This window comes from Channa argus, chromosome 17 (genome assembly GCF_033026475.1).
Source record: "Channa argus isolate prfri chromosome 17, Channa argus male v1.0, whole genome shotgun sequence".
In the NCBI taxonomy this organism is placed as follows: domain Eukaryota; kingdom Metazoa; phylum Chordata; class Actinopteri; order Anabantiformes; family Channidae; genus Channa; species Channa argus.
This window is the reverse complement of record NC_090213.1, coordinates 17,110,769-17,182,857: the sequence shown is the minus strand read 5'-3', so window position 1 is coordinate 17,182,857 and position 72,089 is coordinate 17,110,769. Positions and strand designations below refer to the sequence as shown.

Here is a 72,089-nt window from a genome sequence, read left to right as displayed (position 1 = left end):
TGAAACTAAATTAACTATGATATAATAGTATTTATTGTTGAGAGGTGGTGTCTCCTTTTAACACCTCTTCATTAAAAGTTTTCAGACATTTCATTTATTTATTCCTGCTTTATTAATAGACGTTTTGCAGCATTTGTATTCATTGTAATTTGATAATGACAACTACATGAAGTGCTGGGCAGATGGTACTAATTTGTAGCAGAGCAGGGAGAAGGTGCACAGACTGGATTGACTCTAAGTCGCATGCTGGATTTTTGTAGCTTCCAGTATTTCTCAAAAAATGGAATCACTGAAGTGAATAGCAGCGTTCTGTTGTTTAATACAAGTGAACGGACACTTTGTTAGTCAGTGAGTTACTGTTGTTTTAAAGGGGATTTTCATAATTTAGTTTACATAAAGCATTTTTAGGATGTCAGCTTTATGAACAGGACAGGATTCGAAGCTGTACCGGGTCCAGTGTTTTATTGAACAGCATCATTTTACATTTTCACATCATAAGATTTCAACCAAAGAAAACGGCCCTGAGGAAAAAGCGTTCACTCTACACAAACGTTTGAAAAGCAAAATGCTAAATGCTGCACTACGTTCACCTCCTACGCAACAGCGAGTTAATATGTTACTGGAAAAACCTGCCTGCTGAGGCTGGAAACTGAAATTGTAGATAGTAAAACACTGAGCTGACCACCATTTGATCCATCGTGAACATATTGATTACGACAGCCTCCGTAGCAAAATTGCTTCCCATCAGCTCAGATAATTCCTAACAGTGTTGCCTAAGGAGGAACTCAGCTGAACCTTCCCTTGCCTTGATGAATCACTCTGACCTGATATCTCATCTGCTTGGACCCACATACCAAAAAGGTCAGGAGTATTAGCCACTCCTTAGGTGGGAGGACTTGCTATTTCTGCCCTGGTTTCTCTTTGCTGCTTCACTCGCAGCACTTCTTGATGCTCTGTAACTGCGCTAACCGATAAAAAAAAAAAAACAACAGACCTCAAAAATAAATTCAACAAATGTTGTGAATGACACCAAATTTTGGGGGGCTGTTATTATCTGTAGCTCGCTATTGATAAAGAATAAGAGAACAAGAAATCATCATCTTACTTTGTGATTTCTTCTTAATACCCATCTTTTTTCCTTCAGCATAATAGATGAAATGGCCGTTGTGTTGTTGGGGTTAGTCGTCTCGTTGTGGTGAGGTAAGTCACTTCCTCCCAAATGCAACTACTCCAATTGCATTTGGAGAATGATTCAAGACCCCTAAGTAGCTCATTACTACTAAGGAAATAAAACTGATGTACACGCGGTGCCACATGAGCAATATTGTCTAAATTGGGCATGATGAGGATTGCTGGGTTGGCACTATTGAAAGCTACATTGCTTAGTTGGAGTTAACCTAGATGTCACCAAAAGTGGGCCCCTCATTTCAGGGTTTTGTCTGCTAATGTGCAAGTGATGCTATCTCCTCACATAGTGCAATTAAAATAAATTACCATTAAATACAACAACATTAAGTTCTTTCATCATTGTCTTCTGTAGTGCTACTATAACCCAAAGTCACCAGCGGCAGAAAAACTGCTATACTGTGGGTTTTCAGTTGTTTAAGTCTTAAGGGTGTCCTGTTTACTCTGGAAATGGATCGTGGTCTATTTGTGGCCGCTATCCTAATGCACTTGACAACTTTGTCATTATTCTAAAGTCTTAAGGTAGTTTTCCACAACATTTAACTTTCTCGGTGCAAGTCATTAGCCATGGCCATCTGGTTGCAACTTAACTTGGACTAATCGGACTGGAGGATGTAACAGACTGGGAATTGAAAAGGACAAAAAGCACTTCGCTAAACTTGAGGAAAGGTGTCGTTGGAGAACAATGGCCGAGTGAATCTTGAGTCCCCAAGATTTAAGTTGCAATGAAGACATTATTAAAAGAGGGCACCCTGGCGGCTCAATGGCCAAAGCAATCGGGTTGGGATGCAGAAGGCCTGATGCTCAACCTCTCTCTAAGTAAGAGTGAAGTAAGGGAACAATACATATATGCACTTTAAAGTTGATGCTAGAACATTATTGCTTTTGTCCACAGTGTTGGGGATCTTCTGTTGGTAAGTTGGAAGCTGAGTTATGACTTGAAAAGGTTGTCACAGTAGTTTAGTAGTGCAGTAACCCCACACTTTTGCACACTGCATCCCAAGAAGTCCGCTTTTTTTGTGTTTCCATTTTGCAGTTTTTAATAGCAGTATGGGGCATACATTTGACACTCAACGTCCAAAAACGTATTTAATGGTGCAGAAAACATAGTGTACTCTGGGGAGTGATACTGAACACAACCCCGGGAAGGTATGGTGAAGGTCTTATAAATTAAAGTTCTTCACCTGGCACATGAGCAGATAAAGTCTTCAGGTTTTCAGGCTTCTGCAGTAGAAAAATAAAAACCAGCTGTTTTAAATTTGGGGACAGTCTCACAAATCTAAAACCCTTCAGGAATTGAAAATGTATTCTAAAAAGAGTGACAACTGCTCATGTAATAGGTTTCAGCAGTCTACAGAAAAGAAAGAAGGTGCTTATTTTAGATTGTAATGCTGCAGGAAAAAGTTAAATTAGGCTGTAGCTGCCTTTAACATGAATCCACATCCAACCACTGAAAACGTGGGACATAACAAAATGTAGCTAAGGGGGTAAACTACATACAATAACTTTATAGGTGAAAGTCTGTTATTTGCTCTTTTAAAAGTTCCCTTGACAATGAATGAATGTAGAAGAACGTAGAAAATGTATGTATGTTTCACAAGAGGAGAAGTATTGTCCGATTAAAAAAGAAAAAAAAAAAAGACAAAAGGTATGTGAGACTAAAATGAACATGACAACCTGACAAGTCTCTAATTGATAGGTCCTAAGAATGGTGGAAGGTCAACGGGCCAGAAACAGTTGAGAAATCTTCCGCTACATCACTGTAGTGCAAGTTGAAGCTCAGGTTAAGAGCTAAAGTACGATGTGACTGACAGGGCTAAGTCAAGTTTCAACAGATCTCTGGCACTGGCACTGTGCGCCGTGAAACTGTATCACCTCTTGTCACCGATGAGAGCAGTTTGTCTTCAGTTTGGACATGTACATTACTGCAACTTTATCCGGTTGGCACTTCAGAACTTCAAAACATTGACTTTTGTGTGAAAATAGAAACAGATTGCGAGTCTGTGCTTGTAGCTCAATGACTAAGCTCAGTCTGCCATAGACCTTGACATTGTGTATGAACTCACTGACAGGTATGCTGGTGAAAATGTCATGAAATTTGAAAAAGAAGTAGCATTTACCGAAAGTCTTATAGTTCTTATAGTCTTCTAGTTTTTTTTTTTTTTTTCTCCTCTCACAAAACATAGCTTTTGCTGTGCTTTGCTGACATTGCACTGACAGCTCCTCTGCTAATACAGACAGAGAGACAAGCGGCGAGGACATCAAAGCACAGGTGGAGAGTTAGTAACATAGGGGCTGAGCAGGATGAAGGGATCACATCACCTGAGATAAAAGGCCAGGCGTCTCTCACACACCAAAACAAGACCACCACATAACCAAGGGGCCCAATATCTCTCACCTGTTGCACGACGACCTTCAAAAGGTCTTGTGTTATCTTTTGTCTACAAAGTGTCTGGCAGTGGGGGTGACGGGGGGGGGGTTGCTACCTCCGAGTGAGTGACTCGGTGTGTGTGTGTGTGTGTGTGTGTGTGTGTGTGTGTGTGTGCATTCAGGCCTGAGCGTTTTTAATGCAGCAGATGAAACGAGAAAGCCACAGTGAAAAAGCAAAAGGCACCTGAGCAGTGTACGACACCCCACCCCCACCCCACCCCCACCCCTAAATAATTCGCGGAGGCTCTGGGTGGCTGTCTCTGTGGTACCTTTCATTCTCTTTTGGCTTACCTGAAGCTTTTCTCGCTCTCTCCCTCTATTTGAGATGAGCCTACAGGCCTATAAGCCTCTGAAGCTGACGAAAGCAACCGACACACAGGAAGGATAAGCTTGGAGCTGTGTGTTACTAGATATGAATCGGCAGCATTGTTAGAGATGCTGTACTCAATGCTGATTTTCTTACGCCGGCCTTCCTTGGTGTTGTCTCGTGACTCCGTCTTAGCATTTCATCATTCGCTAACAAAATGTTGCCATCAACTTCATTCTCCACTAGCCTTTCAACTTATCCACATTTGGATGTTTTTGTTTTTTTTTTCTGTAGCTGACCAAGCTGATGCTCACAGAGTCTTCCCAGTGAAGACAGCTCAATCTCCAAATGCGTGACAGTAGAACCCAGTCTGGCAGGTTGATGAATTAATCATCATGTTCATATGAAGGTCTATTCAGAGAATGGAGAAGAGTGGCGAGAACCAAGGTTTCCTCACTACTCTCACTTCGGATGTGTGAGATCCATGTGAAGTGTCTGAATAAAACATTACCTTGGGAATGTAAAGCGTGGATTATTTGGTTAATGCAAAACTGGCTGGAGTCACATCAAAAACACATTACTCCAAATGTACTTTAGAGTGTTTTAAAGTGTAATTTCCATTTGTTTAGAAGAACCGTGCTTTGATGCTGCTCTTGCCCCAGAAAGGTTCAAGCACGGTTACTGTGAAAGAGGCTGTTTTTTTTTTTATGTTGTAGTGTTTGAGCCCATCTGCTGCTCCTTTTCAAAGCCTCCTTATTGCATGAGGTTCTTCCGAACGGTATCGCATCTTCTTTCCTTAATAGGCCACCATCTAATCTTATCATGGTAGCAGTTAGTGTGCTAACTTTTGATAGTGGTGGAGGGCAAATTAAAATATTGACCTCATAATGGACCTAGAGCAACACAATGAAGATTATTCGTTCAGTGTAAAACTGAACGTGTTGACATGTTTATTTAAAGAAAAAGTCAGGAAACCAGTTGCCCCACTTTCACTAAGCAGGTGTGAAAACCAATTTAAAGCTAAGTTGCAAATATAAGTAGGTTCCTTTTAAAAATGAATTGTTTAAAGTTAACGTTACAACCCTTTACTACAAAATTTGAAACTCACTGCTGTTAAGTGAGGAAGCTCCCAGCAACACCTGTTACCATGGTTATCAGTCTTCTTATTATTGTGAAAGCTAACAATTTATTTTACACTAAAAACACACCGGACGTTTCCATCACAAATGTCTTTTTTAAACTACAAAAAGTGTTTTATGTCTCAAACAATGCATTCTGGGAAGTCTTCTGGCTTCATTTAATCAGCCACAGCTGTTTAATTATTGAACTAATTCTCTCAAGTAAGGACTTCAAACCATGGAAAACAAAAATTAACTTACTTACTGTAAAAGTAGTGAATTGAATAAGCTTGAAGAAGATGCAGACTGAGGACATGAAAAACAGTAAGGAGAACTTGGCGGTTGTCTCTAGTCATGTCCAGACAAGTGGAGTCAATCAGCTGATCGGAAGTCGTTGTGCTGCAGTGGGTTTGGTCCAAGTGAAAACCTAAAGAATTTTTAAAGTTTAAGTCAGAGCTTATAGTGAAGCCAGCAATGCCCTTTGCAACATATATTAACACTGGTGAAGTAATGACATTAAAATAAACACAGCTTTATAAACTGTCTGCTTAATACCCCAGATATTAAACTGAACATTTTTGTTAAAATCTAGTAAACCTGCCCAGTTATTGCTATTAAGGCTATTAATAACACTGCCCTGGCCAAAAGGAAAAGTCACACAAACTCATATTTTATTTGACCTCTTTTAGCCTTGATTACAGCTCCTATTCACCATGGCATCGTTTTCAGGCCAGAGTTGCATTCATTTTTTTTTTACCAACTCTAGGATTACTGATGGGAAAACTGGACCACTGTGTAAAGTCTCCAGCCGAATCTCTGAGGGGGTTACGGTGGCCACTTCACGTGTGAACACAATGTCTCAACAGTTGAACAATTTGAGCCCAATGAATCCTCATCTTCAAAAATGCCATTGGGCAAGATAAAACCTGTTCAATCAATGTACTGGAGTTTGTTTGTTTTTTTGTGTTTTAATTTACAGACATTTCTAAAATTCTCTTTTTGCTCTGTCATTATGGGGGACTGAGTGTAAATTGATGAGGAGAAAAAAAAAAACACTTTAATTTAAACAACTGTAGTATAAGGCTGCAACACACCAAAATTGAAAAAAGTGAAGTGGGTCGAAAAACTTTCTGAATCCGCTGTAGTGTTGGTTTTAGAACCTGTGTGTTATTTAAAAAATTAGTGAAATTATCCATTTAATAGATGTCAGATCTCCTATATCATTAGAAATTATCCTCTTGGCATCAATGATGTCATTACAATCCATCCCATAGTCACTGAAATATATTAGTTTTATCTATCTTATCTATAAGTAACAACATTAACAGAAACTCCCTGCACAGTAGAGCAGTTGCCCTCCAACTTTGTGCTTTTTCACATTTTCCACCGCTGCAGCAATTTTGGAGTCGCTCCCCGCTTAGCTCTGTGGCAGTGAATACAATGATTCAGCTTCACAACTTTGTTCATCAGCAGGTACTGGAGACACGGGGTGTGTCTGCTAAACGGTGGGTGACCGACTGTAATGATGCTGTTTTTGGTAACACTCTGCTTGCAGCTGGAGGCCCCCCAGCTGTTAGGGCCTGCCTCAGCATTTCTTCTCCATCTGTGGGAGATGGCGTGACCTGCCGGGTAAGAGTGAGTTGACTGTTCTCATGTCCAGAGTTGGAGGATGGTTAGTGAACGGATTAGCTTCTTGTGGAGATTCCAACCTTCTGTGAATGTCAGTATTCTAGTACAGTAGTGTTTTTGTTTTTTTTTCCTTCTCTCTTTCAGCATCCTGATGTCAGTGGTGATTTACAGACATGGCAGAAGGACACAAGCCTGTTTCTGCTCTGTATTACTCTGTGGCCCCAAATGTACAGTACTTTCACACACAAAGATAGCACAGCAGTAAAAACTATATAATATTAATGTGTTATATTAAGGAAGGTAAAAAATAAAACTCGCATTTTGGCAGACGTCCCAGCATGCATTGTTGGAGAGACAAAGCTATGCAAATGTTGTTCCTCTTTGTAGTTTAAAGAAAAGGTTCAAGGTGGAAACTTGCCGTCTTTTTATTTTAACACACGCAAATACCACAGTGATCCTTGATGAAGGTGAGTGTTATATTCAATCCCCAACGCTGTACACATTTTATTAGTCAGCAGCTTAACATGATGGGTTTTTTTTTTTTAACTTAACGAGATCTTATGGTACTTGTTCTTTCCAAGAGCCATTCAAAAGCAGCTCAATGTTCATTTTTTTGTTTTCTTCATTACATGGGAAGGAATACTGGGCATATTTTGTATCATATTTAAACTTAAACATCCTGTCAATGTAATTCGTTTTTGTACATGCATGGACTTGGTGTAACAGCCCTGAATTACTCATGTTGCCAAACGTAATGTCCTTATTTTGAAGGCTACACACACACACACCTGCAGAAGCCACAGAAATGTTCAGTTTATGAAGTGCATGCACGCAAAATCCTTTGAGTCTTAGAATGTGAAACAATCAGAGAATAATGTTTTAGGTCTCTCATTTACCGCTTTATTGTTGATTGTCTTTGCACGTGTCTTTCTGAGCAGGGGGGACAACATGACTGCATGATGCATTTAGGGACACCCAATAATAAATCATACTGCCTTTAAAGGAACTAAGGTTGACAATGTTTTTTCATGACTGGTTTTCGTTGTTCACGTAAAGGGGACTGGATGTAGAACTGACAGGCAGCGAACGTCAAAAAGTTCCAAGCCAAACTAAGATAATAGTTTACACAACATGTAATATTTCATGAGGTAACTGCATTAAAAGAACAAATGACATTTTAAATAATACAATTTTAAAGCAGCCCTTTGACCTTTATACTTTTAAGTTAAAACAACGAATTATATTTTACAGTGAATTAATAATTCTAAAAAAAAACACCAAATATATATCTTATGGGTTGCTATGAGGGTACTAAAGCAATCCTTGAGGTAGCTACAGCCCCCTCAAGCCTCTCCCTAGTGCCGCCCATGCTTTCTCTCTGTATTTGCCAATTACGTACAGTATGTACTGCAGAGAGCTTTTGAAACCTGTGGCTATTTCCTCTTTTCTCAAAGCTGCGTAGCCTGCTCTCAGTTTGAATTGTTCTGGTTTAGAAGGATTAATCCTTCAAGATGACAAATTATGTGCGTTTAAAAAATGTTACTAATGAATAGGCCCTGAAGACTCATAATCAGAAGAAGTTGAAGCACCACTAAGTACTTGCCTTTTCTTGTTCTGCTGCCATTGTAATTTTGATTAAAAAAAAAATGTGTACAAACAAACAAAGTACTTTGTCCAATTTGTAAACAGGAACTGGTTAAAAGTCTGCAACACTTGTGGAAAATCAACCAGTTCCTGACAAGGATTATATACAAAGTTATGTTAGGAAATAGATTCAAATCAAAGCATTTGCATAATTGTGTTTATGATGTAAAAAAATGTACAATAATAGCTGCTTTTGCTTGCGCATGCACAACTAGACCATGTAATTTGGCCCTGTGTGTGTGTGTGTGTGTGTGTGTGTGTGTGTGTGTGTGTGTGTGTGTGTGTATGGGGGGGGGGGACGGCAGATCAGAGGTTTATAAATTGTTTATCTTAGTACAAAAGTGTAAAACAACTTAGGACAACACAACGAGTTAATGAAGCATGAAAATAACGCAAGAATGTCAGCAGAGTAAAGAAATGAGTGGAAGGATGAAAAGGGTCCTGAAAAGCAAAGCAAAAAGCCTAAAGAAACCAAAATAAGTGTCTTGTGGAGAAGCTAATGCAGCGCTGCAATAAACAAAATTACAGATCAGCTTGGCTTCAGTTCACATTTGTGGAACCGCAAGGGCAGATTTCCTGTTTGTCTAGATATGGGAGAGTTAAGGCATAATTTGAATCCATATTTCATCTGGCTTTAACAGGAGGTTTTTTCCTGACTTGACATCTGTGGTGACACACACACACACACACACACACACACACACACACACACACACAGCGAGTCATGTGACTCATTAGTGCGTGCGTGTGTCACGCTGGGTTGGGGTTTATGCTGCGTCCATGCTGAGCATGTGAGCCAGCCCGTCGGTGGTGGATGCATGCGCTCGTCCACAACTCCTGACGCGTCCGGTTTATTGTAAGAACGTGTGGACAGGAAAACCTGCAGGGCACTTTCTCATAGTTCCCCTGATGAGCTTTGCTGTGAGTAAGATAGATAAGAGGGGTGGGTGGGTGGGTGGGTGGGGGGGGGGGGCTGAAAGATAATCTACTGTGGAGAAGATAGGAGCTGAAATGGAAGAAAAAACAAATCACTGTACTTTACTGCACCCCTGAAGTATTGCTAATACAAAGCAGACGTGAACCTGTTGATTAAGGTCAAGGCAGCGATAACACATCATTTCAGCACAGATCCTTGTCAACAATGGGCAGGTTTAGTGACCAGTGGCTTAGCGCCGAGAACAAACCGCATTCATCGCTAAGAACCACTGTACAGTGACAGCACAGCCAATCGCATCATTGCGATGTTGCCACCCACGCTAATCCTTGTCCTCGCCTCCAAATCAAAAGGTTGGATTAGGTTATGTTTTCGAAGAAATGCCTCAAGCTTGTTGCCTTACTCTAGAAGACAGCTGAGTTTAGGCCACAAACGGAACCAATAGCTCAACAACTCTTACCCAGTTTACCAGTTGGATGTCTTCCAACCTCACAGGATTGGCACGTTGGAAGGGTCTAAACGTTTATCATCGCACGGGCCTCATTAATTAGCACTGTGCACCGCAGAGGAGTTTAATATTCCATAAATTGCAATCTTGCCATTGATGTAAAAATGATCTGCCAGGGTAAAGTCACAGTTAATTACGGCAGGAAGGGCCTCACAATGCTGGTGTTGTTGTGTGACAGGAGTTTACGCAATCAGTCAGTAATGCAAAAGGTGAGCTTCCCCCAGGCCACGTCTTTGACAGCTTCAACCGCCACCGCTATCAAAATACATCGACTTCTCCTGAGTGTGGGCCGACGGCTAAACACAAGGCAAAGTCGCCCCGGCTCCCGCATGAAACATTATACAATAGCCAATAAATTTTTAACCTAAGCCTTGGCCTTAAACCCTTAACGCATGAATGTAAAATGACCTCACTTGTCAGGAAACACCCTTTGAGCACCGGCGGGTTGGACTGGGTGGGTGGGAAGGGGTTGTTGAAGTCAATCAAACAGACTTGCCAAGGATCAACCTTTTTTTTCGGACGAGGAAAATAGTCTGTCTGCTTAGCGTCCATTAGTGAGTCAGTCACTTTAAACCTGCACGGGCCGTGTTGACGTCTCGTTAAGTCAATTCTTAATGTATTATTGATTTTAAATGGTACTTAAAGTAACACTATTGCTGAAGTCAAGTTAATCTTTGGTTTTGCATTGAATTATACTGTATTTTTCAACTGGCAAAAGCTGTATCTTACAATCCTTTATCCAAAATTGTTTCAAATATTTCTCTTTTACTTTTTCCACTTTTTATGTTTTACTCTTAACTAATATACTTTTTTTTTTTTACTTTTTTTGTCTCATGTTTATCCAGCAAAATATGGAATTTAGCAAAATCTTCAAACCGACTTTTGAACTTGTTGCTTGCTAGCTAGTTTTCATTGTGTCAACCGCTCATTTGTTTCAATATCAAATAATATTCAGAACATAATAAAGTGTGAAGGTTAATTAATAGGTGTGAATACTGCCACATTCTGCACAGTATAGAATTACAACAGCATGGCTCCATAGTAAAAGAGTCCAGATGCTAAACTGGCCTGCATGAAAAATCTGGCAGTGGAGGCTCGGAACTGTTAAACAGCCTAAATTCTAAATAAAACATGAAGCAAACTGTTTTTACTTTTAAATTTAAAGCCATTGTTGAGTCAATTGTACAGTATTGACTCAACTGCAGACTTTTACTGCTTGTGTACTAAAATGTCATTCTCCAAAAGGGCAAAGTTGTTCTTAGTTAAATACAAACAATACTTAATTCTTTCCTTTTATTAGAGCCACTCCACAATATATCCACATTCACAGTTGCAGAAGTACTTCTTAGGTGTACCCCTGTATGGAAATCACTAATCTGTCCACCAACTGAGCAAACTGAACCAGGCATGTGGCTTCGCCCTCTGGGAATATTGGCAAACAGCAAATGACATCAGATCTCTTCATGAACTTGACACCACCGATTGGTTTATTAGACGCAGGTTTATTAGACACAGCCGTCTTTTAAGGCCCTAAAATGGGAGGTGGGGTGCAACAGCACACTGCCATGGGGCAGCGTTCGCCGCGTGTGAACAGTAACAAGAAATCAGCTGCCTGCTCTTTATCTCTGCGCTGCCACAGCAGTTAACAGGATTGGAGAGTGGCAATTTCCATGTAGCATAATTACATCAATCTGATTACAAATTATGCTAATCCTATTACAAAAAGTGCTAATGGAGTAAAATGGAGCTACTTCATGACATACTTTTTACACAATTGAAGCGCTAAAGGCACATTGATGTTCTAGGGTTCTTTATATTGAAAACTATTCAATTTATACAGTGAAAATTGTCGGCATAAATCTCCACAAATTTCTATTTAAGGTGATGTACATGCAAAAAGCATTAATATAATACTCCTAAGCTGCAGTGATCTAATAATCACGATGCCTCGCAATGTTTTCGCAGCTAATAGCACTGAATTTCATTGTGCGAGTGACCTTGCCCCGTTTCAGCCCTGCAGCTGCTTAGCTTGTCTGGCTTTTCTCCGTGTGCCACAGCAGCAGCTGAGGAGCCATTTTGGGGCCTGATGCATTCAACAGCTGGTGGTGCCAAGCCCATGAAGGGTGTGTGTGTGTGTGTTGGCGGGGGTCGACGGGCTTTCAGCCAAATGGTAAAACAGTGTTTGCCCGAGGAACAGCAACAGCACTTCACTTGCATCATTTTTTAAAATTTTTTTTCCTAGATCCAGAGCTAAAATCACATTTCAGCTCCAGCTCTAAGCGTTCCATCACTCAGACTACTGTGTAATGCATGCCATGAGAACACTGCATGCAGCTCGTCCATATGCTGCGCGTTTTAGGAGCAGGACACAAGAGCTGGCCTCAGTTCACAGCGCCGTTCTCACTGTGAGCTGGATGCGTGCGTGTGGATTTTTGAGACATGAGCTTAACTTTCCAACTGTGTGCAAAGAAGAAGAAATAGGTGGTACCCCATTTTTCTTATGATTCCTGGATGTGTTTACATAAAATGAACCTTGGTGGTTTTGGGTAATGGAGAAATCTCTGCCTCTTTTGAAGGCTCACAGACACAAAGGGGATATGAGGGAGCGAGTCGTTTAGCGAATGACCTTTGTCTTGAAATATCTCGAACTTTCGCTGCAGTGCGTTCACTTTTTAATGACGACACAGCCAGATGTTCAAAGCACTTTTTATCCCCCCCCTTTTTTTTTTTTTGGTGCTAGGGGGGTTGTGGTGTGCACAGAGCACCAGTTTGGTAAAATGAAACAGAGACTGTGCCACATGAAGGTGGAGTTTCCTGTCAAGTTGTTTTTCTCAAATGTAAATCAAGTCTGAAATGACACTGAAGGATTTCACTGTGTGTTTCGCTCTATCATGCATCCCGCTGTGTGTGTTACAGTTTCTTCCCTCACAAATTGAGCTGTGTGTACTTTTGGGGGGCCGTCTGTGTGTGCGTGTGCACTTTAAAGAGTGTCTGCAGAGATGACAAGGCAGCTGAACAAATGAAGAAAGAAATAAACATTTGGACAGCACACACCAGGTGGATGGTGAGTAGTATCCAGATGGCGCCGTGAGCCATTGATACAGTTTGATTCATTTCTCAGTGTTTTCCTCTTTGAACTGGATTCGTTGCAATTAAGATTTTTGAGGAAATTCTAATTTAGGAAATCTATCAAAGCTACTTGATCAGACCATTCAGTTTTATCAACAATCAAATGTATATGCACAGACCTATGTAAATATGTATAACACTAACTCATGCATACACACATAAATACAGTCATTATGCTGTTTTACCTTATTTATTTGTTTAACCTTTCTTTAAAGGCTTTATTTAATGCTACAGATGACGTTAGATGGTTGGTATTTGTCCTATGAACATCTGTTGCATTGCTTTTAAGTGTAACAATATGTACTTTCACTGTTCCATTAAAATAAATTTAAATTTTTTATTATTTTTTTAAATCTTTCATCTGGCAGTCATTTTCATGGGCTATGAAACCATTGCACTGAAAAAAGCAACTACTCAGGCAACGCAAGTCACATAAGCATTCAATCAGGACTAAATAAGCAAATTTATTAGTCGTATTATCTAAACCATGAGGGTTGTAAAACTTCAAGCAAACACAAGCGAGACCGAGAAAAATGGGCCTTAAGCACAGGCTTAACTCGTAACATTAACCCTGGGATGATCACGTGTACCTGTGTGACGCAGACATTTCAACACTATTCGAAACATTGCGAGCGGGTCTTAATGTATTGATGGAAATAAACAGCCCGTTCTTTATTTCAGAGGTGTCAAAAAGCATCACTCTTTACAGTCCCCTCTGCATTAAGCGCTGACATTTAAGGTACTCATTCACGTCAGTGATTGACACTCAGAGCTCTTAGTGGAGTAAATTACAAACCCCGGTGGTTCAGTATTTGACAGCTAAACTGATGACGTAGAATAAGAAGAGAAAAACGTGTCATAGGAAAGAGGATGGAGGTGGTGAATGTGTTTTATCGGGGATAGTTTCACAACCTGGCGCACGTGGAAGTACGTGTGTTCCGGTGTCACTTTTAGCAGCGTTTTGTTTTAATGTCGTTTATCTTCCGTGGTTGTGTTTGTGCCAAACTCTAACCATTGTTGTTTCTTAACGTAACGTTGCCCTAAAGTTTTTTTTCCCCAACCCGGATGTAGTTTTTCTTTGCGTGTATAAGTTGACGCTCCTGGAGAGTCCGATGATGACGCCCAAAGTGTCCCTTCAGCGTCGATTCATCCCAGGGCAGCCAGCCTGCGTATCGATGTAAAAGCTGTTGATTCATGACTCCCATGTACCCAGAACCCAGGAATCATTATGCTGGTTTCACTGGTATCAATGGTGGCAAATGCTACAGAAAAACACATAATATATATATATGAAAACACAGAAACTTTCCTCTAGTGACAAACTCAGGACTCAGGACTTCAGATTCCAGTATGTCACTGACTCATTAACAATTGTACATAATTCCTTTCACAATGATTAATATTTTTCTTAAAATATAGTATTAGCTTTACCACGAATTTTTTTCGAAGCAAATACACCTAAAAACATTATTGAAACCGTAAATGCTGTTAAAGAAATCATTCGTGCCTGATAATGGTTGAGTCTCTGCGATTGCCCTGCATTTCCAGGGCTGCCAACGAACACCGCTGCCATATCCCTATTTGACACAGTATACACGTCCTCTGGTGCAACCTAGGTGTGCCAATGAATATTTCAACAAGTCAAAATGGAAATTACTCCTGAGTCAGATGTGCCGGCACAGGCTGCAGCACCACAGGTGGGGCATTAGTGGTAGACATTCTCAGACCGTGCGGGTAATGTATCAAGACATTCTGAGCTCGGGTAATTTTTTTTTTCTTCTGTCCTAATAACAGAAGGTCATGTAGAGATTTAAAGGACTTCATGAGATTAAGGGCAGATGCCCCATGTATCTTTAGCTCAGACAGATAGAGGCAACACCATAAATCTGGAGTTCCATCACTTGCCACACCAAGTTCACGTGGTTAGCGTGACCTCAACACTGGCACATTTCTGCTTCTGGCATTTTCTAGCATGTAAATTAGCTTCTTAAGGATTGTGCAGCTCTCAGAAGCTTTATGTAAATATACTGTAGGTTGTTTTTCTCATTTGACTAAGTGCTCAAAATTACACCGATAAATTTATCTGCGTATGCAGGATTCAAATACGCTGCAGTCAGCTTGGTACCACTGTCCAAAAGCTGGATTTCGGGTTATTCAGATTCCAGCTTCAGCTGCTTACAGGATGTGTCATCAAGATGGTTTTAGGCAATAGCCCTTAACATGGCTCATCAAAACATAAGCTCATCTTACAATCCTTGTATTTCAGCTTCTCTTCCCACAATTATACGACCAAGCGCAGGAACTGCCGTTAAGCAGTCACTGTGCAAACACTTTGACGTGAACCTCACATGAAAGAGCTTACTTTCTCCCCCCCCAGCAATATTTAATAAAAGAAAACATACAAAGAAGAAACATGACACTGTGCTTTTATGTAAACCCCAGAAATCTATGCAGGCCTAACAAATGATAACATTGGACTTAGTAAACTGTGTAGTCAAGATCTCAAGGATGTGCAAAGCACAGGAGTCATTATTTGGACATGAGAGGCACATTATCCTTGGCTGCTTGCTCTGAATTTGCGAGAAGCATTTTGACTGCAGCTACAAAGGGGCTATGAGCCCTATTCAGGTTTTTACTCATCCGTTTCACTCTCATTCATGACAATGCAGCTTATCGTCCAGGATCCATCTCCTTTCATTTCTCTCCCAAGGGACCAAACCCGTACCACAAGTGATATGCCATGCATCAAGTGGGGTTCTGACAATTTATTTTCCATAAGACTATGTCAGTCAGGCTAAAAAGTAATAAGCCAGTGCTGCTGGTAACGAAATTTGCAAAGTAAATAAAGCCTTCTTTCTGACAACACAAATGTGTGCCCAAGACCGCTGTCGCCATGGTACCGCCCGTCAGCATCGTTGTCACCAGTGTCGTCATGGTAGCGTGGGTTGATGTTAATCTTTTCTGCGGGTGTGACAGTCTGTAGTCGGGCAGAGTGGGAACTCCAGCAGGGGTGTGGTAAGTGTGTCAGACAGCTGCTGTTTGGGCAAAAAAAGAACATGATGGCAAAAAAAAAAAAAAAAACAGAGAATAAGCTTTTGAAATGATAAAAATGCGTTGACTCATAAACTTGTACCTTTTTTTTTTAAAAAGGCTGTTTGGATTGATTTTCTTTAGCCATTACTCCTGTAATGTCTCTGGCCTAGTGCTACCAAAATTTCCAAACGATATTGATTGTCCCTGCAGGAGGATCCAAATGACTTTGACTGTCCCCTGACCGTTTGAAAAGAGTGACATGCAAATGTGGCCATAACATTTTATGTCTACCGTCACCTGCATTTAATAAAAAAAATCTATTATTAAGTTAAATAGTTGTAATTCCATGAGCTTGCGTTTGCTGATCCGTTGATGTTTTCTGTACCAGCACCATGTGCTTTATGTTGAGATTTTCCAAAAAATGCCCATGAAATACTTATTAATACGTCATTGCAATTAATTTGTTCTAGCTCCTTCTTTTTTTCTTTTTTTTTTTTTTTTTTTAAATCTTTTTAACTGAGCTTCTAACATGGCTGTAGGCTCTTAGTCAAAGATACGACCACGTATTACAAGACAAGTCTTCCATTGACTGTGGGTGTTTTCAGGGGGGGCAGTGGAAGAATATGAGAGACATTTTATTTTCTCCACCTTTCTGTTTGTTCAATTTGGTCTGTTTCTCTTTCTTGAGGGAAACAGACCCAAGCATGGAACACATCTGGGACTGGATAAGACTGGACAGGGTGTGTGTGTGTGTGTGTGTGTGTGTGTTGGATGGCGGGGAGGTACCTACTGTAGTGGAGACTGGGTGCTGGAGAGAATCACCACTATTTTCTTTTTCAATAGCGTGCCCCGAGCAGGTTTATATTGTAGCCGTGCCATATGCTCTCCCCAGGAAATGGGCTTTATTAATACATTTAAAAGCACGTCAGGCTTTGGTGACTTATGGGCTATGTAAGCCAGTGTGAAGGTGCATTGTCGGCAACTTTTCACAAACGAGGAGTTAAAGTTTAAAAAAAAAAAAAGAGATGGAAAGAAAAACATTCTCTAGGGGCCTGTTTGGAACAGGGGACCGACTGGTTTCAGTGTCCCGGGGGACAGGGCTGCTTTAGCTGAGTCTCTGCGTTCCAGGTGTTGCTTTTTAATTGGCAATTCTGCGAGCAATAAAGCATTTCACTTACTTTCGCTTGTAAAGTGCTTTCATTCCATCTCCAAATGATGTAATTACCCCGCCGTCCCAGGCGAGAGGGTCGGCAGGAGTAGGAGAAGGCGTTTGCTCTCCGTGCAGCTCGCTCTCTCAGCAAGAAGCCTGCTGAGGGTTTCCTGGATTATGTTTTCATTTCGGAATCCAAACACCATAAAGGGAGTTTGCACAATAAATACACACTTTTATTTCATTTTGAGCTCTCCCCGCTCTGTGTGTCTAATATTTAATGAAAACAAAAATCATCAAAAATATAAATTCAGGCTTCCTTTGATGTACGGAGGTCAGTGGGGGACTCTTGTTCTTTCTTCCTGGACACAAATGATGATTGATTTTATCTGTCCAAAGTTAGGCTTTTATCGGTTTCCATAAATTTCCACGAGCTTATTTTTGTTTTCATCGCAGTTTGAGACTCACTTTGTAATAACTAGATGTTTTTTTGCCTCTGCTATTTTTATTTTTTTTACACGTTTGTTTTTCGCATTTCTGCGACACATCTTCTGCTCACGACTTCATTAGCCAGTCCAGCGCCAATGCAACTACGTTTTCAACTTTCACTCCTCTTCACCCCTCCAGCAGGACAGAACAAGAGGTTTACAATTACAAATATGCTAATGAAGTCAGGTAACCCGTGGAGCGATGTTATCATTGGAAATTTAATGGGAGAAGAGAAAAAAATTATTTTCCTGTTTATGTAGTGTGGAATTCCCTTTGAGACACAGAAAGGTGAAAACCAAAGCCAAGTGTCTGGCGGCCAAGCGTGTAGAGACGTGTAACACTAACCTGAAGTCATTTGACTAAAACGGATCTCACCAACCACCTGAGGATTGTGAACCCTCAAAGTACAAGTTCAGTCTGTCAGCTTGTGGCAAGGACCAAAGCTCTGAAACAATAACTCCCGTTCATCAACATTGTGTACTGGTGAAAAACACTTGATTCCACTGACGCCGTACAACCAAATAGCTGTGTGTGTAAAAGCACGGAGGAGAAAGTCAAAGGGAAAACATTCTTTTCACATAAGGCCTACCTGGCAGTGTTTTTGCATATCAGACCTCCCCAGTGGCTGTCAGTATTCCAGCAGTGGCAACATTGCCAAAAAACACAAAAAACAAGCTGTTCGCTATCACTGCTGTTCCCATGGGAACGGACCACAGAGGGTGCGCCCGCTCTAACACTCATCTGCACAAACAGTATGCAAGCCTATACTCCCCAGCATGCTACACAAACCATAAGGGGAGCAGAGAGAGGGGGGAGAGTTCTGCACACACCACCACCACCATCACCACCATCACCACCGCCCTCTACCCCCTTTTTCGTGAAGAACCCGGGCCTCATACAGAACCCTGCTATCAGTGTAAACGATTAGTTGGCCCCGCTTGTGAAAAGTGCCACAAGGGGAAAAAGGATCAGGATTCCTGAGATGTTGGGCCTGCAGTGCTCATTCGCACACTTCCTCTCCTTAATGAAGACCACACATTCCCAGAGGCTTGGCCCACAGAGCTGCTGTTTAAAGCTATAGCTGCAGAGGAGAGAAGCGAACTGCAGAAATCCGACCGGCAAAACAATAAACAAACACATGTCAGGCCGGCTTCAATCAGCCGCAGTTATTTTTTGCTACGCTGCGGAGGGAAAGTCACTTTGACAATAGCATCTTTAAAAGGCACCAGTTTGTTCTCTTGTTGCAACTGGTCAATGTTGTCAAGTTAGAGAATTAGCACCTCTCCTCACGTCACTGCTGCATCGCCACAGGTGCCGCAAACACCATATAATTAGTATAGCGTGCACCTGCATTGCATCTTTATATGGAAGCCAATGCACCACAAGTCATGTGGCATAAATGTATGACATTATACACTTCATAAAACAAAAATAAAAATTGCTTTTGCCAATCTTGATTAAAAAAAATCCCTTTTTATTTTTATTTATTTATGGCTACATCCACCTGGCTAAAAGCGATAGTGAAGAGCGTAACCTACCTTGTTGAAGACTGTTGGAGAGTGTAATTTTTGATGGGATTGTATTGAGTGGTAGGAGGAAAAATAATCTTAGTTTAAAGCACTTTAAACACTGGCCCCTCTCATCATTAGATTAGATGTGTGTGCCTACAGTAGCTGGTAACTTGTCTATGAGTATTAACAGCAGCTGGCTGGGTACTTCGGGTTGACTTTGGCAGCGTTAGGATTTTACAAAAATGGTCGACAGAATAAACACAACTACGAAGACACAAAAACTAAAAAGCTGCAATCTCGCTTTTTGGTTTGTTGTAGCCAACTTGTCGACTGTGCTGACGTCAGAAGGGACAAAGGGGTAAAGTACTGGAAACGCTGACAAACGGGGAAGGTTGGTATCTTTTCCGCTTGGAATAGAAAGGTCTGCTCCTCTTTAACTGTAATTATGAATTAAAAGAAGAAAAAAAATACATCTATGTTTTGCAGAGTTTTCGGTTCATCAGGTGCTTTTACAGTTGTCCTTGACACGTTGTTGTTGTTCTTTTGTTGCATTTGTTCTAATGAAATAGAACAAACTCTTTTTATAGTAAATTGCGTAAAGTCGTTCCCCATTGGAGTGTTATGCAAATTGAAATCTTGTAATTACTGTGACTGGTCCCTCGCTTTAGTTTTTCGTATCTCTGAGCAAAAGGTACAAAAATGTGAAAACAGCTTCTCTCCTCGAGGAAAACATCCCATTCTCAACGTGTGCAATAAATCCGGCACTTGGGAAATGCTGTTCGTGTGTGTGTGTGTATTTCAGTGTGTAAACGTACTCAGTGTGCTCGAGTCCATAGCCTCCAGCGCGGTCAAATGATGCCTGGACCAGCAACATCCGTAACCTGTGACCTCTGCAACTCCTGTTTTGTTCTCGGCACTGCACTTCCCTCAGATACTCCCCCACTGGAACTCCCCCAGATGACAGACAGCCCTCTCCCTCTCTGGTTCTCGACACAACTCCAGTAGCCTTTGACCTCCCCAGCACCTCTGCCTCTCTGTGCGACTGCCCTCGCATTCCAGCAAAGACGCTGAAACCTGAGCTCGCGGTGAGCTCATCGCCGGGCCGCGGAATCAAGAGTTAAATGATACCAAAAAACAGAGCGAAAGCGGAGAGAGAGCAGGGGGAGAGAGGCAGCCGTTGGTGCGGGACAGGTCTGGAACTGGTTCTGTGTGTCTGCTCGCCGGGGCTCCTCAGGGGTTAAGTTACACCACTGAAAGCGAGGGGAAGAGGAAGAAGAAACTGCTGGCGTCTTTGAATTCTCTTTGCTTTTGTCTGTCTTGTTTTCCCACTCTTTGTGTCTCTCGGCGGCCTGACTGACTGGTGCCTGCAGTTTCCTCTTGACACGCTGCAGCAAAGCCTGCCGCCCTCGATCCTCACTTTCAAGATAACGAGCCTCGTCTGCCTCATCCTCGTGTCTGGGAGCTGGACTGGGATGTGAGTGTTGTGCCGGGAGGTCGCACTCTCTACTCCGTCTGCGTATCTGTTCTTGTCTGACCCTGCCATGAACACCAAGTGTCCAAAGACAGTAAGTGTCCCTCTTCAAATTGCCTGTGTGTGAGTGTGTGTGTGTGTGCGCGCATGGTTTGGGGATTGTGTGTCTCTGTTTCAAGTGCTAATGCTAGTGTGAAGCAGAACTTACCTAGAATATTTGGATAAAATCTCTTCACCACTATGTCACGTCTGAGAATCCTCGTGATGTATTCACATTGGGACGAGCCCCATTCAGAGGCTTAATCACTGCAAACATAATTAAACCAATCAGTGTCTCTCCCAAACCTAAGTGAGAGGGATAACTGCCATAAGTCAGAGCGAGGCGTCTTTAAGCCCCGAGCAAAAAAAAAGTTAAAAGTTTAAAGAGTGGCCATTAGGTAAACCTTCCCTCCATGCATTATTCATGGCTGCCATGTTTCTTTCTAGTTCACTGCCTGTTGTTCACCGTGTCTCTCCCTGACCTCGTGCACTTGTCTTGTCAACCTTTGGGGTGACAAATCCTTCGGAAGCAAAGTTTTCAGCAGGGTTGATGATTTTAATTGGTGCCCCACAGGAGACCCTAAATAAAAGGTTGAGTACACATTTTATTTTTACAAAGCCCACAAAAAAAAAAAAAAAAAAAAAAAAAAACAGTTCCTTCACATCGTCTCTCAGGGGTTGTTTGAAAAATTCAGCGTAAAGGCCAGTTTACATTCTGCAACCTGCCACCTGCTCTGCCTTTCCTAGCAGAAGGCAATTTAAAATAATTGTGTTTCCAGCAATAACTTACAATAACAGTAACAATTATCTCTAACATCTTTCGCCGTGGTCTCATTATTTAAATGGGTGTGAAGTGCTCCATTGCTCCTAACAGGTAAACACACCACGCTTCTTGGGAAATAATGGTATCTCTATGATCAAAAGCTTTTAAAATAATTTTTTTGCCAGGAAAAGCTGCCCTAAATGCACTTAATTTACACATTTGCCTTTATTAACAGGTCTCACTTAGCACACTGCCAGTTTGCCAAATCCCAGACCATGACTACCAATAGAAGTGATTAATGAGTAAAGTTTAGCTCAAGCTTATAGAGAATAGGCGCATATACCCCAGCAGCATCGACGCATGACCTCCAGCACTTAATTATTTTAATGAATCAGGTATTCTGTATCTCACAGCAGCATTTTCTGTAACTAATGCATTTTTCCCCTCAACTAGGTGCAAATAATCCATAATAGTGTTCGTAGCCATCAAATGCAAACATGCCAGTGGTCAGTGTTACGATGCGCTGAAGTAAACATTCATTTCCAAACTTTATTATTTGGGGTTTTTTTTTTCTGATCTACCCTCTCTGTCAGCCCCTCTCGTCTTCACTGGCACCACCCACTGTCACCACATATGTTTAGTGATTCTAAAGCAAATGTTAAGTGACGTTACACAATGGTGTTACAGTTTTCTAATGTCGGTTAAAGGTAAAATTGTTTGTCATATTTAGGATTATCAGCCCTGCCGCTTACCATTAAACCGTTACTGTTAGCTAACAGTTATATTTGAACCATCTTTTAAATCCATTTATGTACTTTTAGCTAATTGTTTCTCCAATTTATCCACTACTTTAAGCAAATATTTCATAGATTTATCTGTTTATTTCAAGTATTTTTTTTTCCATTTGTGTCCAGATCAGTTTTTCCTAATTGTTTCCAAATATGTAAACTCTCTCACCCGAGCACTTAAACACTTTTACTTATAGCTAATTGTTTTGGCCTCTCACTCCACTTGCTAATTAGTGTCATTTAATCTCCATGGCAACACACAGCTTGAAGTATTTACATAGATGGAGGTATGTACTGTGCATTAAGACAATTAAGCTGCTAGCTTACTTACGCTTTTCTTTCTTTTTTCAATTCACTATGAAACAGCCAAACACCCAAATCTAATCGCAATATTTGTTTTTTATAAACACTAATACAATTAAATAAAAATAAATAAACATATAAAACACGCACTACAAGGCAAATCCAGCATTCAAGCTTAAGTGGAAAGGTATTAAATCTTAAAAATGAAAGTAGTTATTTTGAGAAGTAGAATTGCTTCAATCCATTTACTTTTAAATATAATATCACTATGAATAGCATTATCATTGAGTAATTAAAAGCACTTTAATGTTATAGCTGTTTGAGAGTTATATTATTTTACTTTTTTAAATCTTCATAAGTAATTATCATTTTTAAAGTAGAACATCACCTTTGGCTCTGGGGAAACTGCCATGGTTTCTCCATTATTCTGAAAATGCTCTTTTCAAATTTATCATCTTCATGGACAACGGCATAAATGTTTCAGCAAATCTTAATAAATAAGACATTTTATCATTTTAAAATATAATAAAAAAGTAACAAATAACCAACGCTTTGAAATAAATGAAACGTGGTAGAAATGTAAAGTATGAGAATAACTGCAGTGACAGTGACATTTCAATATCTTTCAAGCTCACAATAAATTCCATGTTGTCATCCGTTCATCATATGTCACAAAAGTGTCTGTGAATGTGACAGATGATCATGTAGCTATTGGTGCAGGCGGGTTCAGGTGCTGGAAGTGAGCTCTTTCACTTATAATTGCTTTAGGGGACAGCCAGGTAGTCAGATATGGTTTTATATGGAAGGGCATAAATGAACATGTTTGACAGCCAGAATGTGCTTTTGTACATTTATTCAATCCCCTGTTCACAGTGTCAGGTTGAAGTCACTTAGTAGTGACAGTTAAAATTATCTGACATTATTTTGACAGTAATAATAACTCCTATGATGTCTGAATGTATTAGATATGGATGATGAGGGCAATAAAGAAGAATATCGCACCAATATCTAATAGCGTTGGCTCCATTTTTTTTCCACAGAATTTTTTGCCTTTAACTTTTAACCTGTTTTCCTCTCTTCTGTGAGCCCACTTACTGTACAATAAGAGTGATCGACATCCTGGCAGAGTACCGAATCAATCCTAACAAGGATTACGATAGAGTCAGCTGAGCGCAGCAGCCAAGCGAGGGCATGAATCAGATACTGTCTGTCGCTGGACGCTGGCTCGAGGGCAAGAGCTCAGATATGCAGTGAGGGAGCAGAAGGAAGAGGGCTAAATAGAGAGCGTGAGGAAAGCATTGAGAAAAGAGTGGTGTGTGAGGAGGTGGGGGTGGGCGGGGGGGGCACACCATAGACTGGTTCTCTGGCCTACTGAAAGATCCAGCACAAGGAGAAGCTTGTTCTCGCACCGCCTCACTGTTCCCGGGGCATGTAGCGGGAGGACACGGCCTCTCTTGGATGAAAGACAAATAGAGCCAAATACCAGAGGATAATGTGATTATAGCCAAGTAGGAGAATGAAGGTTAATTGGAGTTAAGTGTCTATATAAAAAAACACCCTATATATACATGTTTGAGTGAATTTACATTCTGCCAGCATGGTTTGAATTCTTACTGCTGTCTTTAAAATAAACACATAACTCAGTAGTTCCAAAAGAATGTGCGTTGCAAATGTATATTTTCTGAGGATAATTCCCGGATACTTGAGCTCCAGTTATTAGACTATGGTCAATGACTTAGACAAGCAATTGGAATAACATGAAAAGCAGAGTTTCTAGACATTTCTCACATGTGTCTGGAGGTCAGACAAAGCTGTTCAATGCCACTGATGACAAATTCCACCCAGAGCCGGTTTCATCAAACACACATTATCCTTCACTCGTGACATTACATGCCCAGTCTGAATGACAGCTCTTCGGGGACCAGAGCGACAAACTAAAATTAAAAAGGGAAACAAATGCTTCGCCGCAGATTGTGTCCGGAACCCAAGCGGAGTCCACGGTGAACGTGGGAGAAAAAAAACGATTTCATTTCGTCATTCTTCAGCTTCCAGGAGGCCTTTTGTTGGCAAGTACATTGCCATCCACTCGGTCAGCTCCACACCTGAGGTGACAAATGATTTCTTTTAAACTAATCAGTCAGTGTTTAGTGGCACTGTTGATTGTCCTTTACAGAGCTGATAAAAGGAAACAGCTCTGATTATTCTGAAAACGCTCTGCAATTCAAACCACTTTGGATGAAGAAACCCCATAATAAAAACAGCCATTTAAATCTGGCTTCTGTGCTCGGTCCGTTAAGAATAGACAAAGGAGCTGCCACACTCCAAATACCAAATAACATTATTACTCTGACACATAATTGGGAGGGTTAAAAATAAAATTAATTTCACAATATGAGCGGTAGAGATTAGAACTGGAACAAGCTGTGATTTTAAATTAAAGTCAACTGGTCGAACGCTGTCTTCAGGAAAAAGATAAAATGCTTTGTTCAGTTATTATTCTGCCATTATTCGAGAATTGACATTAGTGATCTTGCTTTTGGTAAGAACCATTTGACTTGTTTGCTATCTGGACCCCAGATGTAGATAACTGGCTACAGAGTTGAAAAGTGCAGCCACATTTGCTCAGACACGTGTAGACGTAACCTGTGAGTTTCCTCACCGTGGGGCCCATCCAGTAACAAGCACTGTAGTCCTCCTTAATGTGAGACGGTGGAGACCACCCACAGTCGAGACTTCCGCTGGCAGAATCGATTCCATTTTGTTAATTCACGAGCCTTTACAATGATTTTTGGGCCACGTTATAATCACAGACCAGCAATAATCTTAGGAAAACAATCTGGACTTTGGATGCACTTCCCTTTGAGCACTAGAGCCAAGTTCTTCTAGTGGTCACTCGCAGTACTGCAATGTACAGGCATTTTCTCCACAGGCTTTAGAGATGAAGTAGAATCTGTAAAACTTTGAACAGAAAAGCCACAACTACAAACGAGTCTTTATTAATACAGTTTTATGTTGGACAACAGTGTAAAGCCAGAACAGACACAGTAGGCACCAGGTTGTGCACAACTGGAATTAAAACAATTGTCTTGACCTGTTGTTTTGTGACATGCACGATTTCTCACATAGCTTCTGTCAAATGTATGATAGAAATGTGACTGAGCTCGTTTTAATATTACTGGAGTAGTAAAATTTAAATACTCTGGCTAAACTAATACTACTACTAATCCATGCTATGACTGTCTTACTGAGGAAAACAAAAACGGCCCCTACATCTTGCAGCCATCTGTAGCTCCGAATTATTCTTCCCTTTCTTGTTCTGCTTTAATTGTGAAATCCTTAAAAAAAAGTGAAGTAGCCCCCCCCTCTGTTTGATAGCATTAAGGAAGGAGCTATCTCGCCTGATAAAAGTTTAGAGGAAATGTCGTTGCACAAACCTAATTGGAGGCTCTGTGCAGATGTTCAGCGTGAGCTTGTTATCGTGGCCGATTGACTGACCTGTACGGGCCAAACAGGCCCCTACAGGAAGACCATTTCAAAGGTGGTGTGAGATCACACATTGTGCATGATTAATGAAAGTCGCACAAACACTATTATGTTTGGAGGGGAAACAACGCAAGTGAATGATTATGTTCCAATGCAACGCATTCTTTGAAAGTAAAGCGCTAATTTGACTAATTGAAAGCAAGTTGTCAGGGGGGTGATTGGGGTGGATGGAAGTTAGGATTTAAAAAAAATATTGTAAGATAAACACAATGTGTGTACTGTACTAATATATATATATATAGAAATATATATTCCTGCCCTTGATCTTTCTCTTCCCTTTATCAGTGGCTGTGTTTAGCTGAGTCAGACAAACGATGTTTTAATGCACGATTCCATAATTGAACAGAAAATGTTGTACTGTAAAATCTGTACAATTTTGGGAAAATAAAATACATATGGTAAAATGTATCGATACGTTTCGATAACATATTTTGTGAATGACGCAAACGGTACTTTTACCAGGGAAAGGTGTTGGAGTTGCAAAGAGATGGTTGGGGTGGGGTGGGGTGGGGTGGGGTGGGGTGGGGTGGGGTGGGGTGGGGTGGGGTGGGGTGGCGGCTGTGGAAATCAGTGGACTGTCAAACCAAACACCCGACATCGATTCCAGAGTCCTGTGTTTGGTTGGGTTAAGGCAAGAAAACCACTGATGTTGGCGTTGGAGAAATTTTTGTAGTTAAGTTATATAGAAACGCCATTTTTAGGAGACAGGGTTAGTTTAGAAACGTATTTGCAACTTGCCGTTAACATCAAATGTCAACGTATTCTCATAAAAAAAACACAATCCGGTTGAAATTACATTCCTAAAAAAAAAAGATTTACATTTTAGTTGTATATGAACATATTTTTGGCGACTGTGGCGCAGGAAGGTAGAACGGTTGTCCACCAATCTCACACTTGTTGGTTCAATCCCCGGCTCCTCCGGTCACATGTCGAAGTGTCCTTGAGCAAGACACTGAACCCCAACTTAGTTGCTCCCGGTGAGTGTTGGCCAGCTGTATCAGCTCCCCCATCGGTGTATGAATGTGAGTGTGACTGGGTGAATAAGAAGCAGTGTAAATCGCTTTAAGTGCCAATAGGTAGAAAAGCGCTATATAAGTGCAGAACATTTACCATTTTATAGGTGACGGGTTTGAAACAAGTAAATCTTCATTCATGTCATTGGGCATCACCTTTGAGTCCTGCATCCAACTCTTCTTAATACACTTAAGATCATGTGAGGCCTGGTGCCTCTTAGGCAATTTCAAAAAATGTGTGAGACCACAGACGTGAAGACAGACTTAACTGATTTTTAATATTTTAATCTTAAGGATGCCCACGCCAGAAGATTCAATGAAAAACACTACACCACACACTTGGCATTTATACTAAAGAATTTCCGCGTGGCGATTCCAGGGAACTGGGATCTCACAGAAATTAGCATCATAAAACATGTAGGTGGCCTGCTGTCGTCAACCAGCATGAGATTTAGGAGCAATTGTGTGTTTTGTTTTGAACCGAGATAGAAAAAAATTATTGGTACCTTGTCAACAGTGTAAGAAATGCTTTTCAAGCATGTGATGCTCCTGTAATTTTGTATTTAGACTCACCTGCAGCAAGTAACAGCTGTGGGCAATACATTTGCACATTTGCAACCAGTTACAATGGAGACAAGTCGACTCAACCTTTGTGTTGTGTGTCACACTGAGCATGGAGAAAAGAAAGAGGTGTAAAGTGTCTGTGGATTTGAGAGAATTTTTTGGAAAAATGTGGACAATCGCAAGGCTACAAGTCCATTTCATTGTTCCTGTGACCACTGTGCGCAATATCATCAAGAGGTTTACAGACCATGGCAGTGTAGCAAACCCTCCCTGGATGTGGACAGAAGAGCAAAATTTATGAAAAATTATAAGCGAGGATTGTTCGAATGGTGGATGAAGACCCCCGATCAACTTCCAAACATATTCAGGCTGATCTGCAGACACAGGGTACAACAGTGTCCGCTCGCACTATCTGTCACCATCTGAATGAAAAGGGACGTTAATGTAGGAGACCGAGAAGGACACCACTGCTGACACAAAGGCATCAAAAGACCAAGTCTGGGTTTTGCCAAAGCTTTTGTGACAAAACCATAATCCTTCTGGGAGAACGTACTGCCGACAGATGAGACAAAAGTAGAGCTTTTTGCTAAAGGACATTATGGCACTTTTTACAGAAAATGAAATGAAGCCTCAAAGGAAAGAACACAGTCCTTACAGTCAAACATTGTAGAGGTTCAAAGATGTTTTGGGGGTTTGCTTTGCTGCTTCTGGCACTGGATGACTTGACTATGTGAACGGTATCATGAAATCTGATGATTACCAAAGAAATTTGGGGCGCAACGTAGTGGCCGGAGTCAGTCTCCACCTGAGGTCATGGGTCTTCCAGCAGGACAATGACCCGAAGAGCTGTGGTGTTCCAATGCAAATTAATAAAAAATAAACCTGAGTACAAAAACATTTGCAACTGCAACAATTCTCTGAGAGAAGGGGTCGATTTTCTGAGAATTGCAAGGGCGCCGATATTTTTGGCCATGACCGCACACAGACAGAAGACCATTCACACTTACATTCACACCTAGGGGCAATTTAAAGACCACAATTAACCGGCTGGTAGATTAAAATCACAAATCTGCTGCTAGTGGGAATCAGAATGATTTGAACTTATAAGCTTGGCCAAATGTTTTTACTCGTGTCACTGTAGAGTATATAATAAACAACAATCTATGGTTGACAGTACATCTCCATCACTTAACACGTCATGTCACATGTCCCTATGACCCTTGACCCATGACCCTACGCTTAGACATTTCTACAAATAAAAGCCTTCCTCTATTCCTTCATTTACAAGATGTAAAAAATACAAAGTTTTGCATGACTTGGGGAAAATAAAAAAATGTCATGACTTAAATTCGCATCAGCTTGATAAGAAGATGCTGAGTATGATTGAGAACGCTGACCCATGTTTTACGGCCTGTAAGCAGGGCGGTTCCTGTTGGCTTTGGAGCCTCCTGAAAGCAGCCAAAGAAGCATCTGCGAATGCCAGCTACAGCAGCTGCCAGCCGGCGTACAGCACACAACACACAGCCCCACTCCGTGATTTTTCTGCTTCAACCACTTTGAACTTTTAGCAGGCTTCAAGCTGGTGACGCATTTCGGACTCAGTTGCATCACCCCTACAGTCAGCTTCTCTCTTATCTTAGATTTTATGTTCACACCTCAAATAAAAAAAAAAAAATAAAAAAAAAACTCAATTTGTTGCTGTCATTTACAAGCCGTGTTGCATTTGGTGTGCAGGAATTGTAAAGTTATCAGGAAGCAAAAAGCAATATTCAGATTAGAAGATGAATTATTACTGTATATGCAGTCACGTTTCTTACAGTATATCGCACTGTACAGTCAGTGGTGGATGAAGTACTCAAAAACAATAATCTACTCTAGTAAGTATATAGTTCTACTTAAGTATAAGTAAGTAAATACATGATTAATATTTTACTTAAAGTATTAAAATTAAAAGTCCTTGTTTTTTCTGTGTCCTTTTTTGTGGACCAGTGCTGCTTCATGATTGGGGGGGAAATTAACTAATTAGTGGTTAATAGACTTAAATGATGGGTTGATGCTGATTAACTATATGATCTGATGCCTGTTTTCAGTTTTATTTGTAAATTATTCACGTCGAGTAAAACGACTGCACACCAGCTCACTGTGAGTACTGCTAATATGTCAAAAAAGTCTTTTAAGTAAGACAGTGAAAAGAGAAACTGAAACTGTGTCTCTAGTGATTCATTTTCATGAAAAAAAAAATGGAAAAAGTGGTTTATTATGAAATGTGTGAAGTTACGTCATCGTAACACAACTTTGATCAGAAATGTAGTGGAGGAAAAAAAGTGTACAGTATATAAAAACGTATACAGTATTTGCTCTTAGATGTAGTGGTGTAAAAGTCAAAGTATGCAGAATTAAATCTACTTAAGTAAAGTACAGATATGTGAAAAATGTACTCAACTACAGAAACAAACTGTCCATTGTGTCCAGTTTAACGGTGCTTCGATTTTACTTTCTAATTCTACTCTAGTACGCATCAGAAGGACATGTTCTTTTTACTCCTCAAATAATATATAGTTGATATTTACATTCCCAAGATCCCTTTTTTCACATGTGACCCTTTACAAGAACAAAAATTGTCCAGATGGATGTTTTCAACCTTCCCTGACACTCAGTTCTCAGTTGTTAGGAGACACAGCAAACGGCTTTAAGCATTTAGGCACTTAAGGAGCATTTAGGCATTTGGGGGAAAAAAATATAAACAATTAATACAGATTATTGTGGTAAGCTAGAAATGTTATGTTTCTCAGTGGATGAAAGCTGGCGTTATATGGGGTTTTGGCGAGCACCCACGAGTTAAGGAGCTATTGTTATACTGCTGTTGCTGTAGGTTTTTACCCAAAGTTAAATATACAGTAGTCTGCGAGCTTTTAATGATTTATTTTCTTTTTAAAACATATACTGTATTTGTTAATAATCCACACTGCATTTGATGACAATTCTTCACTGGTGACAAAGATGCTTTAACTTTAAGTAAAAAAAAACAAACAATACTTTGAACTCAAGCTTGTTGTGTCTCGAATTGAAAATGTCCTTCCAGTAACACCGGTCTTTACTCTTATTCGTTCCTGTTTCAGTCCCCTTTGTGTATCCGGGTCCAAGCTTCCCTTCACTCTTTTCTCAACGTCCGGACGCTGGGACATCATCCTCAGTTTAGTTGTAGCAGCACCCAAACCTATGACTCACTGATGCTGGTTGCATCAACAGTCTTGTCAACACAATCCACCAGCTTTTCTGCTCAACACCACACAAACATGTGCATGTGCAACCCCCCGGACCCTAAGTTATTGCTCACCTTAAAGTTGCCCTTTATTACTCTTCCTCACCCCCCCCCCCCCCCCCCCCAATAAAAGCCAGCGCATAATACCACAAAATGAAATAATCCTTTCATATGGGAGCAAATTTAATCATTTTGTTTATATGTACTGCTTTAATACCAGCTGATACATGATTCATTCTCAATAACACTGCTCTGAACATGCCTCTGCGGGCTGAGGCTTCCCCACCCATCCTTGCTTGCAGTCACACAGTCTCAGCTGATGTCCAGGCTTTTGACAGCACTCTCTGGAGAGTGGGAACGTGCATGCTCATTGCTCTCTGGATATGTCTCTTTGTTTATATATGTTCCTGTCACCTGTCTACATAAATTGGTTTTTCCCCTCCGCGTGTTGCATTCTCTTTCTCGTTTATTGTGTGTCTCCGTGTGTGAATGGACGTTCTTCACTTCTGGCACTCTACACCATTATTTTCCCATTTTGCATATTGCTTGCTGAGCTAGCTCACATCGTCAGCTGCCTGCTGAGTGATACATTCCCCTCTATCTCAAACGCTTCACAGTAATTGCTGGGTAATTGTTTGTCCCGTAATGCAGCACGCAAAAGCCCAGCTTATGTCTAATGAAGGAAAAAAAAAAAAGGACTTTGAGATCTTTGCCTAGTGGCAAGATATTGTCACATGTGTAAAAACCCAATTATTCAAATAACCGGGACTATATTGGAACAGGGAGGCGTAATCTCCCCCAGGTGGTGTACAGTTCTCACTTTGTTTTAAGAAAAATAAGCTTTCTTGACTGAACACAGCCTCTGGCAAGCGTCCAGCTCAGCCACATTCCACTTTCACATGACCTTCTCGCAGACCTGGCCCAGAGCAGGAGCTGCACTGCCCGTCCCTGAACACACCTCTGTTTGACTGGCCCAGATAATTGTAGAGCTGCATATCTTTCCCTTCTCCTTCTGCATCATCCCCCCCTCACTGTTTGCAAGTTCGATTCAACTCCAGAAATGCAATTGGCTCGTAAATGTATTTACAGCTTTGTTTGTACAGGGACGGACACATCTTCTCTCACATGCTGGAAGCCTTTGAAATTCATCAGAATGTTGAGGTCGTGTTTAAATGCTATGCCGCAGATTTGGACAAGTTTAGATGTTATGTTACAGGTTTAATGTTAGGAATCAGTCTAAACTAGTGCTGATTATTTTAATTGATCGATTTCTTCAAGCATTCATGCTGAGATTTAAATGCGATGGAAACCATTAACTCACCCAGTTCTACCCCAGAGGTTTACTTTAGTGTCTGTACACATTAAAGAAACAACGTAGTATATTATTTAGTATGCATTAAGAGTTTTGAAGCAAACACTAGCTTGCTAACTACATATAGTGTCTGCAACCTGGATTAGCTTATATGTCTATGCTATAGACCTCTGTTGTTGTCCAAAAATCATTAAAATCCCCTCAGCCAGACACAAACGCATGTTAGAAATACAGAAATATTGAGACACCATAAGTGCATCGGTAGAAAGGGTGACTTCACCAATCATCAACTTGCTTTCTATGGCTTTAGTTTAGGGTGTAAATGTACGTGAATGCTTTTAAACTTCCTTCTGACTTCTCCATATGGAAATGTTTCTAGTTGAAAAACTCGCCCAGATGACATCACCCGGAGGAGTTTTTCATCATTAGGAGTTCAGATGATGTCATCTGGAGAAGCAGGTTGACCATGATTACAACCTCAATAGTATGAGCAACAAGATGAGATAATTTGAACAGAAGGTTCCTCCAAGTGATGTCATCTGGAGGCATTTTTTTAGCGATTTTAGTCAATAATGGGGAAGTCCTAGGATTCTGATGGCGTTCTTTTACATGTACCACCCAAACTAGATCCAAAAGAAGCAAGTTCAGCATCAGTGAAGGCTTCCTTTAATGGCAAATCCATGTTTCTGGAACAAATAATTGTTTTAAATAATTTTTAAATAGTTTTAAATAATTTCTTCATCACGCAATTAGGAATGATGTCATTCAGTAGATAGGTGTGTCTGTCACAGCCACTGTAGTTACCCTCTAAAGTCTTTATCCAGCAAAGTGCATAGCATTCACAGATTTCAGCGTCTCAAATCTGAGCCATTGTTGTCACTTAAGTGTCATTTTTCCTTCTTTTTTTTCATTCTGTAGTAACCTGACATGTAAATTCAGTAATAGTGAAAAATATTTTCAGTAGACTAATAAGACATGACATAAAGATCATTATTTGCACCAGCAACTCTTTGTGTCCTGAAAAATTCCAGGACTCTGTTTATATTTATTTTTTATTTTTTGGAATAAAAGAAGAAACTTCTAAACGAGGAAATGGAATTTGCTTTTGCAAATGATGGCGTCTGTGTTGTGTTTGTATTGAGGAATCAGAGAGACACAGCCACGCAGCACTTTAATATCCCCAATAACGTTGGAGAGACGGGGCATCTGCTTGAGAATCCCATATCAAACGAGACGGCATGTCAGCAGAGGGTTATGCATATATTTCCCTTGTTCTTCCCAGCTAACAGGAACAGGCGGGTGTACAGGGGGAGCTGATGATTGGAAAGAGAGACTGTTTTGATCAAGACAAGAAAGTGAGGAGAAACCAAATGGAGAGAGGATACGGGAATAAATACGTACAGATGGAGTCGGAACAACTAAACAGAAAAGCAAATCAATTATGTTATCAAGGTTGGGTTGTTCTGTGGCGGAGCAGCCGGGGATGTTGTTTTCCTGTGAGGGCATCTGGAGGAGATCAGGGTCCAACCTGACACTGCAGCCCCACTGAAACATGACTCAGGATGAATAGAGGCTTTTAGACCCGTGTCTGTCCTCCCACATGTTGTTCTGCTATTCTTTATTTGCCCGTCACCCAATAAAACACGCACGCCGTTATCTGATACCCACACGCTCAGCGAGCAAACAAGGCTCTGCCAATCTCACTCTCCTTCTCTGCCCCTTTTCCCAAACAAGCCTTTATTGACGCTTTCCATGTGAGATGTTTATTATCCTGCGAGAAAGAAAGAACAAAAAAAACAAGACGTCACTCATGATATTATTAATTTTAAATCAGCTGTCTGTTCGGACTATACATCATTGTAGGAAAAGTGTAATGTTTTTCTTTTTGTATAAGCAATGAACCAAGATGGAGTCCAGAACGGGGAACATGAAGGAATGTGACAGAATAATTCAGCAAAGGCCAAATTACCTGCAAAGAGAAGCCTGTATTCAGTGCCATTGTTTTCCTACAGTCTACATCGCTGCGGGTTGGACTCTTATTAAATTCGCCCTGCATTTCCACTTGTGGCTCAGGCGAGGCCCTCTGACAGCCTTTATCCAGTTACGTCGGGGCCCCTGGCACTCCAAGGAGCTCACATTTGCTCTTCCATTGTGGGGGGCAGAGGGGGATTAATGCATGTCATCGATGCCACCTGCAGTTAGAGCAAACAGAGCTGACCGCCACTCAGCTGGGCACTAATGCAGGGGGAAAAAAAGAGCAGGTTAGAGCGTTGGGCCTGTAATAGTACATTGACTGACTCCGGTCACTTAGCAGAGGGATACATACAAACATGGACATGTAAGGACTTTCTATGACTGTTTTACACTTCCATATTTTTCGGTCTGTTTTGTTGCTTCCATAATTGCCGGACTAGATGCTGCCATTGCTGCTGCGGTTGTCAATTGTGTTTTTCTCTTTTTATTTATATGCGAGCCAGGGTACCAGGCTGACACGCTAACGTGGAGGCATGTCTGACGGTGTTCGTGTGCAGCCTGACAAACACTTTCAGCGGCCCTGACAACGTGTGCGCGCGTGAGAAAGACGGAGAGGTTCGGGCCATCGTACATTGTTTCCATTTCTCCAACTGGTCGTAGAGGCAAGACTACACGGCGCTGTTCTCTTTGAGAGTGTGCCACTGTCCCTGCACGGGTTTCAATTTCAACCCCCTCAGCACATCAGCCACGCAATTGCTTCCTACTGCAATTTATTACAGGCAAATTGAAAGATTCCAAGGTGTGAGTCAGTTTGTGTTGGCTCTGAAATAGCCGGCTGGTTACTTACACCCCTTTTCTTGATTTGTCCACACCGAGCTCTGGGTTGTCCCCCCTACCATCTGCATTTGTAATGCATGCAGTTGTTGTAACCAAGTCTTCAGGAAACAGAAAGAGAGAGTGAAAGAAAGAAGCGAAACAAGTAGAAATTTCCATTTTTTTCCAACGAACAGGGGGAAGATAGCAATGTTCCCATTAGCTGACCCCCGAGCAAGCTCTCAGGAGACGTATAGATTTACCAGCGTCAAAGCGTAAGAATATGCACTGGGCAGCATCAAAGCACTGCACCGGTGCAGCTGATAGCTTGTGGTGACATTGTGCTGTGGGACACGGCACTCTCCGCTATCATTACCATGGATTCCTCACATCATCTATTTATAATCAATTTTCCATTCTGAACCATACTGCAGATCTGTCTCCCATATGGTGTGGAGGAAAGAGGTTGGGAGGGATGGAGGAGGCGAGACAGAGAGCTCTGCTGCTAACACTGGCCAGAAATAATGCAACAGGGACTGTTCACATAAATGGACCCAGACGTGTAAAAGTAGCTGTGGTTTAGTGAGGCTATTTCTCTAAAACCAGAGCTCAGACGAGGAACACAACCGCTCTCCGTTCCTACAGGGTCATACTTCAGAATGGTCCCTTTTTAAATTAGATAGTAAACTGTGTAAAGCCGCATCATTATTTGCAGCAAAATGGCCTCATTTACAAGCACAAATATATCCAGCCAGTCAGGGAGTAAGTATTGTTTCTGCTTCCATCCTCCTTGTATTTATCATCGGGGGGACTTTTTACACGCTGATTACTGCAGGTACTGTTTTACACATTCTTGTCTGTGTGTGTGTGTGTGTGTGTGTGTGTTAGAAATGCACTCATGAGTGGAATTTGTTTTGCTTTGGTTAAATGTCAAAGGAGCCACTCTGCTCAGGGAAGAGTGCTGCTGAGACATGCACATCCTCGAAATGTAGCTGTGTGGGAGAGTGTGTATCGACTCCCTCCCTGAAAGGATGAGCTGCAGCATTCTTAATGGAGGTGATGAACCCAGGTTGCAATGACATTCTTTCTAAGTGTGGGTTACTGTGTTTTTCTGTATGACACACTGTTATGGGAAAGGAAGTGGCGTTTAGCTCGGGCACATGAATGTGACAGGGAAATATGAATACAAACACAAAAGGGGTCAAGTACGCTCCGTTTTTCTTCTGCCTCCTAATCCCTTACCCTGCCCCCCCCACACACACACACACTGAGGGACTCGTGAACGAGGCTCGTGGCCTTGGGGAGCCACTTTACACCCACCTTCCCAGAGGCCTGGAAGAGTTACAACTTTGAGAAATGACGCAGGTTAAAACAAATGAATGGTGAGACTGACCTTTTTTTGTTAATCTCTCTCATTCTTCCAACGCCTTAGGTCCACAGACATCATCAGACATCATGTAGTTCAGAGTGGCAATGGTGCACAAGGCTTGTAGCACTTAAGTATTGTTAAAAGACTAATGTGTGGCATTTGTTATCATTGAAGGCATCTGCTGCCTTCACTGACATACACATGGTACAATTTGAGAAAAGGTCTCATTGTGGTGCACAAAAAACGTGATGCATGTTACACTCCGAGCTCGTATACACAAAACCGCCCCCCTTTAAAGACAATCTGTGGCCTTAAAAATGACGTGGTGAAACTGAATATATAGCTGAACTGTTTTTATTAAATCGACTGATTGCAAGTATTCATATATTCAAAATTAATGGTATTCTTTGGCTAAAAATTTTTTTTTTTTTTCATATTGCACCATTGTGGAAAAAAGCTGTGCTAATCTGTCACTTCAAGCACTTCACTGTTCTTGAACATTTATAGTCGACAATTATCTTAAAATAAATTTATGATAGTGCCATGGTAAATTTCTATGTTCGGAACTTAAGAACAAACTTGAGATACTTTATGCTACTTTATAACTATTGCACTTTTTTACAGCTAAACTATTTTACACATTTTTATTTTTGCAAACTGCATTGAATTGCCAGATTATATCCAACAGTTTATAAGTATACAGGAACAATATATATGTGTGTACAGAGACAATGGAGTAGTTGACTAATTAACTTAGTTGTAATCTATTTTTGTCTGCTAAGATACGAATGACCTAAATTTGACAGAAAAAAAATGAAACCTTGGAAACAACTAAATACTAAAATCTAAAGAATTAAATTCAGAAAGTACTGAGTGCTGACCTAAAGTACTCTGCCTTTACTAAATAAAGTCAGATTGTCAATTAAGCCCAAAAACTCTGATGAATTGTGTGATTCATTAAATTGAAAGACGAAACTCAAGCAATAAAAATAATTTGAATTGAAGTAAGTTGGACTTATACGCTGAAGTTATAAACAGAACTTTGGAAATAATTTAAAACACCACTTCAAAGTAATATAGTGGAATTATTATTAGTAAAAATAAGTTTCATTTACCCAAGTCAGCAAAGTACCCAAAATAAACTAAATAAAGGTAAAGGTAAACCAAGACATATCAAAAACTATAATTATGTCTACTCTCTTCAACAGGAACATTAATTCATCACGAACAGAAGCATGAAAAAAAAAAAGCCTCACAACACTGGACACATTTGATTGATTGACAAGTGATCTCAGGTGTATTACACTGCAAAAACAGAAGCTAACTTCAGAGATATGTCTAAAATAAAACTATGAGTATAAAATGATTATTGTTGGAAATTTCAGAATTGTTGAAACATGTCAATGAGATATGATCCTGTGACTGCATAAGCGCAGTGTATGATTTCAAACAGACCTTTTCTAACATAAAGCTGTTGGAAAGCAAAAAAAAAAAAAAAAATGTGGACAGTCAATTAGGCCTCTGCTCTGTTAACCTTATTAGCAACAGACAGGTTATACAAAATACACAAAAACGGTAAATTATTCATATTTTTGATTGAAACTGGTTCCAGTATCTGTGTTTGTGCAGTATTATTGGAGCAATATGTATTTAGCTCAGTTGGTTAGGCAGTCATCCACGGAATCAGTGTTTCGGTTCCCGGTCCCGGCTATGTGTCGAAGACACTGAACCCCTAACAGCCCATTTCCAACCCCAGCCTTGCAGTGCTGGTCCAAGCCCAGTAGACCCTGAGGTAAAATTAAAAAATCGGAGCAATACGTGTTACTTATGTTCATATCAAGCTAAGATACACGATTCACAGTGACATCAGTTAACTTGGCAGAATATAGCTTTTCTATGTGGAAAGGTAAAAAAAAAAAACTTTGAGGTACAGCCTCACCACTAATTACTCAATTAAAGAGGATCCTTAAAACTATTTAACACAGCTGTAATTATTAACACATCACATTTGATTAAAACATTAATAACCTGATTAGATTTTTCTTCACATTTCTGCAGAGGTACTATACAGTAGGTTTCAGTTAAAAAACAATCAGGAAAAGCTACAATAATAAATGTGCTTAACATGATCAATGTAACATTCTCGGCCCAGAGAGATGTCTGGCTCAAAGAGACAAGTCGAGTGAAATTCAGCACAGACTCCATCTGCTAACACTCGGCGTGACCGGGCTTCCTGGACTCAGAGGCCTCCCACGCTCTCCTTTAACTCCAGAATTATGTGATTGGTTGATGAGTAGTAGTGTCGAGTTGTTAGGTCCTTGGCGAGAGGCCTTGGGCACCACTGGAAGACTCAGAGTGCAGAGTCATTAGAAATCCCTCATTCTCACTCCGCTGTGTAAACGCTCTGCCGGCCTCCATCCGTACGAGCCCAGAGGAAGGATCACCTCCGTTAGGGCTGAAATTGGATGCGAGCACAGAGGAGGGAAGCAGTGGGAGCTCACCGAGGCGGCAGCAGCATGCGTGTGTGTGTGTGTGTGTGTGTGTGTGTGTGTGCGTGCGTTGGGTGGGGGGGGGGAGACAAGGTATGTGTTCCTATCTTTTGACTTGGCTGCAAAGACCCCTAGTTTTAGGGGAGGAGTTTCTCTAATAAGCAGTACAGGAATAAGAGGAGTGGCAACTTTTGTTGTTGTCCTGAACTTCTTCTTTACATCCCAATGACAACACCAGTCCCCAGAATATTAAACAAACCAAAGCCAAATATTAAATATGATTATTTGGGCTCCTTTTCATGACTTGAGAGCTTGTTTTTTTCCCTGAAGTTATCACTTCAATCTTTATAAATAAATTCTAATGTATAAATGTAATATGTGATATTCCTCAGGCCAACTTCTGCACAAACATAAAAGCATATTAAATCTAATATGCTTTCCCCAGTATTAACTTTGTTCCTGTTTGGGGTAACATATTCATATTTTTCAACACTTTATTTTAAAATCATACTACAATTTAAAAAGTAATTAAGCTACTTTGTTAATAAGTCAACAATGTTATGACAAAGACATTATATTATATGGTTCCTTCCACATGTAAATTGAATTACTGTTATGAGCAATGGTTTGTGTAGCAGTATGCGAAGCTTACTTACATAATATTACATACATACGATACATAATATTTACAGTCTGTTCTGGGGGTAGGGGGGTTTGGACAGCCCAAACTCAATATCGGCCCCTGTGAAAATGGTGTGGATCAGCCACTGGTTTGGAGCTATTTACTGTACAGACCATTGAAAGCTGATTTCAGCTTGTTCCTGGTAAAAGTACTGCACTAGTGATTATCACATAGTAAATCTGGGGGCTCACACATGCCACAACTTGGGGAAAAAAAAAAACCCAGCTGATTCTAAAATGTAGGCTTATTTATGGCTACTGGTAACATGGGAGCTCACAGTTGTCACAGAGTAACATTAGTCACTTTAATATCTTTCTATATTTTCTGTCACCAAGTCATACATGTAGAGATATGAGGTGAAAGTATGAAGTAGGAGTAGCAACAATTGGAACTTGAACTGGAATATAAAGAAGCCACTTCACTAGAAGCACTGAGACTGTGCGTATCATGAAAGTGTGCAGTAATGGAAGAAGTGAAACTAGTCCTCATTAAGCCTAATCATTAGCTGAGCGATTAAGTATCCTGCAGAACAAACACAAGTGTTGTGACGGGCTATGTTGGTCGAGGCTGTGTGCTCGATGTCCTGCAAACCGTTTCAGTGGATTTCCAAAAAAAAAAGAAAGAAATAAAAAACCACCGGATGTCCACAATGTGAGGCCAATGACAGCAAAAGCCTCCAACATAGGACAGAGCTTCTAGACTTTTCAGTGATTTTAGTGCGCAGCACCTTTTACTTTCGGGACACAGAAGGTAAGTAAATGCAGCATTTGGCCTTGGTTGCTGTTTGATAGTACGAGCTGCGCCTCACACACATGCCGTGCGCTTTACGTGTGTTTGTACTGTGGCTAATTGCAGTGGCGGAGGAAGCATGTGAGAGAGAAACGGGGACAGAGAGAATTGGTGGTGGTGGTGGTGCGGGGGGTGGGGGGTGGGGCCTCTAGCTGTTTGTAATTAAATTCTGTTAGAAAGCCTTTTGATTTAGGTAGGCCATGTGGAGAGATTAGCAGGGCAGGGGATGGCTGGGCACTGCACCGTGTTTGCTCTGCATCTCACCAGAGCCACAGCAGCCAAGGAAGTGACAGAGCTGTCCTCCTCTCCTGCCTTCACCCCCTCTGACTCCTATCATGCATTTCGTGCGTTATTCGTCTGAAGCCTGAATTATGAATCATTATTGTGACAAAGGCTCGATTTCCTACGTGTAACGTGAAAGGTCTCACTTCTGGCAGTTCTTCTCCAGTCTTACACAAATTTACCTCATTAATTTGTTTTTCTGGCCTGAAACTTTACTGTTTGAATCCAGTCTCACTACAATCATTAACCTCATTTCCAGCAGCAGCTGCAGCTGTGTGCTTATACTCAATGCACACTGAATTAGTTTGCTACTGAAGAACTTAAATGTCATCGAATGTGTGCGCAAAGGTTTACTCCTTATGCATGTGAGATGTTCAGCGGCTACAAAAAAATATAGGTCAGTTGCATTTTGTTAATAACAGACCCCCCCCCCCCCCACACTTCAGCACGTCCACCCTGTCCAATGACTCACCCATCTGAAGGAAGTAAGGCTTTTAGTGTGGGAGGTCTGGGAAATACGCATGAAGCAGTTCTTCTGAATCTCTGTGAGTTGAACTTTGAACTCTTGTGAACTGTGAACTTGCACAACACCGTTTACCGCAGCTCTTTTGGCAGCCGTTTGGGACAACGCCACCAAACTTAGTCTGAGATGTGCACTGATCTTTGGCAACCACACGTAGGGGGTACGTCACTTGGATACCTGGGAAACATCTGCTAAGACAACAGTTGCAAAAACAAACGTAATTTCTCGGTCTCAACCACAAGTCATTAGTTCATGTTCCTCTTGTGCTGCAATGCAGAAATTGAATTTTCCCTTACACCACCTGCCCCACACCACACATCAGCTAGACAATGTAAGCGACTAACTAGTGAACAGTGGAGAAGTTTGCTGGTACGGAAGTAGATTTTCCCTCAGCAACCTGTGTGTGTGTGTGTGTGTGTGTGTGTGTGTGTGTGAGGTGACACGATGAAGGATTTAGAGGGGCACTGCTGATGTCGGCGTTGCTTCCTCTCATCTGTGTGTTTATTGGTCTCTGAGACTGGTTTATGTGCTTGTCTGTCTCTCAGTGAATCCTTTGCTCAGTGTGTGTGTGTGTGTGTGTGTGTGTGTGTGTTAGCTGATTGTGTGTAGACTTCTGTCTGTCCGTGAGTTTATTGGGATTGTTGATTCTGCGTCTGTTGATGTTTCACTGTGTGTGTGACTTTGTGTGTGTGTACAGCAGGAATAAAAGACCCCATTGATAAGAACAAGTTCTTCTTGTTAATGTCAGTCGAACTGGACCTGAGCCAGCACTGAAGTCCCAGGGGCATATTTCTGCACAGCCCCCCCCCCCCCCCCCCCCGCTATGACACGGCAGTTACTGATCTGCAAGCCCAGACACACGTGCACGCAGAGTTAGATAGCCCGGGAAACGGAACATGTGTTAACACTCTCTTTCTAAGAGATACATTGAAGAGGACATGGAGCAATGTTTCATCTTACATCTCTCTAGTGGGCGCCTGCTCTGCAGTCATCTAAAATGCTTCCACGTGCAGTCTTCACATTCCAACTGCCTTTCTGAGGCAAGGCTCTGCCCCAAGATACCCAACACCCAGGGGAAAGCAGATAGTCATGAGAAATACCTGTAAGCTCTCCACAGTTTTAAATAACACAAGGGGGAATTTTTGACATTCCTTTGGTCTTCGTTCGGCGTTTTTGCACATGTGCCAGCTATTGTTTTCCTCCTCTTATACACCAGGGAGACGGTGCCCAAGCTGCTTTATGACAGTCATAATCACCACCGCTGGAGGCCGCGCGGGTACATCAGCTTCGATCCGCTGTCGCAGGGCACACGTCACTGTCAAATAAAAGTGTCCGGATGACGGTCAGTGGGTGAACAAATGGGTTCGCTATGCAAAATAGGCGCCTACCGAATGAAGCCCGCCGCTCCAGAGTGTACGTGCGCTTGTGTGTTTCTTTAATCATTTCGGAAGACTGTGGGTGCTGGGTGTTAGCTTCAGAGCCAGTCTGCGCACTCATTCTTTGACAGGAGGGACTATCACAATAAATCTGCACAACCACACCATTAATCACAATGGTGGGTTAAATAAGTGGCCTGGTGTGACAAATGGATGTGGGTAGTGCATGCTGGGAGGAAACACAGCCTTTAGTGTATCACGATTGTATTTAATAAAAACAGGTCCACATTCAAATGTAAGGCCGGTCCACGTGAGAGTCGTGTTAACATCTGTTTTTTTTGTGGACAGATAAGGAAATGTGAGGGCGTTCGGTGATCAACCCAACCGCAGTGACACAGAGAATTCAGTTTGGTGGGTCTGAATTTCAGTCGTCCTCCTCATTTCAAGTGCAGTCACGTTGAATATTTAGCATGAACTGGTTTACTGATTTGCCCCCTCAACGCTGTGATGTACAGTGGAAACTCGAGAAGCAAGATATAGGGAAAACAAATGTGCTTTTAAAGACGAGCAGGGACTTTTATTTTCCAGATGGCTTTGATAAAGATCGAAGCGGTGTCACCCCCAAAAACATGCTTTCCATTATAACGATTGTTTAAAAGCTTTACCCCCTAAAGTTAATAGAAAGTGACAAATCCAAAAGTGTTCAGACAAAGAAGGAGGTAGGTCAATGAAATTGTCCCCGTGGGTAAACCACATAATATTCATATTAAACCTGATAGATCTACCACTTGGATTTCAACCATGCAATCAGGGACTCTGCCAAGTTAGTGAATACACTCTGATCAGTTCGATGATAAGAGGGGGACCAGCAGTGCACCGTGGCTTCGTGAAAGGCTCCGCTCTCAACAGCTATCAGACATCTTGAGCCACTGCTGAATATTAGCTCTTATAAATACCTCCTTTGTTGCAGAGCTCCAAAATCTCATTTGACAGAAACAAAATAACTTCACAAGTGATACAAAGTCCACTCCGCTCTTTCCTTAATGATCTTTTCATATGTTTGGGAGAGCATGTTTTTACTCAGGATGTTGAAAAATGAGCTTTTCATGTGGCGTCCTTCCAGGAAGTTAGTGACATAGAATTCACCCTTAGCTTAGCATGTTTATGGGGAAGGTTTGGAAGAGACTCCATACCATGAATGAATTATAGTGGCTGCATACAGCACCGCTGCTTGGCCAATTTCTTCCCACTGCTTGCAATGCTGCAATGATTAAAGAGACGGCAGAACAACTTGAACTATTTCTACAAGCTATTTCTAATAAATACTAATGAATAATTACTGATAAACACTAGTTTACTTTTCCTCTCATCAGTTTTTAATATATGGATGTTTTATGTGTTTTAAACTTTAGTCTTTGCGATGTCCTGCCTGTGGACTACTGCTGTACACATGTGCACTGTGCCCCACAATGCAGAAGCAAACCCAGAAGCCTTCAGAGCGTCTCTGGCTCATGGCGAGCAGTTTTCATTTAACTGATTGATTGACTGATTGAGTCTGGTCTCTAGGTCTCACAGTTGCAACTATGATATCTACTCACTGGATTTCAGCCTGGTCTGTTCCATCCAAACTAATTTACATGACAGCCAGACAGAGACACGGCAACAGGACAGAAGGAAGGGAGGAAGCTATTGTTAGTTCTTTTTCTTTTAATACACTGGTTTAGAGGAACCATTTCAAAACAGCTCTACATAAAATGATATTTTAAGGATCTGAGTCTTAGTTTACTTTGATTTTTTTTTTCAGATATTGAAATAAAATTTATTTATGAAGTAATAGTTATACAAATAAGCTCATTAGCTGTGTACATCTTTGGGTGCAATAAGTTGAAGAGGAAACATGCACCTGTATCGTAGGTGCCTACATAATCCACCCAGTTAATCCATACCTACATTTTCTGGTGTTTTTTTAGCGGTAAGAAATGCAGAAAATAAAAGATTTCTGTCCCAATTTCCAAAGACAAATAAATCCTCAGGCATGTTGCCTTCACTGCTCGAGCTGTGTATGATGGTTAGATGACACCATGCTGTGCTGACATGACAACCTGGCACCTGGCAGCACACTGTTGTCACTTTGGTCAATATTTATCACGCTGCTATACGACCTCTTTGTGGGTGTAGCGACTGCTCACTCTGTACCCTTGTTTTAGTGCTGTTATTCTGGGCAGTAGCCCTTATAAATAACTGATAAAGACCAAAGCTATGATGCATTCATCTTAATGCTAGGTGGCATCAGGGACAGGTGCGCTGGCTTATTCCTACCTTTGGTGCGACAGCGCAATTAATCTGCTTTGTGCCGCGTTAAGAGCAAAGTGTGGAATGTGGAAAGAGACAAATGTAAAACCAAAAGGGAAAGTCATGAATTTTACAGTGAACTCAAACCAATGAGATGGCGGCCTTGTCTACCTTTACATTTTCTTTTTCCCTCTCTCTTTTTCTGTGCTGAGCAGTACTTTCATTAAAAAAAAAATAAATAAAATAAAAAAAAAAAAAGATGAAAGATTGTTGAGAAGTTCCAAAAATAGAAAAACAAACGGGTGATGCTAAGTGATGCTAGCATGCGCTGGAGAGGGGAAAGTTGAGAGATATTAGCCATATGTGACTCATTTACAACAGCATGCTTCAATTAATCTGGGCAGGGTGGCGGGCGCTGAGGTTGGGCCCCATGCCACCTGAACGAGAGAGGAAGAGGGATCGGCTGCTTCTGGAGAGATGAGCAATAAAAGCAGATCCCTCCGAATCAATACATTATTGCTTACACCAAACTCATCCCTTCACTTTCCTCTCCTCTTCCTCTGCCACTGAGGCTGTCTGCCTCTGAGCCTCTTTGTTCTCCCTTTTCATGGGGTGTAAAGATGAGGCCAATAAAACCTGAACAAGGTGCTCTGCTACAGCCGGCGTCCCAGAAGCACCATAAGAGGAGCAGTAATTCTCGTGTAGGCGTCCACCTAGAGACACCCTCAGGATGTTTTGTGAGACTGTGCTCCAACTGGGGTGGCACGCTGCCGCAGTAAGTGCAAGCGCGGGCGTGGAGGTGGGGGGGGGAAGGGGGGGGGGTATGAGGGGCAAAAAACCACAGCGACCAGATGGAACCACAGATTGTTTTAAAGGGGCTACTGGCAAAACCATATGGGGCAAGAATGCAATTTAGCGAAATCTCATTTATGTCTTCCTATGACATGGCGGGCAGCACTGGAGGATCTTGTAAACAAAAGATACAACACCAACACTGTCGACACGTGACAGAAACAACACGAGAAAGGAAAAAAAAACCTAAAAGAATTGAAAAGCCTGCCCCCTCATCTGCATCTGCATCTCTTCAGGGCATGCAGTTGTGAGGTGTGTTCTTTCAATTTGTGAGCGATATTCTGAAATAAGATCAAATGAGCAAATGTCAGACTTTAATAGCAGAACGCATCAAGTTACAGTAAAGCTTGCCAACACTAATACTGTGATTGTTACAAGAATAAACAACCTGCAAAGAAAAAACAAACGTTGATGATGATGAATTAAGCAGAGGAAAGAAATTTAAGACACAGGATGAGATTAAATTACACTTGATAGGAAAAGACGAGCAATGGCATCAGTATGGCAACGGATTAAAAGCTGTAGCTTAGTGTCTGACAGCATAATTATATTTTTAGCTGTCTGTTTTGTGAGCTGTTTCACCTGGCTTCTGATGTAATCTGGACTTATCCAAATTCCTGTTTTGTGCATCGGGGGATTGTTCACATTGAAAAGACAAGGGGAGGGCTGAAAAAGATAATACAACCCATTCAAACAGCCACCACAATGTATGCTTTCAAATGCACGGCCTGCTAAAATGTCTCCCTGCTTCCTAGGCAATTAAAACTCTCCACCAGGAATACAGATTGGCGTAGCAAGTGAGGAGACAGAGTGAAAATGAAGAACAACCTCCATGCCTTATCCCAAGAGTGCGTGTGTTTTGCAAATTTTAAATAATAATAATAGTGATGATCAAAATATGTTTCTCCTTTCATTTTATTCACTGTTAATAATATTAAATAAGCAAAAGGAACAGTGGTTTCTGTCTACATAAAACTACATGCACTGTCTTGTAATTATCTTTAATTAAAATATAGTAATGAATAAGTTTCTGAGGTCATGTGAGTGTAAATTGTTGTGAGACATTCTCCACCCAGCACTAATTTGAAATCATGCAATAATAAATCAGCGGCAGGGACAAGCTGTCAGAAGAAAAAAGGGTTCAGGGGGCCGTGGTGTTTTGGTGTTTCGGGGCTTACTTAATTAGTCGGAGGGGAAAGCCGAAGATAAACACAGATTGGCGTTCGCACACAGGCATAGCCTTTAAACAGCTGTCCACAGCTGTAAGCTCTTGATCAAATCAAGGTGGTCTTCAGCTAGACAGAGCGGATACATTTCTTTTCACTAAGACGTGGATTTAAGCTTCAAAGCTTCAAAAATCCGAAAAGTGGTGTTCACGCTTACCTCGGTGAACAAACTGTAAGGATCATAAACGTGTGTTTGTCACAGAGCTTATTTTCTGCAAAAAATTCAAATGTCAATGGAAAAATCCCACTGACCTTTCGTCCAGGGAATCAGGAAAATGCTCACTTCTGGGTTGGCGCCCTCATTTCTACAGCACTCTATTCAGAAGAACCCATGGTCAGCGGAATTGAGAACTACTTCGCAATGCCGTTGCTGTAGCCTAACTTGAAACTGTGAGTCGGACAGAAATCATTACTGTATCTGTAGCTACACATACAGAAAGATACCTTTACTCAGATGTGTCTGAGTGACTGATAGTTCAGTCTCACTCCGGTAGTCATCACGGATCCACCGTGACGAGCATTGAATCGGTGTCTGGATATTGTTGCGTCTCTGCTTTAGTGACTCACGGGTCTACAGTATTCGTGCAGTTTAGCCTGGGAGGCAGGAGTGGCTCTGAGCCCCCATCCACCCACCCAGAAGACTTCCTCTTTGCTCAAGTCAGGAGGGGAAATTTAGCCCAGATGTGACTTCAAACAAAAGAAAAGCTGCAGGGATTGGAGGTGGGATCAGGCCCATCTTTCGCATGACCCCAAGACCTGCTCCTTCCTGGCATCCGTCTATTTTTCTCCTCTTGTGTTCTTTCTTTGTTGATCTGTTGTAAGTTGCTCTCTCGTGGGTCCTTTTACTTTTTCCTCTAAACACCACGGTTGTCCGAGCAGCTTTTACTCTTACTTTGTCAGTATAGTTACTCAAAAGCGAGCATGAGGACGTCCTGTGCGGCAGCACATTTTTACCAAATAAGGTAAAAATCAGGGCTTTAAAGTTCCCAGAAGGCTCACACTTAAACACTTTTATGTTCCATTTGGTCTTTTTTATCAGAAATACAGGATGGTCACATTTAGACTGCACAAGGACACACTGATATTTACAGGTAAAGCATCTTTGGACATCCACTGTCCTCATTTGAACAATCAGGCATAGCAAGACCCCATTATCCTGCCATTCTTTCTTTTTTCCTCAACATCATTTACCCATATACTGTAGGTGTAAAGTACAAAACATATTCCCTTAGTAAGAGTTAAAAGTCGCTCTTGAAAATACAGGAGATTACTTAAATAAAGTGAAAGTACAGATGATTGCAAGTGTAAAGCACTTGACCTATAGCTCCAGTTTGTGCCTCTAATGCCCTACAATTACATTTTGAAACACAGTGTTAAGTGTCCAATTTTCTTAAAAATAAAAAAAAAACTTTTGAAAATGCCAAATGGGTATTTAAGAAAACTTTCACTGAGGTTATTTCCACAATCCTTTAAAAAGACTCCTAAACAACATGTATGTAAATATAAATGGACCCCCAGGATCTGTGTTTCCCAGTCCAGATATAGTTATGTCTTTGTTCTTTTGTTGTCAAACACAATCAAATTCCTAATTTATCTTTTAGTTTGGAAATATATTTTTTCAATATTTGGTGCATTTTATACAATATCCGGAAGGAGAGGCTGATCATTTGTTGGATTAGGAACAAAACAGCTATGCCAGTGATGCTGTACTGGCAAAATGGTGCCCGAATGCTATTTGATGTGAAGTTTAAAAACTTGGGGGTCAACAAAGTTTTTAAAATTCATCCTTAGGTGGAAATGACCATGACCATTCAATCGGTGTTACGCTAACCACAAATGTGAGCATTGTGGTTTCACTTGGGGAAAGTTCAAGAAGTACAAAATGTAATGGTGAGCCGTCTCGTAGATATTAAGATATTTTGATGGAGCGCAAAATGTGACGCGCTACAGGAAATCACTGATTAGGTTCTTCAGGATTTATCCTCTGGGAACCATGATTCTTGTACCAGATTTCAGAGCAATCCAACCACTAGTTGTCAGCCTGCTGATAACTGCTGGTAGGAAATGCCAGAGACTGACAAAACTCACCACGGTCCATCTTTTAGGGACCATAAACGTCGGTACAAAATTTCATCTTAGTCTAATCGGTAGTTGATGTATTTCCGTCTAGATCAACCAAACATCAAATCGACATTATCACGCCACTCCACATCATTAGCAAAGTCCTGTCTCTAACTCTTTAGGATATTTGTTCATTTAGACGCTTAGAGGAGTCATGGGGGACTCTGGAAAAGTTGTTGTATGACATTCTGGGTTTTTTAAACATAGACTTTTTTTGTGTGTGACAAATCAGACGCCGAGCTCCGAGACTGAAATGTAATGGTGATAAATGAGAGGCCAAAACCGGGGCTACGCTTGAACATAAAGTACTGCACATGATGCACTAAACATAACAGACTAACGGTGTTAAGTAAAGTAAGATCTTTCAAGGGTAAATTGCACTTTTAAGCTATTTTTACAGCCGAGAGCCGCACGTGTCAGCACAAAATACACAATTATACGCTGCTAAGCAGTTGTCTGACATTAAATCTAGGGAGGACAAGAATGTCATCCCTATGTCAGCAACAGCCATAATCCATGATCTCCTTGTCCTGTCCTCTTTTGAGACATGTCAAACCTGCATACCCCTTAAATTCTTCTCCCCCTTCCTCTATGTTGCCCCCTCTGCACTCCTCTCCCTCTGCCTCTCTCTCGTCCAACCTTCCCTCAGCAGAACTACAGGGGCTTGCTTGTTGTCAAGTCAGTGTTTTTACAGCCTGGCATTAGCACAGGGCAGCATTCAGTCAGGACCCTGCATTCACTTTCCCTTCCCCTATAATTCACATGCTCATGTGAGAGTGTGGTGCCTTCACTACTACTCATGAAATGACCCTGATTGAGCTTCGTCAGCTTTTTGACAGCTCAACAATCCATTTTAATTTTAATATGAAAGCAACTCAAAGCCTTGCAAATAAATCTTTTATACATTTTGAAAGCCACATATACAGTAACACCCTTGAAGAAATTACGTGTTTTCTTTTGGAAAGTTGGGGTTGACTTGTTCGACATGGCAGGAAGGTGGGGAGGTAAATGTTGTTTATACTAACGCTACTAAATAAGTGTGTTTGTGTGTGTGTGTGTGTGTGTGTGTGTGTGTGTGTGGGGGGGGGGGGGGGTACGTTTCATCATTTGGAAGATACCAAGTCCATTTTCAATTTATTATGTGCTTGTTGCTTATGCACTGCACTGTATGTGCTGTATATTGAGTTTGCAGTCTCTTGTCAGTCAGGATTTGTTTGCACACAGGCAGCAATAGAAAAGAGAAAAATCCAAAAGTGGAGGGAAAGAAATAAGAATGTTGGTCTATGGGGGCTGAGGAGTTGGTGCAATCCTCTGACTCCCTCGTCTCCACTGAGCTCACACCTTGAGTAAAATATACAGTATGTTGTTGGCTGACTGGTTTCCTCGGCTGTGAAAATGCTCCGTTCTCTTCTGGGAGCCACGCTGTGACATTAGATGCATGTAGATTCATAATCAATCGGGGGTAAACATAATTACATCGCCTTAGAAATTAATGAACGCCTTGATCGCCCACTCTAAACATAATCAGCATATTTTTCTTTAAGCTACTGAAATCTTGAGCGACAGGCCTGATTATATCACAGCTTTGGCGATTTGCTTGTGGTTCCCCCCACAGTAATATGCCAATATTTGTAAGGAGGGTTTGAAACACTGATGTTGTTGACACCTTTGAAGTGCCTTTCACCGTCCATGCAAGTAAACTCATGCAAGGGAGATACGTGATAAGCTAATGATGTCTCCAGAGACCAGAGCGAATATAACCAAGGGAGAAATATATCTGCATATCTGAGTGGTGTGTTTTCCCTCTACCGTCCTTTAACACAGTTTGGGGTCTGAACGGTAGTAGATGGACAGAGGAGGCTTTGATGTGCTCTGGGGTCATGTGTATCTGCAGCGTTATCAAGGTACACAAAGCGTGCAGAGTAAATATGCCACACCAAAAAGCTCTGGGAATGTAGAGAAAGGGAATTTCCACTGTGAGAGTCACAAGAGTGTGGACTGAAATAATTCTCTACATTCATTTAATATACAGAGCCGGAGCCTGACAACTAATCACATGTGAGTAGAGAAGATTCATTGTTAGTTTTAGTGTATGTATGGTGACTGTTGACAATCCAGTTAATTACAGAAATGCCTGAAATGATCCTTTTAACCTACATTGTCATCTGGTTGCAATCAGATGTATTTTGGTGACTGTTTTATATATAACGTGGTTATTTTTGCTTTACAACAAAGCTCGAATCCAATTAACACACTGGACCATGGCTTAAGTTTATTTGTGTACAAGCCAGACTCATGCGCAAATTAATGGAATCTCAGCCAGAAAGACACACTCCGTAATGCTGCGCTGACCAGGAACAGATCGCGCTATAATGCAAAAACATGCCCATCAAGGAGAAAATAAATGCGACACAATTTGTTCTCTCAGTTCGCATGACTTATATATGTTGGATTGGTTTATAAAACGTCAAAGAGGAACATTAGTGCTATTAGGCAAAAGAGATCAAAGGAAACTGGCCACTTACTGGACCGTGAGGATCCTGTGACTTCTGTGTGGCTTTCTGACCCTACGTAGCTACTGGTTTGGGTTATAAACTAACATGGAAGTTGAACATAATTATTGTGTTAGGATTTCTTCAGTCAGATATTTGACTTCTCATTTTGTCAGTAATTTACATGTCTAATTCTCTGTGAAAACATCCTAACAATTAATTCTGTGATCAGTTGCAACTGTGTTACGTTTAGGCATACTGATGATGTCATTAGTGATGTCATATGGCTTTGGTGTTGCCTTTCATAGCTGCCTTTGTAGTTTACCTTTTAAGTTTTTGTGCCCAGTTGTAAAAAAAAAAAAACAACTCATAGCAAAGGTTGTGTTACAAGAGAGTTCAAATCGGCTCAGCTATTGAAACTAGCAGATGTGCAAAGGAACTGACTACAAGATACTGGGGACTGCAACAAGGTAGAAGTGTGGAGCTGTGGAGACACACGGTTTCTTATCAGGTAATGTGGGTGAGGAGCTTGTTTGGCGAAACTGTGAACGTGTTTGTGAGAGTACTTTTCGTAAACTTGCACGTACAATTAATCCGGTTATCGGCTAAGTTGACAAACAAATACAATAAATCGTCATACAACGATCTCCGGAGTGAGGTACTCACAGATACGGTACGAGATACGAGCAAGCCTCTACATCGATTGAAAACCTTCTCTACACACTCAGCTTCTTCTTTTCCTTTCGGCTGCTCCCTTTCAGGGGTCGCCACAGCGAATCATGTGCCTCCATCTAACTCTGTCCTCTGCATCCTCTTCACTCACACCAACTAACTTCATGTCCTCCCTCACTACATCCATAAATCTCCTCTTTGGTCTTCCTCTAGACCTCCTGCCTGGCAGCTCCAACCTCAGCATCCTTCTACCGATATATTCACAGTTTCTCCTCTGAACATGTCCAAACCTCCTCAATCTGGCCTCTCTGACTTTATCTCCAAAACATCTAACATGAGCTGTCCCTCTGATGTACTCATTCCTGATCCTGTCCATCCTCGTCACTCCCAAAGAGAACCTCAACATCTTAAGCTCTGCAACCTCCAGCTCTGCCTCCTGTCTTTTCTTCAGTGCAACAGTCTCTAAGCCGAACAACATTGCTGGTCTCACCACCGTCTTGAACACCTTTCCTTTCATTCTCGCTGATACTCTTTTATCACACAACACACCTGACACTTTTCTCCACCCGTTCCAACCTGCCTGCACTCGCCTCTTCACCTCTTTTCCACACTCACCGTTGCTCTGAACCGTTGACCCTAAATACTTAAAGTCCTGCACCTTCTTCACCTCTGCTCCCTGTAACCTCACCGTTCCACCTGGGTCCCTCTCATTCACACACATGTATTCTGTCTTGCTGCGGCTAAGCTTCATTCCTCTGTTTTCCAGAGCAGACCTCCACTTCTCTAGATTTTCCTCCACCTGCTCCCTGCTCTCACTACAAATAACAATGTCATCTGCAAACATCATAGTCCAGGGAGATTCTTGTCTAACCTCATCTGTCAGTCTGTCCATCACCAGAGCAAACAAGAAGGGGCTCAAAGCCGATCCTTGATGCAGACCCACCTCCACCTTGAACTCCTCTGTCACACCTACAGCACACCTCACCACTGTCTTACAGCTCTCATACATGTCCTGCACCACTCTAACATACTTCTCTGCCACTCCAGACGTCCTCATACAATACCACAGCTCCTCTCTCGGCACCCTGTCATACGCTTTTTCTAAATCTACGAAGACACAATGCAACTCCCTATGACCCTCTCTGTACTTCTCCATCAGCGTCCTCAAAGCAAATACTGCATCTGTTGTACTCTTTCTAGGCATGAAACCATATTGCTGCTCACAAATACTCACTTCTGCCCTTAGCCGAGCTTCCACTACTCTTTCCCACAACTTCATTGTGTGACTCATCAGCTTTATTCCTCTGTAGTTGCCACAGCTCTGCGCATCTCCCTTGTTCTTAAAAATTGGTACCAGTACACTTTTCCTCCAGTCCTCTGGCATCCTCTCACTCTCCAAGATCTTGTTAAACAAACTAGTCAAAAACTCTACTGCCACCTCTCCTAGACACTTCCATACCTCCACAGGTATGTCATCAGGACCAACTGCCTTTCCGCTCTTCATCCTCTTCAATGTCCTCCTCACTTCACTCTTACTAATCTTTGCTACTTCCTGCTTCACAACAGTCACCTCTTCAACTCTTCGTTCCCTTTCATTTTCCTCGTTCATCAACTCTTCAAAGTACTCCTTCCATCTTCCCATCACACTACTGGCACCTGTCAATACATTTCCATCCTTATCTTTAATCACCCTAACCTGCTGCACATCCTTTCCATCTCTATCTCTTTGTCTGGCCAACCTGTACAAATCCACCTCTCCCTCTTTAGTGTCCAACCTAGCATACAAGTCCTCATATGCTCTTTGTTTGGCCTTTGCCACCTCTATCTTCACCTTACGCTGTATCTCCCTGTACTCCTGTCTACTCTCTTCAGTCCTCTCAGTGTCCCACTTCTTCTTAGCTAACCTCTTTCTCTGTATACACTCCTGAACTGCCTCGTTCCACCACCAAGTCTCCTTGTCCGCTTTCCTCTTTCCAGATGACACACCGAGTACCCTCCTACCTGTCTCCCTGATCAAATTAGCTGTAGTAGTCCAGTCATCTGGAAGCACCTCCAAACCACCCAGAGTCTGTCTCAGCTCCTCCCTGAAAACTAAACGACATTCTTCCTTTTTCAACTTCCACCACTTCGTCCTCTGCTCTGCCTTAGTCCTCCTTATCTTCCTCACCACCAGCATCATTTTACACACCACCATCCTGTGTTGTCTGGCTACACTCTCCCCTACCAATGCTTTACAGTCACTGATCTCTTTCAGATTACAACGTCTACACAAGATGTAGTCTACCTGAGTGCTTCTCCCTCCGCTCTTGTACGTCACCCTATGTTCCTGCCTCTTCTGAAAGAAAGTGTTTACTACAGCCATTTCCATTCTCTTTGCAAAGTCAACCACCATCTGACCTTCTGCGTTCCTGTCCTGAACACCAAACCTGCCCATAACAGTCTCATCACCTCTGTTCCCTTCACCTACATGCCCATTGAAATCTGCACCAATGACAACTCTCTCACCTCTGGGGATGCTCTGCATCACTTCATCTAACTCACTCCAGAATTTCTCCTTCTCTTCTAACTCACATCCTACCTGTGGGGCATAACCACTCACAACATTGAACATCACCCCTTCAACTTCCAGCTTCAGGCTCATCAACCTGTCTGATACTCTTTTCACCTCTAGAACATTCCTCACAAAATCCTCTTTCAATATAACTCCTACTCCATTTCTCTTCCTATCTGACCCATGGTAAAACAACTTGAACCCTGCTCCTAAGCTTCTAGCCTTGCTACCTTTCCACCTGGTCTCCTGGACACACAGTATGTCCACCTTCCTTCTCTGCATCATGTCAATCAACTCCCTAGCCTTCCCTGTCATAGTACCAACATTCAAAGTCCCTACTGTCAGTCCTACATTCTTAGCTTTCCTCTTCTCTCTCTGCCTACGAACACACCTTCCTCCTCTTCTTCTTCGTCTTCGACCAACAGTAGTCCAATTTCCACCGGTACCCTGTAGGTCAACAGCACCGGTGGCGGTCGTTGTTAACCCGGGCCCCGACCGATCCGGTATGGAAGCCTTTGTCACGATTCGCATGTTTGATTTGGCATGTGTTTTACGTCGGATGCCCTTCCTGCCACAACCCTCTGCATTTATCCAGACTTGGGACTGGCACAAGAAGACACTGGCTTGTGCCCCCTTGCGGTTGCATTCTTCTCTACACACTCAGCGAATAATAGAAATTGAAAATTGTCCTTCAAGTACAAAGGTAGGGGACGATAGGTGGTAGTAAAAAGAGCTTCACCACTACTGAAAAGTTATTGAATACCCAAAAGGATGTGAGCATAGAGCCTGACTCTTAACAAGAAAGGCCCTTCTAGTACCATCGAAGCCTCACGTAAGTCTTGTCTTTTGTGCCATGAGGAGCATACTTTTGAAGACTCTAAAAAAAAATCCATAATTCTTCTTAGATGTTATGGTACTCCTTGAGAAAGACAAGTCTACTAGGTTGTAGATCGCCACTACAACCTGGTTTAAAAAAAAAAAAAAAAGTAGTCACAGCTAGAAGGTCACCGGTTCAAAACCCCTGACCGACTGTTGCCTTTCGTCACCGTGCTTGCACAGGTACTCCGGGTCTCCAAAGACATTGCAAGTTAGGTTAACTTGTAGGTGTGAATGTGAGTGTGAATGGTTGTGCATGGTGTACACAGCCTCTTCGCCCAATGGCAGCTGGGATCATCTTCAGCAACCCTGTGACCCTGAACTGGATAAGTGGTTACGATGATGGATGGATAGAAACGTTAAAAAAAAATAAAAAAAAATCTGGATTAAACTAACTGACTTACCCAACAGTTTATTTAACTTGTTGGGACAAAAAAATTAGTAAATGCTTGCTGAACAGCAGGTCAAGAGACGCTAGAATAAAGGCTAAACCATAATTCAACAGGAACAGATGTAAAAGTGTTACCATCAATTAGCCGATGTAACAGCTAGATTTTCTTACAAGCTTGATTGTTGACCTTATGCGGCTCGCTGCTTGTGAATTTAACATTTGTAAGAAGGCGGCTCTTATTGTTTCTTTCAAATGCTAAAACTTTTAATTTAGTGTTTAAAAGATTACCTAGCCAGAGAGCAAGAAAGACAGAGGGAGAAACCAGAACACAACTACATATATTAGTGTCAATCTACTGGAGCCTGCAGAGATATGTGAGCGCGTGCTTGTTTGCTAGCTGTGTCACAGAATGGGGGGGGGGGGGGGGGGGGGCGCGCACGGAGGAAAAGTACACGTGGGCGTAGTAGAAATGTGTCTGCGTGCGCGCGAGCGTGTGGGCAGAGCAGCGGTGCACTGTGCTGAATCAGTATTAGCGCGAAGAAGCAATGTAGTCAGATGAAATTACTGCGGCTGTCAGCGTGTGTCTGAATGCTTCAAATCACCAGAAGAAAGCACAGGAAGTAAAGCCGGCGCTTTTCACTCGGGGCTAATTATCCAGCTGTAATTAAAATAAGAAGTTTGTGAAGAGAACGGGGCCTGGTGGTCATAAAGAGCCTCAACTACAGGTCCATATATATTCCAGGAAACTTTGTGTGTCTTTCAGGGACACTTAACAACCACGCTCTCCTTTCACACTGCAGGGATGCGACCTAGTGATTTTTCACAGACGGTGTGTGACTTAAAGTTCGTGATTAACATGTTAATGTAAGCCCGGGCTCTGCGGCGGGATAAGGTGGCGTGTAGGGATAAAGTGTGTTGAGAGACAAACTATTTTCTGCAGTGTGAGGGCAGCAGGGAGGATCTGTGGCTTAAAGCCATCACGGCGCTGCTGGAGGAGATGCATTCTTTATTCTGGAGAGGGGAGGGGAGGAGGGACATGAGGGCTGTGTGAGACAGAGGGAGAGAGGGAGAGAGAGGTGAGCAGAGCAGAGCACACACGTCGCACTATCAAGTGAATCCATCTAAGAAAACAACTCAGAGTCCGCGTCTGAGCCGCGTAGACGCTAAAGGCAAGTTTGAGCTCCCCACTAAACAGCGCACCGGACGGACGCAGCTGGCCGTCATGGCCCCTGGTGGATCGGGCGGCGGACACTTTGGTGAGTGCGTCCTCACCGTTTGGGCAGAGTGTGGAAGGGGAGAAATGGGCGCTGCGATCACCCTGCTGCTGCTTTCTTCGCCCCCCATGCGCCGCGGACGGCGCTGAGGTGAAGCCGAGGAGCTCCTTTTTTTTTAAGCGCCCGCGAGCTGGGAAACAAAATAAATTTAAAAAAATAAATAAATAAAAAGTACGGACAGCGGTTCGGACAGACGCGAAGCTACAACCAGGGGGACACCTGCAGGCAAATATGCTGTTCAGTAGACTGCTGATCGGAACCGACTCTCACCAACGTTACCGAAAGGACCTTTACGCACGGCCATACAGCAGGACCGCACGAAGGACTGATGCTTAAAGAAAAAGGGGAAAGTTGAACGCGGTATCGGGGTTTGTAATGGATAAAGGCTCCCTAAAGGTACAGTGGATGTTTCTCGGTAACCCTCCACGTAGTTGTGGAGAACTGTAGAAGGAATTTGCAGCTTTAGCACAGGCCTAAGTTGTGTATCAATTTCGAATTGTAATGGAAAACATACCTGATCCTATAGAACCGATCCACTAATGTTTTCATGTATGTTAGGGACGCTATTCATAAACTAATATTAATGCACAAGTTCCCAGTGCTTTTTAAAGATAATTTCAAATGTATTTGTAGGTTAATTAGTTTTTTTTTCCATCGAGTTAAAGACTGCCGCACTTCAAATCGCATGGCTCCACATTTTGCACCCTGGAGAAAACCAGACCTTTTTTTTTTTCTTTATTTTTTTTAAGAGGGGCTTTCATTTCTCAATGCACTGCACGGTTTTAAATTCCCCCTTTGAAATAATTCATTCAAATGAACACCGCTCACTGTGCAGCCTTTAAAGTCTACCTGATCCGCCTCTTATTGCCTCTTAAATACCTTATCCATTTTTAACTTTTAATTGCGTTTCTGTCGCTAAATCCACTTCTAATCGGATTGTCCTGGCCACCTATCACAGCGTTCATCTAGCGGCGAGAAACTGTGCTCCCTCAGTTGGAAAGAAAATAAGACAAAGCAAAAGACAATTCCAAAAAAAAATGTATCTTCTTTATCACTTTCACACCTCCGTCTATTCACGTCCACAGTTTTATCAAGTTGACTTTCTGTTATTACCCGGATTCTTGGTGACATTTTATTTGTGGAGCTATGATAATCTTGATGCTGCTGCCTTCTGCTGTTGATTGTGATGCTGTGGCGGCGCATTTTATCGCCTCATGTGGTTGCTTATCCCCCCCCCCCCCACCCCCACCCCAAGCTTATTTGATTAAATTTAGCTCTTTCAATTTAGAAAAGTAGATCACAGATGTGTGTCAGAGGATTGTTTCTCCATCTCAGCCACAAAGAGCCCGTGCAGACTCCATCTTGTCAACAAAAAAACACAGGGACTTTAAAAAAAAGCAAGACTGTGAAGGCAAATAGAGGTTTTCTTAGTTGTTTTTTTTTTTTTTAGGATCTTTTTTTCTTTTCTTTCCCTTTAAAAAAAAATTCCATGCAATGGCTGATAGGCATAAAAAAAAACAGTATTTTGCTTCAAATCTGCTTAAAATAACTAAAACTCAAATTCTATTTGGAATGATATGGCTCAGTGGCCACTCCTGTTTCTTGACAAACCCTGCAGGACACCTTAATCCATGCTCACGGCCACTTCTGTGCTTAACACTTAACCCATCGTTCTCATTATTGTGTTTCATCCGACACCGACTTCAGCCAAGCGGAAAACTACCAATGTCAACCAGTATCTTTCAATCATGTTGCGAGGGAGAGGGAGAAAAATGTTTGATGGCTCATAAAACTTGGAATAATGGATGCGGGGGTCTACTGTAATCCAACGGCCTTGTGCTTTACTACAAGCCTCTCTATGCTGAAAAACAGCCTGTATCGATCATTTATCACTCGTGGAGGGACTAAATTATTTTCCAATCCCATTTCATTTGACAGCTTTTGATTGTCACTGCAGGGAGGGGAGGGGCTGATATGTAGGGTCTTCATTCCTGAACTGCCTCTTCCTCATTTTGTAATTCCACTGTTCACAGCTTTGAGCTGGATGATGATTGTGTGTTCAGGTTGACACGTAGTAACAAGCTCGTCTCTAGGCCAGTGGCAAAACAACGGCCGTGTTTACTGTAAGCACTTGTGTTTATTCATGTACCTCTGGCCACCATTTCTGCACAAGCAGTTGGGGAAAATAAGTCAGCTGTAACTTGTTTGCCGTTTTTGCCGCAGAAAATATTTTGTGCATCCATGTTGGCATGTTAATAACACATGTTTATTAGCCTAATGTGCATGTTAGCCTCATTAGGATGTTTCCATTAAGTAACATTGATGTTGCTCAGAACCTCGGTGAATGCATTAGTGTGTGTGCACTTGAAGTGCTCTATTCCCCCCTTTGATAGAGCGGAAGGGATAAAAGCCTGCTTTATTTCTGTGAAACCGGATGTGCAAGAGCTGTTCTGAATATTTATCAGATGGTTTCGCTCCTTTTTTAAATAGCCAGTGCATAATTTAGCAAAAAAAAAAAAAAAAGGTCAGTGGTGAATGATATGGTTTGTTTTCTGTCTTTCTCTTTGTGAGAGTAGCAGAGAGTGAGAGAGAGAAGAAAAGACAGTTGGTATGTGTGTGTGTATGTTTGTATGTCAAATAAAGAGACAAGAGGACGAAAAGAGGGAAAAAAAGAGTCCCTTTTTTTCTGAGAATAGGCCACTAATCTAGCATTTCTTTGTTTTCCTACAGGTCTCTGGATCCAAATGTCACCCCCCTTGGACTCTGCCCCGGTCGGGGACCAGCAGTGTGTGACGGACAGGCGAGTGGAGCCTGTGGTGGCTCTCTACTGCGTGGCTTTAAATTGGCCCTGGCTGAGCTCTGCATGGAGCAATGAGTGAGGAGTCCTGCTATGGTCTGATGTCTCAGCATGGATGGAGTCAGTCATAGGACTGGCCACCACTAATGAGACCATCGCTCTTTGGCTGAGGACTAGCATTTACAGGATTACTCCCACAGTTTCCTGATCTTTTCCCAGCTAACTGCATTATTACCAAACTCTTCTAGCTTGACCTTTTGTGGGTTTATTTTTTTGGTGGATATATATACGTCTGATTTTCATATTTGTTTAAGTCCCTCCCAGTTCTTTGTATAGTTCTCTCCCCTTTTTCGCTTTTTGTTGTTTCAATATGGAGTTTCTGGCTGGACCCTGGAATAAAGATTGGGCCTCATTCTTGCAATTTTGGTTGACTGTCATCCTAAGCCTCCAAATGCAATTTAGCCCTGGTGCCTCTTGCCCAGAAGAGTGTCGTTGTGACAAATTGTTTGTCTACTGCAACGAACGCAGCCTGACATCAGTGCCTCTGGGGATGAAAGAGGACTACAAGGTCCTCTATCTACATAACAACCAGATCAACAATGCTGGCTTTCCTGTGGAACTTCACAACCTGGCCTCTGTGGAGATGGTGTATCTCTACGGCAACCAGCTTGACGAGTTCCCCATTAATCTGCCCAAAAATACCAGGATCCTGCATCTCCAGGAGAACAATATCCAAACAATCTCCAGGGCGGCCCTGGCACAGCTTACTCAGTTAGAGGAGCTGCACCTTGATGATAACTCCATCTCCACAGTGGGGGTGGAAGAAGGGGCCTTTAGAGAGGCAGTAAGCCTCAAACTCCTCTTCCTCACCAAGAATCACTTAAGCAGCATTCCCATTGGCCTTCCCGAGGATCTGAAGGAGCTGCGGTTGGACGAGAACCGCATTGCTGTCATTGCAGAGGAGGCCTTCCAGAATGTGACACGCCTGCAGCGCCTCCTGCTGGACGGGAACCTGCTGACGGATGAGGGCATTGCACCAGGGACCTTCAAGGACCTGACAAACCTCCGTGAGCTATCCCTGGCCCGCAACTCACTCACGTTTCCCCCTCCTCTCTTACCCTCGCAGTCACTAACTAAACTCAACTTGCAGGAGAACCAGATTGACCAGATCCCTGTGGCGGCCTTCACTGGCCTCACCCGGCTCGAAAAACTGGATATCTCCAGCAACCAGCTTAAGACTCTAACACAGGGTGTGTTTGATAACCTGTCAAGCCTAAGGCATCTCATGGTGCGTAACAACCCCTGGCGCTGTGACTGTGCAGTAAAATGGGTAGTGGTGTGGCTAAAGTCTTTGCCTTCCTACATTAACGCTAGAGGGTTTGTGTGCCTAAGTCCAGAAAATGTGCGTGGAATGGCAATCAGAGAGCTCACGCTGGATATTATTGAGTGCCAAGTAGATGCCGACCAGCCACCCTGGCCTACCCTCCGCTCCACCCCCCCTCCCCCACCAACCACCACCTCTGTCACTACCATGATTTCCACCCTCATTACCACATCCATACCTTACTATCTTAACTCACCCTCCCCTCCTTTACCCCCAATTCCCAACCTTCCTGGGCCCCTACCTCCTTATGTAGACCCCCTTAAGATCTCCTTTACTGTGGTCAACTCCACAAATATTAAGGTGAGTTGGGTTTCCTATTTCACTGTCACGGCCTACAAGATCACTTGGGTCAGAAGGGGCCAAAGCCAAATGAACGAAGGAATGCGGGAGCGGACGGTGAGTGGGGTCCAGCGGCATATTACCCTCACCAACCTGGAGCCCCGGTCTGTTTATCGGATCTGCGTGCATGTGCTGGACACCCTTAACTCCTATAGGCCTGGAGAGGATACTATATGCTCGGAGGCCAGGACCAAGCCTGCCTTGCCTACTAAGCCTCCTGTCACAGACAGAGCTCCTCAGGGGAGCATCAACTCCACGCTACTATTGGCTGGGATCATAGGTGGGGCAGTTCTTATTATCCTGGTAACACTGCTCAGCTTGTTCTGCTGGCACATGCACAGGAAGAGCCGGTCAGCTTCGACTAAGTGGAAATACAACCGAGGTAGGAGAAAAGACGACTACTGCGAGGCTGGAACCAAGAAGGATAACTCCATTCTGGAGATGACTGAGACCAGTTTCCAGATAGTGGCTCTGAACAATGAGCAGCTGCTCAAGGGAGATTTCCGCATTCAGCCCATCTACACGCCCAATGGGGGCATTGGATTTAGAGACTGTCACCTCAGTAACAACAGCATAGCCTACTGCAAGAGCAGCAACGTGCCCAGTACAGAGTTCTGCCACACGTGATGCAGCAGCAAATAGTACAGCTGCATTCACACATACAGACATCAGAAACACGTACGTGCATAAATACACACACATACACCGTTTGTGCAGACAACAAAAAACATACAAATTCTAGTGAAATATAACTGTACTATATATATATTTCCAAGTTCTGTCTACAATGTAATTTATACTGTGGATAACAATGTGGGATTCTCTGCTATCTTTTTTATTCCTAGAAAAGAGATACAAGTGTTTCTTTTTTTAAAACCAGCAGGGTTTTGAACGTTGTTTTAATGGTCAGTACTGTACATGAACATGGATTTGTACAATCACGGCACCCTGGGTGTAGCTTCTGATGAACGCTGTCAGCCTCGGAAACACTGAGGCACTGAGAGGGCTGGGATCCTTTGCTAACCACAGAAGCAGAAATTCCACTTTTATGCGCTTTTACATGCCGCAAACACACTCCCCCCAGTACAACAGAACGGTAGTAAAGACAGCATAGCACAGAGGAAATAGAAACACTGCTGATTAGAGCACTGTGGAAACGTAGCACTGGTGCATTTGTGACAAGTTGTAAAAAAAGAACTGAAGTGCACTTTGTTATTAATGGAAGCATGGCAGGAAATGAACAGAGGTGGTGTCACATGTAAGGGATTGTGGACAGTTGCTGTTGGAAAGGCTGGACTGAGATTTCTCAAAAGTGCCTTAACACTAAAAGCATCTTTGTTCTATTGATTTACATTGGAACAAAGGTGGGCTTAGTCTAAAGACGCTTTTGGAAAACTCAGAGAAAGGATGTGTCATTTTCAGCAGTTTTATTCAGTAAGGAGGTGCAGTTATTAACATGAGCTTAAAAAGCAACAAAGGATTATTGTCCTTAATGAGGCGCATGGATGTGCTGAGACACGCACATCCTTTTTGAAGAAATTTCCCCCCTTTTGCTTAGTTTTTCCTTCTGTTTTGGCGAGTGAGGCCACAAGGGGGCAGTTTCCTTGTTTCCTTCAGAATCATGTGTGGGACAGAGGAACGAACAGAGGGTGAAACAGACAGAGGGATCACTTTACCTCCACTATTCCCCCAGAGTCCATTACCCTGACAACATTACTCATGGCCAAACAGCATTGTTTAGTGTATTATTGCTCATTGAGCTACTTAATGATGTGGAATCATTTTAAACTAACAGTGTTTTCTGTGTTTGTCGGCCAAATGATATGGATTTTCACTACTGTGGTCTATTACGAGGAGAAGGCCTCTGATCCTGTGTATGTGTGTCCGTGTCAGTCCACACACACACACACACACACACACACACAGCGTTAATTATACCCCCACTTATTTCTGGGCTGTCCCGGCGTTCATTTGGCTTTTTGATAAATTAGGAAATTATAACAATAAGATCACACTCCGCCCATGATCCTCATAGTGCACAGTTGTGACTGAGCAGCTAATCTAGCGTCTTATCATTTATCCTTTTGTCTGTGACCGTCTAATTCATTTATGGCTTCTTCACCTGAACAATGCTCCTGCTCATTCCACAACATTAGTTTCTCAAATGAGGATTCTCACCCAATCTACCCTCATTTTCTGCTACGTGTTTTTGTTTCACCGTCTCGCTGTCTGTCTCTGCACCTCTGATCCATGCATGGGCTCAGTTGAAATAGTGTTCCTGCCCTCCAGCTCCTGGTCTATGGTAGCAGCTCTTTGCATGTGAGGTGTTAGTGAGAAGTCTTTATTATGCCCTTCCTAAGGCGACTTTGATTTGATTTGACAAGATTTTATTTTGAGGGCCCCAGCTTAAGAATCTCACCGCTGACCGTATCAACCCCCCACCCAGTCATAATCCTCGACCAAAAAAGGCAAAAGAGTATGTAGACCTTATTTTCTCTTGGCAGCATTGGAAGCTATGCTGGGAGAGGGAGGGTGTTAACTTTTTCTCAGCTGCTTGAACTTAAACAGTAGAGATTTAACAAACCACATATTTACTGTAGAGTAAAAGGATTTTTAAGAGCTTGTACTTGAGTTATTCCAGTGTCAAGATTATCTCGTAAAGCTTTGCCTCTGCTGTTAGAACTGATTTCAGAAACGGCTCAGATCGCGGCCATATGAGATGAGATGATGCATGTCCACAACCCCTGCATTTAAATCCTCTTAACTGAGAACTTTCCAAACATGAACACAAATAATTACAATCATCCGTCGTAACATGCCATTTAGTGTCAATATATGTCTTAAGATCTTATCGACCACTGACATATTTTTAACCTATTTGTTATAGTTTTATTCCTGTAACAGTAATGACAACAGATATATATCTTAGAAAAAATATATTGGAATGGAATGGAAATGCTTGGTATTTGATTTTTTTACTGAGAACTAGATAAAAAAAAAAAAAAAAGGACACCACTCTTGTGTCTGTTAGCTGCCTCTACATACTTGCATAGTCTGGACTTTATTCTGTAAAGTGCCTTGAGATGATTTTGTTGTGAAATGGCGCTATATAAATAAAGTTGAATTGAATTGACAATAGCATTAGCTACCACTAGCCGGTAGTTAACTTAGCATAAAGACCAGAAACAGATGGAAACAGCTAACCTGGTTTCTTCCAAAGATAAAATTAATTGCAGTAAAGCTAGAGCGTGTCAGACTCACGTTTTTTATGAATGAAACAAATATATGTTATTTTGTAAGCTTTACAAATGCTGTCAGGTGGATTTTGCTACCTTCAGAAAGAGCTTGGTAAGTTTTTCCAGTTTTTAGGCTAAGCTAAGCTAACTGTGTCCTAGCATAAAGCTTCACATATATACGAGAGTGGTATCAATCTTCTCACAACTCTTGCCAAAATGTCAAAATATTAGTTAAAAATATTTAAACATTTTTGGAATTTGCATTGTCTTTATATTATTTCCCTGGCAAACAGTGGACACAAATTAGATTTTAAATGTTTTTTCCATGTTGGCTTTATAGTTAATCAGCTCTTCTGTGGTTATCAAAGCATCTCCACTTTTTATTTGAGTCTTTTTCTACTACTCTCGACATATCAGCACACCCAATACACAAACGCACCTGGCCGCCCTGACCTGCGCTTTGACCTGCCCTGAAGCTAACAAACTGAGAAAACCCTACTGACAGTCCATTTGTGGTTTGCTACATGCTGCACCAGCAGACCATAACCCCCCCCCCCCCCCGAAACACTTGAACATTGACATTACACATTCTTCGTCGTCGTCGTTGTTGTTATAGATGAAAGCCCTATTTTAAGTCACATGCTGATCAAACGGAATCAGGTCAAACTATTGCAAAATACATTATCTCCCCCTGTCTGTGAATGTTTAACGGAGACAGATATTTGCCTTAACTTTTATGCAGGACTGAATGATGAGCTAGAGAGTTTAAATAGGATGGTGGCAGGTGAGGTGAGACACAAAGGAAGAACAGAACAGAAAGCACATTTTTCCAACCGATTGCAGCCACGGTGACAACAACAAAAGTATGAACTGGAAGGACAACACTAAGCAAACCACACGGTGGCTAATGAGACTGTTCGTCCACATAGTGCTAGACCTCAATTGGTGCATGGCCAAGGATTCAAGTAGACTGGGAGGGAGCTTTGGTGGTGGTTTTCCAGCGTATATTACTCTTGATTTTCTACTTGGTTGATGAACGAGCATGGCTTTAGCGCTGTGACCAATGCAATTACACAAAATGTATTACAGACTGGTAGCATCACTTTATTACTGTTTCAGGGTGCCGAGGAGTAATTCCCCTTAAAGATCACTGATTCACGTTGGAAAATAATTGTGTTTAATCACTGAGAGGTCAATGCAGACAAAACACATGAGTGGTTGAAACTAAATATGTTTAACGTCATCTTTTCTTCCTATAGGCAAAATCCTTCACTGCAAGTATCTATTAGCCAGTGACACTCATTCAAGGATGTGTGCATGTACTGTATTTAGCTTCATAGCCTTTCATTTTTGGAGTTTCAAATATGTTTTTTTTTTTGGGTTTGTTTGTTTTTCCACTCGGTCACTCAGTGGTGGTTGAGATGCAGTATGAGCGGCCATATTGAAAGGCTCTCGTACAGTTTAGAGACAGCAGGTTGGAAATTTACAGTGCATGTAGAGCGGCTATATCGGAACACATTGCCATTTCAGCTTCTCATCGAGACACTCGCAGTGTTACGTTAGCCATCCACACAAAGATATTTTTCTTAGGAACCAAAGTTAAATTTCTGTTCTCATGAAATATTGATGTTGTTCCATGTATGTGCCTTGAGGTTGAACTTACAATGTAAAGTCCTTGAAACCTTTAAATGTTTTTGCACAAACTGTAAATACTTAAGTGAAGCTTTTTGAAAATAAAAGAGCCCTTGGATTTGAGCAATCCCTTCTTTTTTCATTCTAGAAACTTACTCAACACAGAAATCAAAGCTTATACTGTGAGCTCTAATGACTGATCAGACATTCTTTGTCTTCTGCATTAGTTCTGTGTGTTGGCACAAGCCGTCAAACCATGTGAGGAAAGCATTTGGACAGAAACACAGGCCTAGCTGAATCTATTTTGGGTCAGACACTAGTAATTCTGGGTTAAAGATCTGTGCTGTAGGACATCATGCCAATTTATCCTCTTATTTCTATATGGGAAGCTTGAGACATCTTAGCGTAGCCACCACAGCTTAGTGTTCAGCTGCGGAAAAGCAAGGATACACTCTCATTCAACTTGTATGGCACTAAACTAAATCCCAGAATGGACTTTTTGCCCAAATCCCTGTGTTCTACCAAAGTCCAACTTTTTTCCTTCCCGGTGACCACATCCCAGTTTTGCATTTTCAGCCTCCAGCCCACTAAAAAACCCACATTAGCCCGGTCTTAATTCACCATGACAATTTACCACATGTATTCAGCTGAAACACGAGGCGGTGCGTCACTCTGGTATTTTGAGCGGGAAATTGGTATTTTTCTCAAAATCCACAAATGTCACAATATGATTTGTTATTGCAGAATTGGAGGCTTTTTGCGGAGGCCAAGTTGGTGGAATGAACTGAGGCTTTGACACTAAAACCCTTTACTTTGCTATTCTCCTCCTCTTTGTGTGTTGTGTAACAAGTATCATAAAAGATTCAGTGTGTGATTTTGCCTCTGTGCAGTCAACATAACTGGTTTGAAGTTGTTGGTAAGGTTCTACCCACATTCTTATAACTACCAGATAGTTATAAATAATAAATAATGATTTTTACTCAGCTGAGTTGCACCATTGTGAAATGATTTATTTAGTAGATTGTACAGTAGGTGAATTGGTTGCTAGAATAAAAATCTGTAAGCCAGTGTTGCATTGAAATTTGTAGCATAACTGCTAGAAGTGACAGTTTTTAGGTAGGAGGCAGCCAATTCTGTAAAGTTATATTTTGTTGTGAATATAAAAGCTCTCATGACGAAATATGTGCTTCAGACTTTAAATTTAAGGCAGGCCTACTTGTCCATTTTGTAGATGTGTATACTTCACATGTACACTACCTTTGTGGGTGCTAGTTATTCTACAAATTTAAATGTTTACATACAAATGTACAGTAGGATGCATTATTACTAATGACATTTATCAACAGTTCATTATAAACTAGCTACATTATTATAGCACAGTGAAATAGTATATGGGGGTAGGTACTGGGACTGGGACATTTGATCATAAATGTATGAAGAACTGATTAAATTGGAGTCTAAAATATTATTCATCATTATATATAAAAAGAAAATCAATCCATTTAGTATTCATATTTAAGGTGTAATCAAATTGTCACAAAACCAGTGATTGATTTTTATTTCTCAACAATTATTAATATTGATTGTTTCTTATTATTGTAGTTGTTATTATTGTTGTTATAGAATACACAAAGTTGCATATTTGACATACATACAAGCACTATACACTTGATTATACCCAGACAGGTCTAAATCAAATTGTGCCCCAAACACATTTCATCAAGTTTGTGCTCCATTACTAACTTATTAAGGGTTATTTTTAAATGCCTATACATTTCTGTGAAATATAAATAAAAACCTTCTCCTTTAATATACATCTAAATCTCCATTTAGTCAAATCTGTGTAGAAAACTTATTCCCTAATTGTCATAGCACGGAAAAGACACTCGCAGCATTTTTCTCTACAAATTATGTCCTAACAAATTTGGATGTTGTGATTCATTTAAAAGAAAATGGTCCTAGTTGTCATATTCCATATGGTGGGAACCAATGAAATGTGGATTTCTGCCTTTGAAATGTTCATGAACAGGTGTTAGTTCTGAGTAGTTGTTTTTTTTATATATTTCCCTGCCAAACGAACATTCAATTTCCTGCTTAGCACAAGCTCTCTAACAGCTTCACTTTGTGATCCTCATTTAAGTGTCTTCTAATCAGCCTCAATATGGAAGAAAAGTCATTAAATGATGCACTTTAAAGCAGTCTTATTCCAGGTATTACAAACATTGACATCTGGTAGACTTAACACTGAACTGGCTGCTTTAAAGCTGTACAGTGCGGATATTTCCATCTTTCACTGTACTCAGTAGCTTTAATTAAAGACTGGATGCAGGTGAGGCCTTTGCCTCTTTCACAGTACATCAGGCTAATGCGTGTCAGGATGGGTCAACGGAGTTTAGTCCATTTGAAGCCAACTGTTTAAGCCATGAACATTAAGCAGAATCTTAACAAAATCAATTTAGGATCACCTTGCTCTACCTAAATATGTGAAAAGGTAAATGAATTCAAATAAAGAGTGTAGTTTGCTTTTATTCCTGCGTGATTGTGAAAGACAAAATGGTTTAGGCAAGTTTTGTCGTCGTATTTTCTTGAGCACTGCTGTTTCCTGAAGGGGCTCACTCTATTAGATGCTAGGCATTAAAATTTGATGTTGGGAGCTGAAAAAGGCAAAAGCACAGAGCAGACTATAGGAATTCCTCTGACGGCATTTAAACATCAAACATGGGGGATATTTTAAGCAATTGTCAATCGGGACCGGTTTGAGATGCAAATTTAATTTGTCCTCTCAATTTTAGATTACCGAGCAGAAGGATTTAGTGCGAGGGGAAAATGCAAACATATTTCACTGCTTTTTTTTGTCTGTTTCAGCAGCAAAGAAAATATGGTTCAACTCCATTGAGATAAGCAAGATATTTCCTGTACCAAAATGTATACCCTAAATCCTGCCTGACAATTCTTTAAAGTGTACTAGGAGACTTGCTTTTAAAACTGGAAAACTCAGCACTTTCTTAAAAAATGAACACAATACACACCGTCTTCTTCCCTTTAACAGGTTATAAAAAATGACGTGCCAGCTGTACCGAGTCCTAATTGGTGACAAAATGAGTTTTACACCGAAAACTGCTGTCTAACTGCCTGCAATCCTCTCAGGCCTTGGAGACATTTACAGGTGTTGACACAAGAAAAGCAACTCCTGCTGCACACAGTGTGATGCAACCCACTAACAGAGCCCTGCAACAAACATTGCCATTGTGAATCTTGCAGTGGACAATTTGTGTTACCATTGTGTCTTAGAGGCCCTCTTCTGGCCCACTTTCAGGGAAAATCCAGATAACTGCACCTCCTACATTGCCCCATCAACCACCTCCTGGCTGCATAATAGAACTGTTATCTGTATGTAGACACATTTTTATTACATCTATTTATTTATGAAGTATGTTGCTGGGACTTTTTGAGCCTTAATAATCTCAGACTTGCAAACCCTGAGGACAATAATAATAATATATTTTTGAAGAGATTTATTTTGGGGCATTTGCTAGAAAGATGCAATGGAAAGGAGACAGGAAACTTCAGAAGAAAGATAACTGTCGTTTATCTTCTACCTTTGTGGGATAATTGTGCTTTAAGATTTAGAACAAACATTATCGTATCGTGGGTAATTTGGGGAAATTTGACAAGGGAGTTCACATAGACTTTGCCTGTAACCTGAGCCCATTTGTTTTAGGTTTATTTACATTTATTCAAATTGACATCATTAAAAAGCATGCAGAATTAGGTATTGGCAGGTCCTATTTTGTTATGTACTCATAGAATTACAGACAGTTGTTACTGAATTATTTTAATGCTAGACCTTCAGGCCATTTTGGAGTTACATACTGTGGAAAAATGCTTACTGTAGATAGAAAACATCTGTGTTTTTATCGATTCATTTATGATTATTTTGGATATAGTGACATTATTATATCTGAGTGCAGAGATTTTAGGTTTATTGAGGTATTTTGTTAAACTGATAAGAATCGTGACAGTCCATAACTTAATTCAATGAGCTGTCACAGGCTGTTAGTTCTGTAGTACCAATTCTGGTCTAAGTGATATAACCTGCTGTAATTTTTAGTTTATAGATTACAATAGAAATAGTCCCCCTTCTACCTCTTTACATTATCACCAACTACAACCTTAGAGGTTTAGTCACCCAAAAACATAAAGCCAATTAGTCCAGTATGGGTTGAGTCCACCCTTGTATATTTCAATTGCCAATTGTCATAATTAGATTAACAAACGGCATTGCTCTGGTGTTTTGAGGAGGTGGGACAGTTATCATTCTGTAAACATGTGCTTAGGATTTGCACTTTAAGGAGTCCGTGTGTGAGTTAAGCCTCTGTCTGTGTTACCAACACACCCTCCCTTCGACTGTGAGGTAATACGGCAGTGATAGAACGTCTAATTTTAGTAAAAGTACATAAATATTATCAGCCAAATATACTTAAATATCATGTAAACATACTGGTTATGCAGACTAAATGGCCCTCAGTTATATCACTCTTTACAGTTGGATTGTTAAAGCTGATTTGTTTTTGTGTATGAAAGATGAGAAGAGGAGAAGTTAGTTTAAACCTGTGTTTTATACGTAAAAGGCTGAAAAGATGTAACAACAGTTGTCAGATGAATATATTGAGTAAAAGGTAGAATATTTTCCTGTAAAATATAAAGTATAAATGAACAGAATGGAAGTAGTAAACCGTACCTCTTGGGTAATTGTATCTAGCGTCGCATGTTAGCTTGAACATTCTAAAATAAAGGCAGTCTGGTTTACAAGAAAGGCAATAATTCCTTTAAAAGATATGACTCTAAATTCACAGCTATTTGAGAGCTTTAAATATGCATTATGAATTCCCTTATTTTCGATGTACCTCTGAGCCAAGGTATCCAGACATCCACAGATGTCAATGTGTGATAGTCAAACCGTCATAGCACACAGATATTTTACTATAATATTGGATATTTTTCCTTGTCTGCCTAAACATGTCTTAATTATGTGCATCTCTAACTGAGAGGCACTGTGGCTGAGCAGACTCAGTTCATTTGCTGCATAAACTATCAACTAAGCAGTTTCACTTATTTTTTCAAACTAATGATGTATATGTCTTCAGTGTCTCTGACACCATTTTCTTTGTTATAAAATCCATCTTTGGTTGTTTATACAAGCAGCTACAAAGAAACCTGCCCATATTTGTATGCTAATTGGTGATTTCTCCTATTGCAGTGCTGACTCCCTTAGAGAGGCTGTTATCATTGGAAAGGTGATTTCTCCAACACACCAGTGTACAGGAATAATTGGTATGGATCTAAACAACACTTCCTCTCTGTCTGCTCTCCTTGATTGAAAGGAACTGTGCTCCCACCAACAGCTACATGAATTTTCAAACGTATACAATATTAATGCTGTAGAAGGTCTAGCTGGATGAGATGCTTAATAGAGGTGATGATTATGCATGCACAGCACATTACAGCACAATGGGGAGAAAGGCAGAAATG

The 72,089-nt window shown here is 41.5% G+C and overlaps 1 protein-coding gene across 4 annotated transcripts; it reads left to right on the top strand.

The window, feature by feature from the left end:
• The first annotated feature begins 20,200 nt into the window (after positions 1–20,200).
• Positions 20,201–66,680, top strand: flrt2 (fibronectin leucine rich transmembrane protein 2). Of its 4 annotated transcripts, none has more exons than XM_067481586.1 (2): positions 20,201–20,632; positions 59,900–66,680. In XM_067481586.1, the coding sequence occupies exon 2, from the start codon at positions 60,337–60,339 to the stop codon at positions 62,314–62,316; it is 1,980 nt and encodes a 659-aa protein (XP_067337687.1). In that variant the 5' UTR covers positions 20,201–20,632; positions 59,900–60,336; the 3' UTR covers positions 62,317–66,680. The 4 variants fall into 4 exon arrangements, with proteins under 4 accessions (XP_067337687.1, XP_067337689.1, XP_067337688.1 ...); XM_067481588.1 differs by lacking the exon at positions 20,201–20,632 and adding an exon at positions 50,953–50,971; XM_067481587.1 differs by lacking the exon at positions 20,201–20,632 and adding an exon at positions 56,417–57,151.
• Positions 66,681–72,089: the final 5,409 nt, after the last annotated feature.

Excerpts from the sequence above, each read along its gene's own strand:
- flrt2 (XM_067481586.1), top strand. The coding sequence starts at position 60,337 with ATGGAGTTTCTGGCTGGACCCTGGAATAAAGATTGGGCCTCATTCTTG.